This window comes from Stegostoma tigrinum, chromosome 24 (assembly GCF_030684315.1).
Source record: "Stegostoma tigrinum isolate sSteTig4 chromosome 24, sSteTig4.hap1, whole genome shotgun sequence".
In the NCBI taxonomy this organism is placed as follows: Eukaryota; Metazoa; Chordata; class Chondrichthyes; order Orectolobiformes; family Stegostomatidae; genus Stegostoma; species Stegostoma tigrinum.
Genome location: NC_081377.1, coordinates 10058939 through 10131027, shown reverse-complemented (window position 1 = coordinate 10131027; position 72089 = coordinate 10058939). Strand labels below are relative to the sequence as shown.

Below are 72089 nucleotides of genomic sequence, written 5' to 3'. Positions count from 1 at the left end.
CAAAAAGAGGGGACGAGGTGAGGTCATGGGTGTGGGAAATGGATCAGACTTGGTAGTGGATGCTGTGAACCACAATGGGCAGATTCCTTGGAAGTAAAAGGAGGTCATGTCGGAGGCACTTTGTGGAAGAGATGCAGTGGAGATGGAGAAACCAGGAGAATGGAATTCACTCTGTAAAGGAAGTAGAGTCTGAGGAGGCATAGTCAAGGTAACACTGGGATTAAGTATATATTATTGGATAGCTTATCCCTAAAAATGAAAAGCGATAAGCTAAGAAAGTGGTAAGAAAAGTCAAAGACAGACCAGATGATGGTGAGAGAAGGATCGAAATCGAAAGCAAAATTGGTTGAATTTCCCATTGTCAATGAGAGCAGGGTGCAGCACTGACAACATTATTGAAGTATCAGAAAAAAGATGCATGTGGGCCTCCAAGTAGGACTGGAACAAGTAAAGTTCCACATTTTTCAAAAAGACACAGGCATAGCTCAGACCAATGCAGGAGCCCTGTGCCATTCCTTTTGATTTGGAAGAAGAGAGGTGAGTTAAAGGAGAAGTTGTTCAAAATGAGAACTAGTTCACCAAAGTAGAGGATGGTCGTGATTGGTCAAGGCTATTCAGATCCTTCAGAGTTGTTAATAAACAGAAGTCACACAACACCAGGGTATAGTCTAACAGGTTTATTTGAAATCACAAGCTTTCAGAGCACTGTTCCTTAGAAAAATGTATAACGGATACTGTTGGACTTCACCTGATGAAGGTGCAGTGCTCTGAAAGCCTGTGCTTTCCAATAAATCTGTTGGGCTATAACCTGGTATTGTGTGACTTCTGACCTTGTCCATCGCAATCCAACACCAGCACCTTCGCACAGAGTTGTTAAGAGTTCAGCATTTTTCTCCAATCTAATGCAATATTCAGTATTGTGATATTTTCGTACTTTAACTTGGGGTATTCTTGTTCTTACAACAAGTCCTTACATTCTACCTCTTCCACAATTTTAATACTATAGAGATCATGGCATGTTTTCCTATTCGAGTGAGAATTCTTGATTGTGAAGTTTCCATAGGGGACTCTAAACAGTAGAAAATCTATTTTTGATAGTCGGAAGTGGGATACTTTTAACTTTAAATGGTATGCTATCTGGATAATGTAATTGAACTGTTGTTAGTTTTGGACAAGTGTTTTCTTAACTAAGACTCAGTGTATTATAATATAGTCACCATCATCCTTGTGTCTGACTTGAAATTTATGAAGTATCCATTGATCTAAACATCAACTTTCCAAAATATAAATGCATTGACTTTGCCTGAGGTTTATATTCCTCCATAACATTAACAAGGAATTTTTATGTCTGGTATCTGGCCTACTCACTGTATTGGTTTTCACATGTATCATTTGTTGTTTTGTATCTTAAAATAGAATGGAATTTGCTGATCTCTAGTTCCATAGCTGACCAACTCATCTAAAGATTCATTTGATTTGCCGCAAAACCTTTCCATTATCGAATATCTGGAAACTGCCCTACAGCCAGGACTGCATTATATTTGACAAAGAGTAATCAGCAATTTCTACAACAAATCCAGCTTAAATGAATTTTGGCTTAAAATCATCATAATTGATTTTCTCCATTATTCTGTCGAGATCATTCATGAAATCATCAATAGATTTGCCTGGTTACTGAACTGTTCCATTAAATTTTTTCCTCTCAGTAATTTTATTAGTTCTGAGCATGAAATAATTGTCAAGGTTTTCAGTGTTTCTTTAAACGTAATTGTAGCTCCTTTTATCCCATGGCAAGGTGAAACATCATGTGAAACTGTACTTTTATTTGTTCAGCTTTTGGTTTATGAATCTTGCTTTAAAAAGGCTTTAGAAAAGCAGCTATAAAAAAAGTACCACTTCTATCACTGTTAAACAAAATGATTCATCAAATTATAAGTTAAATAAATGATTCCTGTTTTGATCACAGCTGTTGAGTGATCTCTCACCTTTTACTCGACCAGAATAAATTCTCCCAAACTTTGTTCTAATTGGATCAGTAGACAAGATCTATTAAGGCTTTTAATCTGTTCAACAATATCACTTGGACTATTGATGGTGTGACTTCCGGGGGCCTGTGATCTTGGATTAATATTTCTTTTGTGATGCTTTAATTCTTTTCTGTAACTGTAAGACATGCTATCTGCTCACATGTCAAAAGACTCAATGTGAGCTGTAACAATTTTTTTTTAAGGTTGCTTTTCTAGCCAGGACAAGTGGCCAATTTTAAAGATTCCTCTGGCCCAACAGGGGCTGGAGTTGTATTCACCCATAAACTTTCTGATCTGTGTTTTTTCATTGCTGAACTCCATTGTGGGACTGTAGATCACCACCTAGTGATGCATCTTGTATCTACTTCAGAGTTCCTTCTCTGGGGTGTTGCTAACATGTCTGATATATCTCTTAGCACATTGTGAATTCCTTTAATGCTCGCTGGTACATTCTTCCTTACTGAGGACAACTACATGACCTCTTTCTGCCACAGTCTTATGCCTTCAGCTCTTCCCTGCTGCTGACTGTTTGTATAGGGCACGCAACTTAAAGCTGAGTCTGAAGGTCTTCCACTGCTGCTCACCAAGTATTGTATGAACAGTCCAATTAAATCCACTGGGATTCCTATCATACTGTGTGAGCATTAGAGCACACTACGCTTTGAATGCTGCGCATGATCAATGTTGCTGATCAATAGGTTAATGGTTCTGAAACAATTGATAGTGCAGATGGCATTAAGACCCACCTAATCTGACAATATCTTGTGTAGGATAATGAAGAGTGAACTTCAAGATCTCAAGGGAGTCAAATATGCCATCCCTGACCCCTGATAGCCTTTGTAATTATGTCTAGCCAGCCGACGTGTACCTACTGCTATAATGCAATGAACTGTTAGGCCATATAACTCTTTCTATTAAGATTCATTAGTGGCTCACCTTCTACCAGTGTTAATCAAACAACTCTTAGACCCAGTAGAGAAATGAGGATTGGTAACTATTCTCTGACAGTTATCGGTACTGCAGCACATACAACAGTTGCTGTCATTGTCCTCTTTGAGTGTAGGGAATGATAGGGCCTGCGCAATGTAGTGTGGTTGAGGAAAACAAATCCTGGTCTGACTAGTGGAACCCTTGAAGTATTTTGAAGTATATATTATTTGTTGAATGTTGCCAGCTAGTTACAGATTGCATTTAGAAATTTTGGTGCAGAAATTCAAAAAGGCTCCTTGTAAAAATATCTTTAAATTCCACCACAATCACCAAGGTCAGGGGCAGCAGATAGATGGAAACACCACCAACTGTAAATTCCTTTCCAAGTCACTCACTACCCTGACATGGAAATGTATTGTTCCTTTAGTGCTGTTGAGTCAAAATCCTGGAATTTCCTCTTGCATGGAACTGTGGGTCTATCTACAGCACACAGATTGCAGTAGTTCAAGAAGGCAGCTCGCCACTACCTTTCCAAGGACAATCAGGAATTGGCAACAGATAATGGGCAGTAGGGTCACTCACATCCCAAGAATAAACAATGAAGTAGTTGATACAGTAGACATTATTGCAGAGACTTTGAGGAGAATCAGATGTTTGGTTTTACTTCTTCAAGATGTCTATTGTTCTTCACAATCATTGATTGGTGGATTTTTTTTCCTTTCTGCTTTAAGAAGGTGGTGTCTCAAGGTAAGCACACAATCTGCAGATTTTGCTTTAACAACAAAACAAGGTTATTAAAAAAAGTGAAGATAAAATAACCTAATCTACTTCTAATACAAATTCAAATGCTTTAAACATACAGTAAACATATAATTCAATTAATCTTAAAATATTGCTTTAAATTGAAATGAAACAGAACAGCTTTTGTACAGTACCAAAAACACCGCTCCTGGTACAGTTCTCATAAACACCATTTGTGTAATACTGACACCTGGATCTCTAGACCTAACACTGCTGCACCTTTAAGTCACTTGCAACTTCAGCTGGATCTGTGGATAGCTTCTTCCTGTAGCTACCCACACCTCTACTTCACTATACTCAACTTGAATAATCACGTGTTTTTTTTATCCCAGCACTTCTGACACTAACTTTTTCACTCCAAGGTAATCTAATTCACTATATTTATCATTGCCTCTCTTGCGCAACACCAAACCAGTCAAATCAGTCAAAATCTCAGTTATGGGCATTTCTTTTAAGCTTGCCAGTCATCTCTCACTCCAATGAGAGAACAGTCCTATGGTCTAATAAGATTAGGGCAGATTAACCTTTACCTTTAACTCATTTCCATGACAAGCAGATAAACCTCTGAGACTCCATTATTTATCATGCTGTATTGCAAACACGCTAAAATAAACAAAAGTTCATTACTGCACAAACCCATTGACATCACTAGCAGGCTTCAAAATTGTTTATAAAATAAATAATCATGGTTGCAGAAATACTTACAAGTTAACTATTGACTTCAGATACACAAAGAAAAACTCACTTCATATTAACTCAAAAACTAGCCCCAAAATCTCACCAAGTAATATTAAAATTACGTGCATAAATTCCTCAGTTTACATCACGCTCTGCCTGGACATTTAGTCTTCAATAGGTTTGCAAGCTGAAAACATAGAAATCAGTTGAACTATTGTATGATTCATTCCTTAAAATGTGTTTACTGTTTGCAGTAAACCAATCCATTGAGGTAATGATCCACTATCAAGTCATTTTGCAACATTTAGCTCCCATTTGCACATTTACTGTGTCATCAGCAAACCTGAGTCTATGGTGCCTTGATCCATCATTCACATTATCCTATAGATATCCAAGAGACTGGATTCCTTGCAAAAGCTCTGGAGCTTAAACAGGAAGATACTGTTATGTGCAAAAGAGGACCTCAACGGTGTTTGAGGGTCACTTCACATTCAGCCCCCACCCATACACTTTCTATTAAAAACAGACTTTGGGACCAGTTGCTGGATAGACAGCCATATCACAGAAGGTAATTTTGCAACAGAAGACTCTCTTTATAGATTATTACAGTAGAAATTCATTGTGATTCATTGATGTATCCATTTTATTTGTTCATTAGATATATAGTGAAAATGTCTGCACTTAAAACTGTCCCCCTCTATTAGATGGTACACAGATCATAACAGAATTACACTAATTATAGTGCAAATGTAGGATATTCTGCTGGAATCCATTGAAAATGCGATCAAACCAAACCAAAGGATGTTTTATTGAGTGGTACTGCAACAGACACAATTACATTGCAAACATTTTTGTGAAATACACCACAAAGTAAAACATAGCAACATTTAACATAAAACATAGAACATAGAACAGTACAACCCAGTACAGGCCCTTCAGCACACGATGTTGTGCCAAACTTTTATCCTAATCCTAAAGTCTATGCAATCTCTACCCTTACCTTATACTATCATTTATATGCCTAGTAGCCGCTTAAATGCCCATAATGAGGACGACTCAACTACCCTCTCCAGCATTGCATTTCTTGCCCCTACCACTCTGTGAATAAAGAGCCTATTCTCTGACGTCTCCCCTATGTCTACCTCCATTCATTTTAAAACTATGGCCCCTTGTAATAGTTACCTCCACTCTAGGAAAAAGTCTCTCACTGTCAACTCTACCTATACCTCTGATCATTTTGTACACCTTTATCAAGTCCCCTCTCATTCTTCATCGCTGAAAAGAGAAAAGCCCTAGCTCTCTCGATTTTTCCTCGTAAGACATTACCTCCATTCCAGGCAACATCCTGGTAAATCTCCTATGCACCTTGTCCAACCCTTCCATATCTTTCCTGTAATGAGGTGACCAGAACTGGACACAATAGTCCAGATGTGGCCGAACCAGGTTTTCGTATAGCTGGAGCGTAACTTCACGGCTCTTGAACTCAATCCCTCTATTAATGAAAGCTAACACACAATACACCTTCTTATCAACTCTATCCACCTGGGTGGCAGCTTTCAGGGAACTGTGGGCATGAACCCCAAGATCCCTCTGCTCCCCCACACTGCCATGAATCTTTCTGTTAACCCTGTATTCTGCTTTCAAGTTTGTCCTTCCAAAATGAATCAGTTTTCAGAATTAAACTCCATCTGCCACTTCTCAGCCCAGGTCTGCATCCTATCAATGTCCCTTTGTAACTTAGGAGAGTCCTCCGCACTATCCCCAACGTGACCCACATTCATATCTTCCGCAAACTTACTAATTCACCCCTCCACTCCCACGTCCAAATCATTTACAAAAATCACAAATAAACGAGGGCCCAGGACAGATCCTTGTGGTATGCTGCTTGTAACTGAGCATCATGTTGAAAATTTTCCATCCACTACCACGCTTTGTCTTCTAAGGGTCAGACAATTCTGAATCCAATCTGCCACATTTCCCCTATCCATGCCTTCTTAATTTTTGCATGAGTCTACCATGGGGAACCTTATCAATCACCTTACTTAAATCCATGTATACCACATCCAGTGCTCTACTTTCATCCACGTTTGGTCACCTTTTCAAAGAAATCATTAAGGTTTGTGAGGCATGATCTACCCCTCACAAATCCATGCTGATAATCATAAATCAAACTGTGCCTTTCTGGGTGATCATAAATCGTATCACTCAGAGCCCTTTCCAATAATTTGCCCACCACTGAAGTAAGGCTAACTGGCCTGCAATTTCCGGGGTTATCCCTATTTCCTTTTTTGAACAAGGGAATGAGGTATGCCCTCTCCAATCTTCTGGCACTATACCTGTGGACAGTAAGGGTGAGAAAGATCATTGCCTAAGGCCCTGATGCGATCTCTTCCCTCACTTCCCATAGAATCCTTGGATAAATTCCATCAGGCCCATGGTACTTATCTATCTTCAAGTTATCAAAATTCCTAATACTTCTTTCTTACCAATATCCACTTCCTCTAGCCGACTAACCTGTTTCATACTGTCCTCCTCTACAACTCGGTCCCTCTCAGTTGTGAATACCGAAGAAAAGTGTTCATTAAGGATGTCTGCTATCTCTTTAGACTCCGTGCCCAAATTCCCTTTACAATCCTTGATTGCGCCCACCCTTTCTGTGGTCATTTGCTTATTCCTCATGTATGTGTAAATTGGAGTTTTCCTTGATCCTATCTGATAAGGTTTTCTCATGCTCCCGTATAGCTCTCCTCAGCTATTTTTTCAGCTGCTTCCTGGCTAACTTGTCTCCCTCTATAGCCTTTTCCGATCTTTGTTTCCGAAACCTTATATGAGCAACCTTCTTCCTCTTAACCAGTCGTTTGACCTCTCGAGAACCAAGGCTCCCTCACTTGACCGTATCTTCCCTGCCTGCTAGGGGCAAATATATTGAACACACACGGTATGCACTCCTTAAACAATCTCCATGTTTCAATAGTGCTCTTCCCTGACAGCATCTGTTCCTATTTTATGTTACCTAATTCTTGCCTAACAGAATTAATATTACCCTTCCACCAATTATAAACCGTACCCTGTTGTATGTAGCTAACCTTTTCCATGACTATTGTGAAAGTAACAGAGTTATGATCGCTAACACCAAAATGCTCTCCTACCAGCAGGTCTGGCACTTGGCCCTGTTCATTGCCAAGCACCAAATCCAAAGTGGCCTCTCCTCGTGTTGGTCTATCTTCATACTGTGTCAGGAATCCTTCCTGAATGCCCTCGACAAAATCCGTTCCGTCTAAATTATTGCAACTAAAATGTTTCCAATCAATATTTGGAAAATTGAAGTCACTCATGTCTATAACCCTATGGCTTCTGCACCTTTCCAGTATCTGCCTCCCAATCCGCTCCTCTACTTCTCTGCAACTATTAGGAGGTCTGTAAAAAACCCCAAAAAAGTGACAGCTCCTTTCTCGTTCCTGATCTCAACCCAAACTGAATCTGTAGACATATTCTCGAACTGCCTTTCAGTAGCTGCTAAATTAGCCCTGACCAGGAATGCCACTCCCCCACCTCTTTTACCACCCTCCCTATTTCTTTTAGAGCATCTAAATCCTAGAACTTCCAACAACCATTCCTGTCGGTGAGTTACCCAAGTTTCTGTAATGGCCACAACATTGTAGTTCCAAGTACTGACCCATAATCTAAGTTCATCTGCCTCATTTCTGATACTTCTAGCATTGAAGATTACACACCTCAAATCATCTCTGTGTCCACAATTACGCTCCATCAACTGCATTTCTTTATAAACCACCTCACTCCCTGTTGTGTCTGTTGGAAGGCTGAATACCTCATCCTCTGAATTACAAATCCAGTTCCCCACCCCCTGCCAATCTAGTTTAAACCATCCTGTATAGCTCGAGCAAACATATCCTTAGTGTACAGGTCCCACCTTCCCCAGAACGTGCTCCAATTATCCACATAATGGAAACCCTCCCTCCTACACCAGCCCTGTAGCCAAGTGTTTGGCTGTACTCTCTCCCTACTTCTTATCTCGTTAACATGTGGCACTGGTCATAAGCCAGAGATAACTACCCTGTTTGTCATGGACTTCAGCTTGAAACCTAACTCCCTATACACATTCTTCATACTCTCAGTCCTTTTTCTACATATGTCATTGGTACCGATGTCATTGCCAATGTCCAAGTATGTTCCTTCCTGGCTCGTGTCCTTTCTACACACCCGCCACTGAAAGCAAGAATGCTGCTGCTGCACGAGTTAAGTTTTTTATACGGAAAAAGCCTTACCTTCCCGATGGCACCCTGGCTCGCGTTAACATAGTAATCCATTCCAAAGGAGTGCTAGCAAACGTCAGTTGGCACTGAACCTTGGCAGAGAGATATTAGGATAGGAGATAAAATGACGCTTTAAAGATATTGAAGGAGACAAAAGAGTGGAAGAGGTAGGGAAGGTTAGAGAGGGAATTTCAGAGTTTAACAGCCCAGGAAAGTGAAGGAGCAGCCTGGCTAAAATTGGAGGTGGCTAATAGGCCAGAAATACAGAAGCACACAGTTCTCAAAGGATTGCAGAGTTAGACAACTTCATAGAGGAGGTGCGGAATGAGGTCAACGGGCAGCCAGAATTGTCTTCTCTTGTGTGATAATGAATAGTGAAACCCAGTTTGACATGCAAGGGAATATTTGTCTAATCCTCTGTTCTATAGCAGATAATGTAACCCAATGAGCAATAAAAGCTCAACGTGTAAAAGATGACTCCAAAAGCCACCATCTGATCTTCTTTAAAGGAATCCTGGTGGGCATAACACTCAGACAGTGAATGCACCATTTAAAATCACATTGAATTTGTTCACATGTATCTAATTAAAACCACAGCTTCAAAGCAGCATTTGACCAAGTGTGGTATCAGACAGCCCAGCAAAAGTGAACGTAATAGGAATTGAGGAAAAGGGTCTTCTATTGGAGACATGCTTCTGATATATCGGAGTTCAAAGATGTTAACAACTTTTAATATAACTCCATAAATCATGCCTGTCAATCCATTAACCCACTAATTTGTGGTTATAATACTAACTGCAGATTTCCATGTACAGCCAGCCCCCATTCAAATTAATTCAGGGGCTTGCTGCCGTATCAGTTACAACCGCTTCACTTTGCGGTTACAGCCCACTTGAAAGTGCACTCATCCATAATGCACTGTGTAACAACCCCATTTAAACAAGACCTACATTCCAGTCAAAGGTGCAGTCAGGCATGACGGCTAACAAAACTGCACAGGCACAACAGCGTGGAACCATTTTGCACTCCCACACCAAAACCAGTGTTGCTTGATATTAAAATGCAACTGAATAGCTGCTATCACCAGAGATGGTAGGAACTGCAGATGCTGGAGGATCTGAGATAACAAGGTGTAGAGCTGGATGAACACAGCAGGCCAAGCAGCATCAAAGGAGAAGGAAGGCTGACGTTTTGGGCCTAGGCCCTTCTTTCTGAAGAATAACACTAACGGTGCTGCGTCCAGACCCACGTGACTTTGAATGGATAAATGAAACTCACATCACTACTGCAATGGGTGTGACCACAAAACTGAATGAACGACAGTAAATAGAGCCCCCAGGTAGGTGCAACCATGAAACTAAATAACCAAGCGATGGTAAATCAAAAATAAAAGCTCAGGCTTTTATTTTAAAAAAACCCAAGATGCCTTTTTCTAACTTTAAAATTCTAACCTTGAAAATCACAAGACTAACACCTTTTCAATTATGCAAGGACAAACCAGACGGACACTCTAATCTCAATAAAAAAAACATTAGCACTCAACAATAACTAGTAACATTTAGCACATGTTTAAAACATCTCCAACTACCTGCAAAGCAGTTTTTGTGCAATATCTACTGCTTAACACTCGAGGTGTTAGAATGTTAACGTATGCTTGAATTCTGTATAAAATAGCTACTCTTGAGCTATGATTTTAGGATTTGATTTCGTCTTACATCGTGCTGCTGTGACTGTACAATAAACAGGCTATTTTCACCACTCACTGATCCTGGTCGTCTGGTTCTTTGAACGCGATCTCACACAACCATGAGGGAAGATGGTTATAGTTGTCAATTCTCTTAGTCCCAAGATATCACTGCAAGGTACTCCTCACAGTAGTGTCCTCAACCCAACCATCTTTGGCTACTTCATCACCCTACCATCTTATCCCATGCTACCATAAGATGGAAATGTTTGCTGAAAATTGCAAAATTTTTTGTGTCATTCATGAGTTCTCAGATACTGAAAGCTGTCTATATCCATAAACAATAAGACCTAAATAACATCCAGGCTTGGGCTGATAAATGACGAGTAACATGCATGTCAATCAATAACAATTTCCAACAAGAGAGAAGGTACCCATATTGATATTCGCTAGCATTTCCTTTGCTGAATTAATCTCCTACTCTCTACACCCTGGGGGATTACTGTTAAACAGAAAATGAACTGGATTAGCCATATAAATACTGTGGCTACAAGAATGGTCAGGGATTGGAAATTCTGAGGTCAGTTGCTCCCTTTATCACTCTCCACCCCATTCATGCAGCCTGAAGGGGGTACACCTTGCTGTTGGGCCCAGTGTGATGAAGTACCTTGTTCTTTGTGACTTTTCTCCGACCACTAACTTTTCAGTCTCTTTGATGGAAGAATTCCAGAGCTTTGCTGTGGCTCTTATAGTACATCCAGGTTTCTGCAGTATGTTGAAAACAATGGCATGCTAATACTTGCTTTCGGTATTCATTTTAATACCATGTACATTCCAAACATACTCATGGCGTCAAGTGTACGCAGAAGTTGCTTTCTGGTTTGGAGCATTGAATGCTCATCAAAAGTGGTATTTTTGAAGAGCATGCTGTCAAAATGACAACAATTTCAAGGACATATAAGAAAAATGTTCTCATTTTATGTTCTTAATGTGACCATAGAAACTTTGTCCTATATTTCATCTCCAGATACATACTTGAAATGTCACCAACTCCATAAATGTTACAGGATGGTGCTGGTGAACCTCTGCTGTTTGATAAAACTGAGTTGTTTGCTAGCCCACTTCATAGGACAGTTCTGCGACTCGTCACTTTTAGATTTGACTAGGTAACGATAGCAAATCTCCTTCAACCGAAGGAAACTGGGGAATAAGTTGGGATTTATGACAAAGTGCTTATGCCATTTTCATTGATGTTTTGCTTCATTTCTACATTTTGTTTGAAATTAAATTCAAATGCAGAAAACTGTTGTGATTGATTTTGAACTTCTATTCTCTGTAGCATGCCAATATAGCCTACCTATGTAGACAAACATGCTGGTTATTTAATTTCAGCTTTAGACAGCAACTGTTGCATCTCAATTGGCAGAAAAAAAACATTTCATACTGTCTTGTCCCTCTGTAATGACATCCATCTGCAATGAACCAGAACCAATTGCCTGTTTCATCATTAACACACTAGCACATTGTTGATGTGTTTATCTCAACACAGACTTGGCATAATTAGGAAAAACTTTAGGATTCAAAGCAACATCCTTGTGATGTACAGGAAGGTGATCAGAAGATGTGTGCACTGCGTTCATTATTTGTGCACAGTCAATAGATACTAGTATCAATTCAACAAATGAGTGTGTGCTTCTGTGTCGACTTGACAACTTTCAGAAAGCACCAGAAATCAGAGCAACTAACACTTCTTTTCAGTTTTATGTTATGGAGATCGCATTTTCAGAAGGGATTTCAGGTCTGCACCAATTCCATTCTCAGTGAATAGAACATGGGTAAGGCAAGATCAATGCTTCCCTCAATTTCCACACAGCAAATTGTTTTTTTGGAAATGATAGAAAGAAAGCCTTGACATGTTCACATTTCCGGCAAAGTGCTCCATGGCCTGAGAATATATTTTAAAATTTGGTCTAAACTCGAGTATGCCCCTGCATGATTTTTGTACATTCAGCAGAACATGAATCTGTCCTGATATATTTTAATAATTTGAAAAATAGTTGGCAAAAAGATTTATTTTCGCCAACATTTTTCCCTAAAAGCATTGAGATGATAAGAACTTCTGGTGGCATCGTTTATTATTCAGTACTCTTGCAAACCATTTATACTTTTGTTCTAATGTTACAGATGGTTGAATTGGTGACAAAGTCTTTCAATTTCCAGTGTTGGTCAAGCAGTCCTAAAGTTAGGGCTAGGCCATTCAGGAGTGATATGCAGAACCTTTTTTTTGTTTCCACATCAAACGTAATGGGAGGCTGGCATACTCAAAAAGCTGTAGATATAGACATTTAGCATTTTAGACTGAAATTGACAGATTTTTGATTGTTCAAAATATCAGGAATATGGATCAAAGCCAGGCAAACAGACTTGCAGTATGATTTATCCACAATCTAGTGGAATTGAGGACATACAGATAAGGAGCAGAATCATCCCATCCGGACTCGAACCTTCTCTGTCACTCAATATGATTGTAGCTGATCTGGTTTCCAAATTATTGCAAATTCCCGAGAAGCTTTTGCCCCCTAACTTCAAAAGAACCTATCTGCCTCTGATTTAAATGTATTCGGAGGAGCCTACTACAACAATTATTTTTCAGGATGGGAGTTTCAAAGGCTCACGACCCTCTTAAATTGAAAAAAAAGCTTCAATCAGTGACCTCTGATTTTTAAACAATGACCCCAAGTTCTAGAATTATCCGTAAGAGGAAACATTCTGTCCACATTACTCTGTCAAAAGCCATCAGGCTTTTCATATAAAGTCTCTTTATACTCTTTTAAACTTCAAATGATATAGGCATAGCTTGTCCAGTCTCTAAACAAAGGACAACCTGCCCATACCCGGTAATTGACAGGTGAATTGTTTTTAAACTGTTTCCAATGTATTTACATTCTTCCTGAAATAACAGAACCTAACAGGACTGCAGACCTGCATGAGTGATGCATGGCCTCCCTAGTTTTGGATTCAATTTCCCCTTGTGATAACTTATAACATCTATTAGCTTTCCTAATTTTTTTGCTGTTCCTGTATACCACCATTTGTGGTGGTGGGACACTAGAACGCCCAGATCCTTTTGTATCTCAGCACTGCAATGTCCTTCTATGTAGACAATATGCTTCTTCTTATTCTTTCTGCCAATGTGGACAACTTCTCATTTTCTCACACCATACTCCATTTGCCATATCTTTGGAACCTTAATGAACCGAGTAGCCAACCTTTTCCCTATAGACTTAAACAAAAGCAAAATGTTGCAGATGTTAGGAATCTGAAACAAACACAGATAATGCTGGAGAAAATCAACAGGTCTGGCAGCTTCTGAGGAGAAAGGAACAGAGTGAATGCTTCAAGTCCAACGTGACTCTGGCTGTAGAAGGTCTGAGTAATAAAAAAGGTTGGGTAGGTTGGGACTTTCTACACTGGAGCGTACAAAGTTGAGAGGTGGCCTTATAGAGGTTTATAAAATTATGAGCATCATAAATAGAGTTAAAGGTAGGTACCCTTTCCTTAGGATAGGAGATTTCAAACTTCAGGGCATAGTTTTAAGGCCAGAGGAGAACGATTTAAAAAAAAAATAAATGGGGGGCAATTTTTTTTTACGTAGAGGGTGGTTTGCATGTAGAATGATCTTCCTGAAGAAGAGTACTGAAAATAAATAAAATGGAGGAGATCACAGTGCGTCAGGCAGCATTCATGGAGAGAAAGCAAGATAACATTTTGAGACCAGAGGACTCTTTAAAAGAACTGATGTGGTGTGGAGGAGGCATGATTTATGCAATGGTGGGGACTGGAGGTGGGTAGGGTTGGGAACTGGAGTTTTGTGGGAGAAAGGATGCTAATAGTTCAGATTAAGTGATCGGAATGTGAGAATGGCACAATAGTGTGTCTAACTGCTCAACTGGAAGGAAGAGGCAGTCCCACTGGGGTGGGGAGAGAGGAGAACGGACATGGTGACAGAGAATGTAATAAGTAAAGCTAAAGGAAAGGGAAGAAATAGGAGTGGGTTCAAAATTTGAACAGGTTATAACCCTTCTGGGCTTAATATTGAGTTCAACACCTTCAATTTGTGAACTGACTCCCATCCCTTCCTTTTCTTTTAGCTTCATTTATTACATTCTCTGTCATCATGTCCTCTCCCCACCGCAGTGGGACCATCTGTACTTTCCAGTCTGGCAGTTAGCCACACCATTGTTCTGTCATTCTCACATTCTGATTACTTACTCTGAACTATCAACATCCTTTCTTCCCCAGCACTTCCCCAACACCCACCTGAATTTTGCATTAAGGCTACCCCATCCACACTTCATGCCAGCTCTGATGAAGGGCCATCTAGACATGAAACATTAGACATACTCTTTCTCCATGGATGCTGCCTGACCCAATGCGAATCCCTCAGTACAGATTCCAGCATCCACAGTAATTAGCTCCCACATAAAGTTTGGAGTGTTATGGGTCAGGAGTGGGCAGGTCGGTCTAGATTATGTTTGGCATGGACCGATTGGACCAAAAGGTCCTATTTCAATGCTGTATGACTCTATAGGAGTCACACTGGATTTGAAATGTTAACTCTGTGCCTTACTCCCCAGATGCTTCCAGACTTATTGAGTTTCTTCAGCACTTTCTGTGTTTGTTCCTTATGATAGTCTTTGGGAAGTCGTTAGATGATCATTGTCATCTAAAGAGATTGCTGGCAGGCTAAATGAAATCATTTGTCATTTTTAGCTCTTAATTTTTTTGTCATAAATGTGTATTCTAACTATCATTGACCTGAAACTTTGTTGCTATATTAACTTCATGTTTCTCTTTCTATAGATGTTGCAGATCTTCTGGATATCTCATATGTTCTGCTCTTATCTTAGATTTCCACCATCTAGGTCCTTAACAAACGAGATGCATTGAATATTTATTTCAAATGCTTAGCCAAAATTAAAATTATTATTAATATTTTAGAAGTCAATAGAAATTATGATAATGGCTCATGTTGAAGACAGTTTCTGGTTGTTGGCCTGCTTTATAATCAAAACCACTGAAATAGGCCAGTAATTACTACAACTTCACTCAGATTCTTATGTTATTAGGAACACAAGATGGCAATCACACCTAATTTCTGAATCAAACAGTATATTTGCAACTTGATTCAGAGAGGCAATAAAAATTGTTAAAGTTCACAGATGAAGTGAAGTTGGCAAAGGGCTTCGTTCAGGGTGAGGAAGAAGTAACAAGCAGAAAGAATTATGTTTGATCTGTAATTAGGCAAAACAGTGCCAAATGAAGTCATTAAGAAAGTGGAAAACTACTATGTTCTGGTAGGAACATGTGTTTGTTATGGTGTAGGAATTGCTAAATGTGTGAAAGATCTGGTGTTAATCTTTGGCTTAGCATTTCATATCGTAAATATTTGAAAAGTTACAATGAGTGAAATAGTAAGAATACTCAACTGCTTTGCTCAGTCATACATTGAATACAAGTCACTACAATTAGTTTAATACAGTCAATGAATATAATGTTTTAATTGTGAAGTGTGTATTACCTTTCTCCTCTTCTTGCCTTTATTAAAACAAAACACATTTGCAAAATTATCATGTCATTGTACCATGCAATCATTCAATTAAGCAGATTTTTACATCAGAAATTTAAGTATATCAGTAATGCTGTCATTACTGTGCCACTGTACTGCATAGTCATTTGTTTGCTATTTATTAGCTGCAGAAATTAAAGTTCCATTTATTTCTTACGATGTCTATTAGTCCAGTGAATTTTAAAAACTTGTTAATAACTGCCATCCTTAAATTCCTTTTGGATTCCAATGCAGTCTCATCGCTCATTTATTCTCATTTCAAATATGCTTTCAGATTTATTCTCCCTTCAAAAAACAGGACATTCCTTCAATGCCCAGTTATAAACTTGGTCACAGACTGTCATCAGTCACTTTGTCCCCAAGAATCACATGAGACATTTAAGTGCCTAAAGGTTGACCAAGAGAATCAGTGTATATCAATAACGGAGTATCTCTGAATTCAAAGACAGACATCGCATGTTTTTTAGCTGCTTGATCTGACCTGGGAATGTTTGTATGAATTACTGTTGAATTTCTTTCATTGGGATGTTAGACGTGAAGACAAAAGTTCTGCACCTTGGCTTGGATCACAGAGTGTATCCAAGCCGTTCTTTTCAGATTTGAGTTAATATAACTAAGAGAAGGCTCGACAACAACAACTTGCTTAAATACGAATATTTATTAAGTAATAATAATGATTACAGTGATAACAATAAATGGAAGAGAAAAGAAAATTTTCAAGTCTCACCTCCTTCTAGAAAAAGCACCAAGTCTCACGCTCCTCTGCCCGTCAGGGGCTCTCTCAATCAATGGCTGATCTGGTGCTTAAGTCTGTTCCTGGACCCATTCACAATTTCAAGCCAAGATGAAGTCTAGTGGCTTGGAATGAAACTCTGTCTCTATTATATAGTGTGACAAACAGCCAGCACAGAAAACAGCAAATACAATAGACAAAACTGCTGATTGGTTTAGAAAACACAACTACAGAGAAAATAAACTGCAGATGCCATCTTAGGCCCATAAAGAATGCTCATTGGACTCATTCAAGGTCATGCAGCTTCCAAAATATCATCCTAAACTTTCCCAGCCTATTGCTCCATCCTGTACTATCTATTTTCCCATGCAGCTGTCGAATATCATCATTATCGTTAAGTCCTTTAGCCCATCTGAGACAACATCTCTAAAGTCTATCATTGTTTCTTCCAAGCTGAAATTATGAGCACTTCTACACAAAGATTTGATGGAGAGCTTAAAATGGAGAAACTGAAGGTGAAGTCTTTGGGAAGAGACCCTGATGTTTATAACCGCAAAAATCTCAAACCATAATTGCAATAAATTCACAAATTCTTTACTGGTAACAGTAAATAGGAATGTCAAATAAATACATTGTATGGCTACAGATGATGGAAACTCAGTGTATAGGAGATAAATTGAGTTATTATATTAAGAAGTTATCTATTCAATTGGCAAAACAACATCTATAACAGAGATCAGGAAGTTTTCGCTGGCAAACAAAAAAGATCAGCACAATTGTATGCTACTCACTTTGATTGACAAACGAGAATCCTTTTCACAATCATGGGAAAAAAAACTTAAACAAACTATCTTGTCTCCCACTTCATTATATGTGTGAAATCTTGACATTGGGTCATACATTAAATAGGTAATATTGGATACAGCCATCATACGTCTTTTCCGATATTGACCTTCTTTTGCAAAGGCAAGATTAGTCCAACACAAAAGCAGAGAGCTGTGGCTGCTCGACGTCTGGAATAAAAGAAAACAGGATGAAATATTAGAAAATATAGCAACATCTGTGCAGAGAGAAACAGTTACAAATTCAGGTCTTTGACCTTCCATCAGACGCAGAAAACAATACAGGTTTTCAAGCAAGTGAAAAGGGGTGGGAGATTGGGCAAAGAACAAAAATGGTCATTGGTGGGATAGACGGTGTTGCACAATGTAATGGTTTGCATGTCAAGTTGTAATGACTGCACCCATTCTACTGATAGCACATTCACTGATTCTAGGTTTCTGAGAGACTAGACGATTTTAACAGATGCAAAATTTATCCACTGCATTTACTTGTGCTTATTCCAATAAACTTTCCTATCCACTAAAAACAGTCACTTTGTGACAGATGAGATAACAAGGTGTAGAGCTGGATGAACACAGCAGGACAAGCAGCATCAGAGGAGCAGGAAAGCTGACGTTTTGGGCCAAGACACTTTCTGAAAAAGGCTCTAGATTGAAAATGTCAGCCTTCCAGCTCCTCTGATGCTGCTTGGCCTGCTGTGTTCATCCAGTTCTACACCTTGTTATCTCAGACTCTCCAGCATCTGCTGTTCCCACTATCTCTGAAACTTTTTTATAGATACTCTCCAGTGCTGTGTTCTCTACCACTAATGGTTAGAGAGGCCCAAGACAAAGCAAAGAAAAGGAGATTGGTGGCAGCAGACTACCTCAAACAATTCTCAGGCAACACCACACACTGGCAGAAGTGACAAATACCACAAAGTGCCAGGAATGATCATCCAGTAAAAGAGCACAGGGAAGAAGAGAGGTAAAAAGCTTTATGGTGCAAGGTCTAAACAAACAAATACCCAGTCCTGACAAGGTGTGAATAGTAGGATCTTGCATTGATGCTATTGAAAAACAAAGTACTTTTAAAAGAATGCAATGAAGCAAAGCAAAACAAAATGGAAGCGGAGAATGTGATCTAAAATTGTTGAACTTCATGTTGATTTCAGAAAGTTGTAAAGTGCCCAGCAGAATGCTGAAGTGCTGCTCCTCGAGTTTATATTTTCTTCACTAGAATACAATGTTAAACTGAGGGTAACAAGTTCAGTGCTGGAGTGTGGTGAAGAATTAAAACAGCCAGCAACTGGAACCTTAGTCATTCCTGTGAACTGAATAGAATGCTGGAAAGAAGTAATTCTGTTTGTGTTGGCACCTCAGTTTAACGGAGATCAGTGTGTAACAAATTTAGTGTACAAAGTTGAAAAGACTACAAGCTTCACTTGGATGGAGAGTTTGGGGCCTTGAAAAGGGAAAAAGGTGAGGGTAAAGAAAAAATGTTACAAAATGTGCTTGAATATGGAAAAGTGCATTAGGTATGTGAGGAAGTGATGAGGGTGATTGAGGATTGAAGTGTGGAGTGAAAGGTTTGTTAAGGATGCCGAACGAAAGAGGAGGGGAAGTTATGTTCAGTGATAGCATCAACCTTGAACTGTAGGAAATGGTAAAAATGTTCCATTCCTGAGCTTAACCCAAGCCTCCAGTCACCTGTATTCTTAATTATCTACCTTGCTCCAACTCTGACCTTCTGTCGTTGGCTATCTGTCCATTTCAAAAGGCAACAAGACACTCTTGGATTTAATTCCCTCTGAGTCAAATAGAAGAATTTCGATCAGGGCGCCCCTCATTCAGTAATTTCACATCTTTTTGAAAGTAGGAAACCAAATTTGGAGTAAGCCATACTTAGAATACTGTACATACCTCTGGCCTACGTGTCACAAAAGGAATACAGAAACACTGGATTGAACTTTACAGTGTGCTATTGTCCCCACATCTCCAGCTAAAGTGTCAGAAGGACCCTATCCAGAAATGAGTGACGGCCTGCAGCAGTTTAATGGCCATTTGGCCATTAAGTGACATGGCTTGGCCTTGCTCTCCTCTCTCAGGGACAAAGATGTACTGTTTCCAAGTGCTGCTAGCCATTGAGTGCTGACTATGCCATTGGAAGCTGCAGCTACTGTTGGCACTGGACGCAGGGTTCGAGAAGGCTTTCCCATCTGGGTCACCTGATCAGTGTATGAGAAGGCAGAAAGGGAAACCTGGGGTGGTGCAGTCCTACCATTGGTTCAGTGGTGTTTGTCTACATGGGACACCCACAGCTCACTACCAGCCCATACTGGGAAACTTCATGTGACTGCCTCTTGCCAGTTAGATCCCAGTGTCAGCGCGTGCTAATGGCCAAATTAAAACATTCAATAGGCCTTCTGGTAGGTGGGCTACCCAACCGACTTCTGCTAGTCCAATTATGGTATGGGCAGGGGCAGTCAAGTAACATCCAGCCTACTGAAGAAACTGCATAAGAGGATTCATAAAGATCACAGCAGTTATTAATGGCAATTGGTGAGAGAATCAAAGGTTATAAGGAAAAGTCTGGAAAGTAGGGTTGAGGATGATCAGATCAGTCATGATGTCATTGAATTGTGAAGCATTTTTGATGGGATGCTCCTATTTCTTATGTTTTAATGGTAATAGAACATCTTGACTCCTTACATGAACCACCACCCCACAATTGTTTCTCCACACCATGGTCCTTCTACCCTAACTCCCACTTTTGAAATCCTCCTTGCAAGTGTTTGCCAAATTGGACCAGGCATGAGTTATTAAGGCATGCTGCCTGACTTTTCTTTGGCATCTGGATGATAATGGCCTTCTTGAAGCAGGTGGGAACGCAATATCGCAGTAAGGAGAGGTTAAAGATGTTTGCAAATGTTCACCCCAAGTTGGTCCATGCAGGATCTGGCTGCATGACCAGGGAATCCATCTGGGCCAGTTACTATCCATAGGTTCAATCTCACGAAGGCTGATCTCACATTTGCGGCAGTGATTGCGGGTGTACGTGCACACAAGGCTGATGTCATTTCACTGTTCACTGAGGACGGTGCCAGGTTCTTGGTTTAATCCAGCTTTATGACACTACTAGTGAAAAAAAAACAGGGAAATAGCTCTGGTGGTCTGCCAAATATGTATCCCTTAGTCAACATCATGGAAGAACAGATATCTGTTCCTTATCACATTGCTGATTCTAGATAATTGCTGGCAATAAGTTTCCCTCATAGCAAAGGTCACTATGCATTAAAAATATACCAGTGACTGTAAAATCCAGTCATTTTGAAAAATGTGACAAAACCTCAAGACCTTCTTTTACTCATGTGCAGATAACCACACCCAGAAATGTTTTTCTGTGCCTCTAATGAAAACGGGCCTTCTCCTGTGTTGACAGTGAATTAAAATGCCTCTCCTGTAAAAGCACTGTGTGGTGTAGCACCCAGTGATACTGACCTGGAAGACTCCAACTTGAGCCCATGGCCTTTGCTGTCTTATTTGAATCCAATTAAGGTGGCTTCTGAGAAGCTGGGATTGTCTTTTCTGGGGTGGAAAAGTCATACAAGCTTTCCAGCACTTGATTGCTATCCGGTTATACCTCCAGCACTAGTACCCTACAGCCCTACCCCTCCTCCACTGCTGAATTTTGTATTGAGATTAAACTGAGTATGAGGGAAGCTAGAATAAAACTAGAGATAACAAGATGTGGAGCTGGAGGAACACAGCAGGGTAGGCAGCATCGGAGGAGCAGGAAAGTTGATGTTTTGGGTCGGGACCAGACATCAACTTTCCTGGTCCTTTGATGCTGTCTGGCCTGTTGTGTTCCTCCAGCTCCACACTGTGTTATCTCTGACTCCAGCATCTGCAGCTCCTGCTATCCCCAGTATAAAACTAGGTTGTGATTACTGTTACCTTTGTCGTCAAGGATCAATCATCACTCACCATCATGCAAAGCATGTTGATACTGATGAGAAGACAATGTAATGCGGGTGGGGATGACATTTAGTAAATCTAAGGCTTTATTTCCACTGCTACCTGAATTTTGCATGACATTCCCTGTTAAATAATCTTTGGCTAATCTCTGTGTGTTTGGTTGTGGGTAAAGAATACCCTTGTGGTACAGGGTTGTTGTCTCTACCTCTGAGCTGGAAAGGCAGGTTCTGCCCCAAAGTTCTGTCTTCAGGCTGGCGTGGTACCCTTGGGCCAGAAGGTTTCAATTCAAATCCCACCTGTTCCAGAAGGGTAACATATGTCTGAAGAAGTTGGGTGACAGCGTAATTGAAAAAGACGTCCTTCCCTCCTTGAAAGCAATGCTATTGCACTCTAAATCATGATAGCTCCAACGCAACAATTTTTGCAGTGATTTAAATATTGAACTGGGACAATGCTGGGAATGCAGATCTTTCAATGGGGCTCCCTGCCAAAAGGATCTCGATGATGCAGTCTTATGTCGACTAATTACTTAAATTGTTAATTTGTCACTTTTTGAATGAGGCTGCTTAATCTAGCTCCCAATTAATTTTAAATAGAACATTGTTTAATTCAAGTCACCAGCAACACAGACTTTGATGATTGATGTCTTTGCTGAGTAGAGCTGAGCTACAGTTCTGATTTATCATTTCTCAATCCTCACTGTCTGATAGCTCAACATATTTAACGACTGCTTGCACCCAAGTATCAAGCTAGGAGTCAGGAGGTGAATGTTTTCTTCGAAGAACTTCGGTTTTTATTGAACTTTGTATTGAATGTCAGTGTGTGAGCTATCACAGCTGGGTAACAGACAGATGGATGTTCAGCGACTACACCTGAACCTTTAAATTAAAGGAACAAATCTTGTTGCAATATCACAGGCTGACTTATGTTTTATTGGTTGATTGCAAGTTGTGTCAAGTTTTTTGGAGGGATTTTAGTCGTAAGGTTCAGAAAGATTACATGCCATACATTGCCAACAACTTAACCTAGACCTATGGTATTCCTCAAATCTAATTCTAACCCCATTTTATTATGTGTTGTTTCCATTAAAAGAATGGCCTCTCTTGCGTCATCATCAAAAGCCCATTATGTAACAGAACAAACACCATCAGTCCAAATGTGCCTTGCATGATTCCTGCCATTTTCCCAAGATATGTCAGACAGATGGAAAGTGTCACCCCACTTTGGGCAGTGACCAGAAGGCTCTTTTGGACAGGATTGTGCAGAGGATAGACTTCCTTGTCTCCCAATACCAGCAGTGAAGTCCACGATGCCAGTCCATGCTGGACTGGTTTGAGGTTGCCAGGTGATCCAGTCTTTCCCATCTGGACGAACGCCCAGCTATAGGAAGAAGGTCAAACGTCCTTTCCTACTCCACCAGCAAATTTTCTATTCTCTGATACACAACATTCACGTTATCTCTGCTCCTGTACCGCCCTCCCACCAAGTTTTATGGTCTACCACTTACCATTACCTGCAACATTTTCCCCACTCACTTACACCGACACCAATCCCCAACATCACTAATCTTGCATGCCCTCTGCACTACCTACTTATTCATTCACTTGGGAAATTTTCAGTATCATCAGTAGTATCAGCTGTGCTACTCATTTTCATCTACCTAAAGCCTGCCTCTCTCACACTAAATGAGGAAACCCACAGCCAGAGTTTGTGTGAGTATTACTGACTGTCTCGGAACCCATGCATGAAAGCTATCCCCACGGACTTGACTATGGCTTGCTGACAACAAGGAGAATTTTCCTGCCTTTGTGTTTTTGTTGAACAGCTTGGTACAAGAGAATAACATACCCCTAATAGCTCTACCTGGTGAGACAGTGTTCACAAAGACAAAGCAAAGCAATTCAAGGCTATGAGCATCTAGGAAGGCTCAGAGTATGAGAAGCCAATGCAAAGGTGATAGAAAAGTCTTGACACTGGGACTGTAGCTACATGTTCAATTGTCCAATGTGGAAAACTGCTCAGAGGCGCCCTGCACATGTAAAACAATTACTGTCTCACCAATCTACCGATCACCAGCAAATTCATGGAATTGGTTATCCACACTGTAATCGAGCAGCAATTGCTTTGCAATAACTTACTCACTGATGCTCAATTTGGATTCTGCCAGAGTCATGTTTCTCCAGACTTCATTACATCCTTGGTTCAAACAAGAAAATAAGAGCAGAACTCCATCAATAAGGATAGAAAGACAGCTCTCCACTGCAAGACCACAGTTGACCAAGGATGGTATTAATGACCCCGGGCAAAACTAGAGTCGATGAGAATTATGAGCAAATCTCCCTTCTGTAAGAGTCACATCTGGCATCATAGAAGATGGTCAGTGGTTTTAGAGATCAGCTCTCTCAGCTCCAGGGCATCACTACAGGAGTACCTCAGAGTGATGTATCCGGATCAATCTGCTCTTAGCTGCTTCAGCATTGACCTCACCTCCATCTTCACTTCAGAAGTGGTGGTGTGACTCAATAATTGCACAATGTTCAGAATCATTCACAAATCCTGAGAAATCCATTTCCAATGTGGCGAAACCTGAATATTTACCAGGCATGGGCTAACAAGTGACAAGTAACATTTTCACCACACAAAAAATGACCATCTCCAACTAGGGAGAGTCTAAACATTGCCCCTTGACATCACCATTGCTGAATATCCCACTAGACCATCCTGGCTGTTAGTGGTGATCAAAAAGTGAACTGGACTACAAGACATATGGATGGTTACAAGAGCAGACCAGAGGCAAAGAATCTTGCAGTGAATAACTCACTCCTGGCTCTCCAAAAGCTACCAACTACTACAAACAAGCCGGGAGTGTGATAGAATATTCTTCATTTGCTTGGATGAGTACAGGTCTGACAACGTTCAAAAAACTTGACACCATCCAGGATGAAACACGCCACTTGGTTTGTGTCACACGTACAGATATTCACCCCCTCCACCACTGATACACAGTAGCACAGTCATCTACAAGACACACTACAGAAATTCACCAAAGGCTCTTAAGAGAGCACCTTCCAAACTCATGACCACTTCTTTGTCGAAAGACAAGGGCAGCAGATATGTGGGAACATCACTACCTGCTAGCTCCTCTCCAAGCCACTCACCAGCCTGGCTTGGAAATATACTGCTATTCCTTCAATTTCACTCGGTCAAAATCCTAGAATTGCCTCCTTAGGGACATAACAAGTCACTTTACACTGAATGGACTGCAGCAGATCAAGAAGGCAGCTCATCATCACCTTCCTAAGAGCTAATTAAGGATGGGCAATATATGCTGGACCAGCCAAAGCTGACCACACGCAATGATTAAATATGTTCTGCTGGTGAAAGTGGAATCTGAATAAAATTTGAGTTAATTCTTTGGCTTTTTTGGGCTTTTTCAATGATAAGAAAAGACAGATTCAAAGAGAAGGAGTAGAGCGTGCCAAATTCCTGCTCGCAGTATGACCCCTGTCCAGTAAGACTTTTTGGCCGAGTCTCATGATCGGGTGGAGGGATATCCTTTGCACTTCTTACTAGGCACCTTCCTGCCAGTGGCTGCTAATTGGTCCATCAGCATTTGTTTTACAGTCTAATGGGACAACAATGGAAGTGAACTGACTACTCATTTTCCATTCCGTCTCTCTCATACCCAAACCACCCCAACCCCATTTTGGGAAACGTAATCCTCAGCCCTAAGTTAAAAACTGTTATTTGGATGACTGAGCCTTTAAGTAATGTTATTGTTTGTATATTTATGTGATTGGTCACAACTGGGCCTGTACTAGTGCCACCATAGAATCCCAATCACACCCAATACCATGTGATCCCATGGGATCAGATGTGCATTATTTGTTCCATCTCTCACTATGTTTTCTAGTTGAGCTGCCCGTCCATGAGGCAGGCACCTTCGAGCTGTTGTTGCTGAGTGATAGCATAGACAAAGAAAATTAGTGTTACCTGCAACAAACTCTGTACGTCACAGTGGAACAGATGCAAGGAGTGTTTGTACAGTTTAACACTGGAATTTGTCATTTTGAAGTAATTAATGAGTGTTTTCCAAAAATCAAGTAACCTCGCTACTAATTTTAGATTAAAACAGACCCTTAAATATTTGTGTTCAGTTAATGATAGTGCTGATTATTGTTTATGACTTATGTCGAAAGATTAGATATATTAAGTACCTCAGAAACCTATACATCTTTGCACTATCCTACTTGTGATGCAGCACCCTTCAATTGGATTTAGTTCACGTTAGGAATTAAAATATTTGGATGACCTCCATTAATACGACACCATAATCAGCCAGGAACTGGGGTTGTTGAAGTGATGCCAAAAATGGTTCAGTAATTAGTCACTATAAGAAGATATCATCTGCGCCTTGCTGAAAACCGACAGAATTCATTTAACTGAAGCAGACTCAGGTCAAGCAAGAATCAACTCCCTCTTTCACTTTCACAGCCACCTTTCTGGTTTTGACTTCTTAAGAAGGAGGAGATGATGCAGCTTTAAATTGAGGTTTTTGCCATATCAGTGCCTCTGTGTTCACATTATTATTTTGCGGCAAATTGCTTTCTGTCTCTTTGTGCTTCTACCTCCCTGTTTACAATGGATTCTTGTGTTAAATATGAATGTGGAAGGTGAGCACAGTGCTTTTCAATCTCAGTGCAGAGAATTTCCATCTTGTCCCCCAGACTTCTCATCTTTGGATGCTAGTTGTTTTAATGCATCCTTTGTGAAGGCACTGATTGAGAAAGGCAGCTCACTGACCTCATGATGCCTGTATTATTTAATTGTGATGTTTGTTAGTGAGCCTTTACTTCAGCAAATTCAGAGCCACAATTCATTTCAGGATTAATGCTTGTATTGTACTATGACAACATGTTATAACAAATCTCAAAAGCAAAAAGCCATAATCTCACATTCATCACTTGAAATTGCTTGAAAGGTGCACATCTGTTCATTTTCTTTTATTGTGACAAAACCTCCTCCAAAATGTTTCTCTCTACATTCAGAAAATATAAATCTTAAAGTTACAATTGGATATAACATTGCATGAACATTTAAAACTGTCATTTTCTTCTGCCTACTTAATTCCAGCATTTATTTTGTCTTGTTTTGCTTCAATGAATTGATATTATCTCAAAAACACAAAAGTAGACTTTGTCAAATCATCTGTTCATTAATATCACACACTACTTTCTCATAGATATGTCTTTTCTAAACTTTGATTAATTTTTCCCTTCTACTACACTTGCTGCTATGAATCTTTCCCTAGCCAAAAGTCCAGTTGTTGCCAATATTCACGTTAAAATGTGAGATAATGATTTAATTTTACAAGCAACTAATTCAGTAACATTCCAGACGTTGGCTTTTCTGTTTAAGCCAATAGATTGTCTCAGAGCAAGGCCGAGGAGCGAAAAGGAAAGACTAGAGCTGAGGAGAACGTCTCCTGCTCCTCTTGACTATTAGAGGAAGTAAAATTAAATACTTATTTTTCATTCAGCAGGCATCTGTATGGGGACCTCTCTGTTTGTGGTACACATAAATGACTTGTATGAAAATATAGATAGGTGGTTTAGTAAGTTTGCAGATGATACAAAGATCGGTGGAGTTGTGGATAGTGTAGAAGGTTGTCAAAGGATAGAGCGAGATATAGATCAGTTGTAGATATGGGTGGAGAAATGGCAAATAGAGTTTAATCTGGGTAGGTGAGAGGTGCTGCCTGAGAGATCAAATTTTAAGGAAAAGTGTACAGTTAATGACAGGACCCTGAAAAGCATTGATGTACAGAGGGATCTCCAGGTTCAAGTCCATAGGCCCCTGAAAGTGGTGACGCAAGTAGATAAGGTGGTAAAGAAGGTGTACATCATGCTTGCCTTTATTATTGGTTTCAGTTTTATAACACAATTGCATTCGATTCTGGTTGCCACGCTACAGGAAGGATGTGGAGGCTTTGGAGAAGTACAGAAAGGGTTTACCAGCCTGCTGCCTGGATTAGAGGGTATGAACTATAAGGAGAGCCTAATAAAACTCAGATAGTAGGAACTGCAGATGCTGGAGAATCTGAGATAACAAGGTGTAGAGCTGGATGAACACAGCAGGCCAAGCAGAACCATAGGAGCAGGAAAGCTGACATTTCGGGCCAAGACCATTCTTCAGAAAAAAGGGTCTGAGAAGGGGTCTAGGCCCGAAACATCAGCTTTCCTGCTCCTATGATCCAGCTCTACACCTTGTTATCCCTAATAAAACTCTAGAGTGGCACAGGTTGAGGGGAGACTTGATAGAAGTATATAAAATTATGAGACACATAAATAGGATTGATGGTCAGAATCTTTTCCCCAGAGTTGAAATGTCTAATATTAGAGGGCATGCATCTAAGATAAAAGGGAGCAAGTTCAAAGAACATGTGAGGGGCAAGTTTTTTTTAAACAGAGTGGTAGGTGTCTGGAACGTCCTGCCGGGGATAGTGGTAGAAATCGATTCAAAAAGCACATTAAAAGGGACGTTTGAATAAGTACATGAATATGCAAGGAATGAAGGGATATGGACTGCAGGCCGGCAGAGGGGATTAGTTTAAGTAGGCATCATGCACAGCACAAAATCATGGGCTGAAGAGCCCATTCCTGTACTGTCCCATGTTCTATATTTTACATTCTATAGTGTGATCCCAGCATTCTTCAAAACCCGTCACACTCGTCAAAGACTAAATCTATTCGAGAGCCCTTCTACAGGCACTACAGTTGCTATAACCTGCTGGAGAACATTGCTGAAGCCATCTGGAAAACTGAGACCCACAAATAAACATAGCAGTGAACCAAAGTCTGTGCAGATTGAGGGAGTGCGATTGCTGGAATATCAGTGCTTATTTTATGCTTGAAAAATGGCACAGTTAATACCGCTTTCTACCTCAGTGACTCAAAGGTAGGGTCAAGCTTCTTTGCCCAAGGAAAAAAATGAAAATATGTTCAGGATTTGACCACAGCTTAGAACTGAAGGTCTTACAATTGTGAAGAATAGCTAGAGTAGTTTGTTCAGGTCTTTTTACGCTTTAAAACTTGAATCTAACCTGTCCCAGTGGAAGGATTCTTACACCACGTGTTGTAAGGTTTCAAAGAAAAATAGCCTCAACCCAATTTGCAATGAATACACATCCAAAGCACAGAACAAGATATGATTCTAAATATAAGTTGGGCTACTCAAATGAGCATGTTGATCGTGGAATGTTAGAAATGTGATATGGGACAATAAGGAACGCTCTTTCAGATTAAGGCACAATGTTGATGTAGAATAAAAGGGAACTTCATACTGCATTGAAGGTTTCTTATCACTGATGAATGTGACCAGTTTGTGGGGTGGGCTCGATTTTCCTAGCTTTATTCAGCTCAGGGCTTACCAGACTGTGGGTTGGAAGTGTGATTTCAAAACTCAATCTTGGGTTTATCAGTTCAGAGCCAGCACTGGTAGCTGTGGAGCTCAGAATGAGTTCTGGCAATTGCAAGGCTATCAGCAGCTTAGAAAGGGTAGCATATCACAGCACCATGAGGCTTTTAGGCATCTTCACATGGAGGTGGGAGGGGGAATGTCCTCATCTCTAGCCAATGCCAATGTTTCCTGCTCATATGCAGTAAGGGGTTTAATTTACGTGAACCCACCCCTGGTCTTGACCTTCTCCCCAAAACCTATGACAAGTTTTCTCTTGTAATGAGTCACAGACAGGAATCCAGTAACTGATGGGAGAGGCACTCCCAGTGTAATGCTTTATATATGTAAAAAAAACTGTATTTTCGGAGTTTTGGATTCTAAAATAATGACATATGGCATTGGTTCATGCTGTAAAAAGTTATGAAAAATGAAAGATAAGACTAGACGGTCCTTCCAGGACAGTAAGCTCAACCAGTACTAGTCAGAGAGCAGAGATTCACTGGTGCCGTGGTGGTTTACAGCAGGTGGGATAAACTTTGAGGGCCATTCTTTTGTTCTTGGTTCTGAATAACCAAAGTTTGATTTTTAGCTTAGAAAAGCCAAAGATTATAAAATTTGGAGCAGTAGAATGAAATTTGACTGGGATCAGAGGCAAATGTACTCTTTCTCCTAGAAAAGTAGTAAAATTCGTGGAAAGCACAGTTACCTCAATAGCTCAGATTAGACAATTTTTTACGCAGGGGTATTTGTTCAGAAATTTGCAGGTTATTAAACATTGAGCTACGAATAATTTTTCTCTGTTTGAATCACTGTAAAGTCAGAATCCCACAGAATGGAAAGCGGCCATTCAGCCCATCAAGTCTGACTAGTATTCCACCCAGATCCTACCCCCTGCCCTATCTCTGTAAGCCCTCATTTACCATGGCTAATCCACCTACCCTGCAGATCCCTGGACACTATGGGCAATTGAATATGGCCAATCCATCTAACCTGTATACCTTTAAACTATGGGAGGAAATAAGAGCACCTGGAGGAAACCCATACAGACAGGGAGAGGATGAGCAAACTCCACACAGACTGTCACCAGTGGCTGGAATCAAATACGGATCCCTGGTGCTGTGATAACCACTGAGATAGTGTGCTGCCCCAGACGTGTTTTGTGTTGGATAATAGAACGTAGAACATAAGAACACTACAGAGCAGTACAAGCCCTTCGGCCCTCGATGTTGTGCCGACCTATGAAACTAATCTGAAGCCCATCTAAACTACACTATTCCATTATCATGTTTATCCAGCGACCATTTAAAAGCCCTTAAAGTTAGCAAGTCTACTACTGTTGCAGGCAGGGCATTCCATACCCTTACTACTCTCTGAGTAAAGAGCCTGTCTCTGATATCTGTCCTATATCTATCACTCCCTCAATTTAAAGCTATGTCCCCTCGTTCTGGCCATCTCCATCCGAGGAAAAAGGTTCCCACTGTCCACCTGAACTAATCCTCTGATCATCTTGTATGTCTCTATTAAGTGTTCTCTTAACCTTCTTCTGTCTAATGAAAACAGCCTCAAGTCCCTCAGTCTTCCCTCATAAGACTTTCCCTTCATACCAGGCAACATCCTGGTAAATTTCCTCTGCACTCATTCCAATGCTTCCACATCCTTCCTATAATGTGGTGACTAGAACTGTACACAATACTCCAAGTGCGGCCGCACCAGGTTTTCGTACAGCTGCAACATGACATCATGGCTCCGAAACTCAATCCCTCTACCAATAAAATTTAACACACCGTACGCCTTCTTAACAACCCAATCAACCTGGGTGGCAACTTTCAGAGATCTATACACTTGGACACCGATTTCTCTCTGCTCATCCACACTACTGAGAATCTTACCATTAGCCCAGTACTCTGTATTCCTGTTACTCCTTCCAAAGTCAATCACCTCACACTTTTCTGCATTAAACTCCATTTGCCATCTCAGCCCAGCTCTGCAGCTTATCTATGTCCCTCTGTAACCTGCAACATCCTTCCGCACTATCCACAACTCCACTGATTTTAATGTCATCTGCAAATGTACTAACTCATCCTTCTATGCCCTCATCCAGGTCATTTATAAAAAGTGGTCCCAAAACAGATCATTGCTGTACACTACTAGTAACCGAACTCCAGGATGAACATTTCCCATCAACCACCACCCTCTGTCTTCATGAGACTTTTTGTTGTGAGCTTTAAGCTCCTTCAGACTGCGTTATATGTTTAGATAATTAGGTTTGACTGGAGATTCCTGGTTTCACAAAATTATCCCCTGTCCCCAATTTCAATTCTCCATCATTGTAGGACTGGACTAATAGAGTCTGCTAGAAACCTCTGTATGGGTTTGAGAGAATCTTAGCATATCACCATTACCCACATGATCATGATACTATGTAGATGATACTGCCTTGTGGATGAAATGTTAAACTGAGGCATTCTCTTCCCTCTTGGGCAAATGTTAAAAAAAATCAATGTAGTATTGAGGAAGAACAAGACAGTGGTGTCACTCATGCCCTGTACAATAGTTATCCCTTCATCAACATCACAGACAGATTATCCCATTATTATCATTGCTGTTTGGGGAGTTTACCATACGCAAACATGTCTCTGCATATCCAACATTAAAGCACTTCAAAATATTCCACTGGCAGTATGGTGCTTTGGAAAGTCCTGTGATTGTAAAACGTGCTATGGAAGTGCAAGCCTTTTTGTCATCCACCTTTAGTGAATATGGGGCTTTGTCTGTCTCTGTCTGAATTTTACCTGATAGTGAACAGTTAGCCTACTTCCTGTAATGGTGAAATTTGTGTGTGAATCCCCAAATAATTTCTAGCACTGGACTTTGACATCTTTAAAGGACTTTTCACCAGAAGTTTAGCGTGAGAAGTGAAACAAATGTCACATTTCAATTACTCTACAGGAAATTGGCAACAGTGAACAAATGTCCCACTAATGTTGTCACTGTTTAAGTGAAGCCCATCAAGTCTGACTAGTATTCCACCCAGATCCTACTCCCTGCTCTATCTAGTGAGTAGAGTGCTCGAATGTTGCTAATGTCAAGACTTTATTTCCATTCATCTAGCAAAATGACATTTATGAATTAGTCTAAAATGAAGGAAATGGGTGTGCAAATTGGAAAGTGCATTGAAGTGAAAATAATTCTGTAGTTTTAAATTGGCAAACAAGACTGCAAAAGCCACATAATGGTAAGCGCAGAAGTAACATATTTTTGTCATTGTCCTGTCTGCTAGGATCATGGAATTTTATTATTCTCAACTCTTTTCTGAAGATGTTCAGTTAGCTTGGCCTGTAAATAATCCCTTTATTTGCTTTCAAATGCCACCTGGCACTGTTCCCAGGCCAAGTAATTATTTTCTTCTACAGGACTAAAATGTCTCTATCAAAATTTGAATTTAAATCGGTTTCTAATAGTCAATTTATTGCCACTAGGTGGTTCAATTGGCCACACTAGTTGGCCACACAAAAAAAAAATTTCAGGTTGACCATCCTGATTGATTGTATGTGGATTGGCAGTGAAATGGGTACTAATGAATATTTCAGGGCAATAATCTCAGGGCAATAATCTCACCAAAGAGCTCAGATGAGCTGTTAAGTGTCAGTTGTGGCTCAATAGGTAGTACTTATCCCTACAGGTTTTAAACTGGTCTGTTCAAATCCCAGGCTAATGTTTCAAACACATAGTATTGTGCTCTACTGTAGTGCAGCGCTGTCAGAAATTCTATCCCCTGGATAAAGTAGTAAAACAAGGTTTCCTCAGATGAGTGGAAAAGAATTTCAGACAACTGTTTCAAAGATGGCAAAGGTGTCTTTCGGGTGTGCAGGCTAACATTTATCCCTAAATTCAAATGACCTGGACCTTCACATTTCTGTTTGTGGACCTTGCTGTTGGTGTATCAACTGCTATGTTTCTAACAATCCAATATGATTGTTCATCAAAAAAATATCATCTGTAACATATTTTTGGATATCCTAAGTTCATGAATGATGCTGAATAATTGTGTATTTATTTCTAAATACACAGTGATGCATTACAAACTAGTACTCAAAATTTAATTCATAATTGCAAATTACTGGCAACCCCTGATGAAAATACTTCATTGAAATCATTGCTTTGCATTTATTTTATTTCCCAGATATTGAGCATTTTTGGGGAGGTTTTGAGGGTTGGGGAGGCTCGTAATAATTTTATTCTAGTATGGGGCCCCTGCTATTATTGGCCGATTCTGCATTCTATGAACATGCCATAAAACTTGTAGCAGTAATTTATGCTGCCAGAGAGAAATCATATTCACAGGAAGAGCAGTTTGAAAAGCAGAAGTGTCAAAACCTGTTCTTCACTTCAAGTACAGCTCATTCGTGAGCATGGGTTCACTGAGTTTGTACTCGTGCTGTATATGCACAGTGTAGCCCACCCTGCAGGATTAAGGTTTGTAGTATAATAACTGGATTTGTCCCAGATATGATCCTTAATTTATTAACCGTAAATAGCAGAGTCAATGTAAACTGAGCAGGGGAGAAAGAAAGCATTTATTCCTAGATGTAGTAGTCTTGCATCTTATCATTCTTTCCATTTAGACTGCTGCCACACTCCCCAGTTCATGTACACAAAAGTCTGCTCAAAATGGCAGTCATTACACCTGTCGTTTCTTGCCTTCATTCACAGTCTCTCTATCACAAACTGAACTACATTAATTCTAATTCAAACCAATTCTGCAGTCAGAAAGTAGTTAGGCCGATTGAAGTAAAGTTACGTAGTCCATATTGATTTACTAAGCTGCTTACTTTCCCTAATTCTATCTAAGCTTCAAAAAATATCTCGGTTTAATCCTAAGAGGCAAACTATAATGTGAGAATTTATATTTTATAAGTTTGGATTGTAACTCTAACTGCCAATTAATCCCTATTCAACCAACACTTATGTCAACAAACAAGAGTTATTTCCACCCATGAGTTACAACCCAATGACCCATATGTAATATTTTAGCTATATTATATTTATATTCGCTACTAGTTTCAACTTGCAATTGTTGATGGCTCAATCACTGATATTATAAGCTATCAGCCATGGATCAGTTAGCCACACTTCCACCTTTCAAAAAGATTCAAGTTTTGACCAAAAATCCAGGCACATCAGTGTAGTATTGCAGGGCATACTGCACTGTCAGATATGCCAAGTTCACAAAGCGGATCCAAAGCAAAGAATACAGTTGCTTCTATTGGGAATGTAAAATACCTCACAGAACTACTTTTATGAAGAGCTGGATAATTTTCACTGGTGTCTTCATTTCAATATCTATCATTCACACATCATGCAATCAAACAGATGATCTGGTCATTTATGAAGGTATTGTCTTTGGGGCCTGTATGAAGTTGGCTGTTGTATTTGATACATCACAAGAGTAATTAGGCTTTGTAAATTCACATGTTATCACAACAGAGGTGTCGTAAAGCAGTTTGGGATGACGGAAGGTCATGAAAGGCTCTATATAAATCCAAGACACTATGTCTCTACGGCAGAAAATGCATCAGATAGAATACATAATTTATAAAATTGGATGAAATATGGGCTATTGCAGTTTACAATGCATCAGCAAAGCAGTGTGTATCTCCCTGTTTCTGCTGTTCACACCTCACTATTTCCCAGGGTGTAATGGCATGAAAGAAGGACTGAGATGATGTACAGACATATCAGCTTTCACCCATGTGGGCATACAGAACTGATACTTAAACTGATGTAGTTCTATAAAAATAATTGCCATGTCTTGTAGAGCAGACCTACCAGGATTGTCAAAATTCTAGGGAACTCTGGACCATCTGATTTTCCTTCTAACTGACTGGTAGCTGGATGATACAATGTTAACAGAGTTTTTGACTGATCACACTGATCAATCTCTATCAATGGTTGGTTTAAAAGACCCACATGACATGAAAGAAGCACCAGTAGTAGAGAACTTTGGGAACCAGAGTTTGTTGCCTGTATCTCACAGTCATCCTACATTGACCAATGTCATATTTCAAGTTATCTATATATTTGTTATGGAGCAGACCAAACCCCTTCAAAATATGCAGAAGATAGTGTACAGACTAACTTTTTCTTTTTTTATTGCAGTGCAGATGCAATTCAATTGTCAAACAACTGGATTTAAAGTAAAACACACTTTATTCATCCACTGTAGTTAAAATATAAATAAAAAGGAAGAGTTGGAATAACTTAAATCAAATGGGAAAACTTAGCAGAATAAGAGACAGTAACTGTTAGTAATTCACCAGCCTTTGTTGACAAATTTTGCCTTTCCATACTACAACTTAGAATCTGTATCCCTCTATTGCCTTTCTATTCACGTATTTGTCCAGGTGCTTTCTGAATGCTGCTATTGTGTCTGGTTCCACACCTCTTCCCCCTCGCAACGCGTTCCAGGCACTCAGCAGTCTTCGTGTGAAAAACTTGCCTTGCACATCTTTCTTAAGCTTCCCCTCTTCACAACTTGAGCCAGTGTCCCATAGTAATTGGTCCCTCCAACCTGGGGAAAAGCCTCATACTTTCCACACTATCTGTGCCATTCACACTCTTATAAACTTCTATAGGGTCACCCTTGAACCTCCTGCATTCCATTGAAAACTAAACCAGTCTAGCCATTTTTTTCTTGAAAGCAAAAGACCCTATACCAGGCAACATCCTGGTAAACCTTTTCTGTATCCCATCCAAAGCATCCATATCCTTCTGGTAGTGTGATGATCAGAACTGTACACAATATTCCAAGTGTGGTCTAAGGCAAGTTTTATAAAGCTGCAGCATAACTTGTCTATCATTATACACAATGTCCCTTCCAATGAAGGCAAGCATGCTATAGCCTTTTTTTCACTACCTTATCTACCTGCACTGCCACCTTCAGTGATTTGTGGGCTTGCATACCCAGATTCCTCTGCGTGCCAATAATCCTAAGGGTTCCATAATTTACTATATAATTTTCACCTGTACTTGACCTTCTAAAATGCATCACTTTACATTTGTCTGGATTAAACTCCATTTGCCATTTTTCTGCTCATGCCCCCAACTGATCTATATCCTGCTGTATCCTTTGACAATCCTCCTCACTATCTACAATTCCACTGTCTTTGAGTCATCTGCAAACTGACTAATTAAACTGGCTTTGTTTTCCTCCAAATCGTTTACGTAGATCACAAAGAGAAAGGGGTCCAACACTGATCCCTGTGGAACACCACTGGGCACAGCCTTTTATTCTGAAAAGCATCCTTCCTCTGCTTGTCCTCTTGTTCTTATGACTAAGCCAGTTCTGTATCCAGCTTTCCAACTCAACCGTGATACCATACAGTTTGTATCAGTCTGCTATGAGGCTTTACTGAAGCCCATGTAAACAACATCTATGGCTTTTCCCTCATCAATCATCTTCATCACCTCCTCAAAAATTCGATAAAGTAAGCGATAACATCGTGTGGAGCTGGAGGAACACAGCAGGCCCGGCAGAGGAGCAGGAAACCTGATGTTTCGAATAAAGATCCTTCTTCAGAAAATGTTCATAGAGTCCCTACAGTGCAGAAACAGGCCCTTTGGCCCAACAAGTCCACACCAACCCTGAGAGCATCCCATCTGGACCCATCCCCTATAACACATCTAATCTACACTTCCCTTAACACTGTGAGCAATTTAGCATTGCCAATCCATCCAACCTGCACATCTTTGGGCTGTGGGAGGAAACCAAAGCACCCAAAGGAAGCCCACACAGGCACGTGAAGAATGTGCAAACTCCAAACAGACAGTCGCCCGAGGCTGAAATTGAACCCAAGGGCCTGGTGCTGTGAGGCTGCAGTGCTAACCACTGAGACACTGTGCTGCCCCTAACAGTAAAAAAATTGCGACCAGAGTGACATTCAAATCCACTTGTGAAAATTAAATGACTCACAACCTCCCCTGCACCAAACCATATTGTCTATAGCGAATAAGTTCATTTATTTCTAAATGTCTATAGATCATGTTCCTGAGAATATTTGCCAATAATTTCCCTACCACAAACTTGGGACACTCAGACCTGTAATTTTCAGGATTATCCCTGCTACCCTTTTAAAACAATGAGGCAACATTCGTTATTCTCCAGTCCTCTGGGACTTCACTTGTGGCCAATGAGGATACAATGACATCTGTCAATTCCCCAGCAATTTGTTCTCTTGCTTCCCTCAATAGTCTAGGATAGACTTCATCAGGACCAGGGGACATATCTGTCTTAATACCTTCTCAGGCACACAACACCTCTTTCTAATAGCAACTTAGCTTAGAAACTCAACACTTCCTTCCCTGACATCATCCTCTACCATTTTCTTCAGTTTGGTGAATACTGACACAAAGTATTTGTTTAAGGCCTCAAATACCTCTTCTGGCTCCACACATAGATTCCCTTCTTTTTCCTTGAGTAAGTCAACCCTTTGCCTAGCTACCTTCTTGCTTTTAATAGTTCACATAACCTGCCATACCAGTCCTTCATTTTCGCAAGGCTGTTAGGGAAAGAGTTCCAGAGATAGATGAAGGTTTACTGATATAGTTCCAAGCCAGGATGCAGGGTGGCTTGGAGGGGGAAGCATGTTGTGTTAAGTTTGTATACTTCTACTGCTCTTGCCTTCCTAGATGGTAGGCATCTACAAATTTGAAAGGTGCCGTCTTGTTGAGTTACTCTCATTGATCTTGTAGATGGTACACACACCACCCAAGTGTGCCTTGGTGGTGAAGGCAGTAGATGTTGAAGGTTGTGGATAGGATGCCAATCAAGTCAGTTGCTTTGTCCTGGGCAATAAAGCTTCTTGAGAATAGTTGTTGTTGCAGATGGAGAGTGCTCCTTCAAAACGCTGATTTATCTGTGCCTGGGGGATGGTGGAAAGATTTTAAATTAACTCCCTCCTTAAGTAAATTATGCCTGTTTCATTTAAAGATTCATTACAATTATCAACATAAACCCACCCTTGGAGGGACGCAACAAACTATTATTGGAGTTATGTTCATTTTATGTAATAATTATTATAGATTCTACACCCCATTGTCAGGTAATTGCTACAAGTGTTGCAACGTCTTGCTGCTTCTATGTGGATTCGATACATTATCATGTGGAAGGCCACGTTTTGTTATAAATTACCAGTTTTGAATACTTGTCATTTACACATTTTAGTTTCACCACAAATGTTACATTTATTTCTACAAATCCATTACAGATGGGTGTAAAGAATACATTGCAATTAGGCTTTTTTCATCTTTAGTTGTAACATTTAGAAAATACATCCATGACTTTTGACCAGCACAGAAAGTAAACACTTAACTGATTGGGAATAAGGCTTTAAATGATCCTTTAATGGGTGAAATATAAGCCTTAGAGATGTTAAACAACATTGATGAAGACAGCATCAAAATGAAAGAGTGGGTTTGCAATCTATTTAATTAAATCTTTCATCAAATGACTTGAAATACGTTTTTTTTATATACAGGCAAACTGTGGAATCTTATGATCAAAAAGTCAAGGAATTAGGCACCTTAAGAAGAATCCTTTGTGATTTTCAGAAAGCAATTAAAAATTGATGATTTTTAAAAAAAAACTCTTTCCTCTTACAACATGTAGAGCAAGGAACAACATATGATGACAAATGGGAGATGTTTGCTCACAATTATACTGTATTCAGTACCATTTTTAACTCCTTAGATACTGCAAGAATCCATGCCCACATATTGAAATAAAAAATGGGGTAACATTTGGGCTTGAAATGGTATGTAACACTCGAACCACACAAGTGCCAGGCATTGACAGTCTCTGGGAACAGAGAATCCAAGCATTTTTCCTTGAATTCTATGCATAACCTTTCCCTCACTGGAGATGAGCAGGACATCAGAGATGATGTTGAGCAGAAAAAAACTGTGCGAGCTGGCTCCAAACAGATATATTTGTGCCTATTCTCACCACTTTAGGACTACTGGGGGCTCTCTCAACAAACAAACAATGCAGGCTCTTAAAGTTGTTGCGGTTAACCATTTAAAGGGCCTTATCTTGCCACACTCCTGATTTTCCAGCTGGAATCCAGGCTGAATCCCCAGCCAATTGAAAGAAAGACAGACAGACAGACAGTCTACAGTTTCCCCGATCTGACAGCAGTCAGATGCACAGATAGAATCAAGAGGGCCCCTCTCTGTGAACCAGCACCCTATGAAAAGCAAAATCAAACTATGAACCTCCTGCCTTTGGATCCACTGAAGTTTAAGGTTTGACTGAATGGCCTTGAGAACTCACAATGGTGGCTTCTGATTGGCCATCAGCTTCTAATGAGGGAGAGCTCCACCGTAGTGGCCTATGGCAGGCGGAGAAGCTTGGTGGTCAGCCCTTATCCAGCTGATGGTCTTGCAATGCAGCCAGGTTGCCGAGTGTGGAGGAGCCAGTTGTCACTGATCATGGTCAACCACACACTTAGCTGGAAAGCAGAGAATTACAGCCAAAGACATTACTTTTGCAGAATGCGCAACTGTCAACATATTAATTGACTCAGAGACCTGGCTGCACCATATCAACAAATACAACGTCAACAAGTGCAAAAACAGAATCTAGAAATTCTATGGCAAACAACTTATCTTTTGCCTCCCGGAATTTATGCAGCATTTGTAATGCAAATACATTGGAATATTGTCAACTTTGCCTGGATGAGTGCAGTTCAAGAATACCAATACCATCTAAGTCCTTTCGACAAGCACCCTATCCATCATATTAAAAATTGCACCTGCCCAGTATTGGGCAACACTGGCAGCAATGTGTACCATCGAGAAGATGAGCAGCAGCAAAATGCCAGGGCTCTTTTGGCAACACCTTTCATATCTGCAGTTTTTACCACTTGGAATGGCAATTGCTGCAAGCCTAGGAAACAGCATCACCTGCATTTCCCTTCTATGCCACACATCCAATTTGTCCGCAAAACAGTTTACAGTCAAAATCCGGCAACTCTTATCTGCTGTTGTTAATAATAACACTAATAACCACACTCTCTCTTAATCCATACCATCTGGATTAGAGTGATTCAAAGACAAATAGAGGTGGGCAATAAAATAAATCGAACTTACTAACACGCCTCATATCTCAAGAATGGACTGAATAAAGCAAAAGTAGACATGGAAGGAAAGGATCACTGAGAAAGCTTATGCAATTATCTTGAAGATTTCCCTTACATTTGAGGCACCTGGGTTTGGACCCAAGCCAACCTCTTGACTAAAGACCTCCACTCTGGCATTGAATCACAGGCCTGGATATTCTGACAGACATGCTGACTTCCTCAAAAGGACTGGAAGCAGAGTACTTGAATGTTTTAAGGCAGATGGATTCCTGATATGCAGGGAGATGAATTTTTTTTTTAGCTTTCCCTAATATGTGGAGTAATCAAATCAGCCATGACTTATTGAAAGGTGGAAATGACTTGATGGACTAAGTGGTCCACTCCTGCTTCTAATTCACATGCTTGGTGAATCATAGAATCCCTACAGTGCAGAAAGTGACCATTCAGCCTATCAAGGCTGCACTGACCCTCTGAAGTGCATCCCATTCAGACCCAGCCCTCGATCCTAGCCCCATTATCCTGAATTTACTATGGTTAACAAAACTAGCCTGTCCATCTTTGGACATCTTTGTGGAAATCCTCTGATGCTGCCTGGCCTGCTGTGTTCCTCCAGCTCTACACTGTGTTGTCTCTGACTCTTGCAATTGCAGTTCTTACTATCTCTGACTGACTTAAAAGCCCACTGGGAAGCCTGTTCCAAAGATACCCACCTTGAAGAAATTGTCCGCTTCCCTGCAGAAAGATCTCAGTGGACCTCTCTCCCACTGCAACCTACTGGTGATCTCCTCTACCCTGAAGCTCTTCAACCACATACAGAGACAAACCCATTACCACAGCGACATCTCCTTTCTCAGTACCTGTTTGCTCAGCCGGCTCATATCCCATGGGCTCCATACAACGTTCACTCTGCCCTATCAGACATCAAGGACTGTGCATGAAACATGCTCATGCTTACCTCCAAAACACAGACCTCCTCCATTGCACTAGACCCTAACCCTATCTGCAAGTTCATTCTTAATTTGCCTGGCGCCATTGACCACATGGTCACCCTGGTCACTCCTGCTGACGTCATTGACTATGTCACTTCTGCTGCCACCTATGTCACTATTCCCATAGACACACTCACGCCCGAGACATACTCCATCCCCACTCCCAGCTCTACACCCAATACCAGCCCAAAGCCCTGCCAAGTATTCACCACCCCTCCCCACTCCAGACCTCACTGAGGACAAACAGTCAGTCCTTTGATCACCTTCATTCCCCTTTGCCCACATATAAATGAATACCGTTCATGTCTGGACATTCAATTCTTTCTCCGTTACTTCCACGTTTGCGCCTATTTCTTTAACCACGAGTCTAACCCACCCTCTACAGACCCCTCCTCCCATCTCCAACAAACCTCATCCTTCTGAACACCACCCTATGGCCTTCTGCCCTCTCTTGACCTCTTCATCTCCAACTGCCGTTGCAACATCGATCGCCTCACTCCCTCCACCCATCTCACTCACTCCAACCTCTCCCCAACAGAATGTGCAGACCTCTGCTCCCTCCACTCACACCCCAGCCTCACCAAACTCGTGGGTGAGGAAGGGCACAGTTGTGAATTGGCATACTGACCTCTGCATCGCTGAGGCCAGGCACCAACTCTGACACCCCCTCCTACTGATCCCTCAATTATGAACCCAACCCTGATCAGCAAGCCATCATCTCCCAGACCATCAAAAATCTCATCAGTTGAGGAGACCTCCCACCCACAGACTCCAACCCTATTGTTCCACACCCCCATACCATCAGTTTCTAACTCCTTCCTAAAATCCACAAACCTGACTGCCTCGGCAGACCCATTGTCTCTGTCTACTCCACTGAACTTATCTCTGCTTGCCTTGACTCTGCCTCCCCCCCCGACCCCAACCGGGCCCAGGAACTCCCCACCTACATTTGGGACACCACACATGCCCTCCATATTTTCCAAGATGTCCAATTCCCTGTCCACAAAACCTCATCCTCACCATGGGCATCTTATCCCTGTACACTCGTATCCCCATGAAGATGACCTAAAAGCTCTCCGCTTCTTCGTCTCCCACAGGCCCAATCAGTTCCCCCTCAGTCAACACACTCATCGTCTTAACAGAACTTGTCCTTACCTTCAATAGCTTTTCCTTTTATTCCTCTGAATTCCTACAGACTCAGAGGGTGGACTTAGCTCCTGAATGGGCCCAAGCTATGCCTGCCCCTTTGCAAGATACATGGAGCAATCCCTTTACCACTGGTAAACTGGCACCATCCCCCACCTCTTCTTCCGCTACTTCAATGACTGTATCAACATCACCTCGTCCTCCCATGAGGAACTTGAACAGTTCGGCGACTTCACTAACACCTTTCACCCCAATTTCAAATTCACTTGGACCATCTCTGCTACCTCCCTCCCCTTCCTGGACCTGTCTGTCTCCGTCTCTGGTAACACCTCAGCACTGACATCTATTTCAAACCTACTAACTCTCCGAGTTACCTTGACTACACCTCCTCTCACCCACCTTCCTGCAAGATTGTGACCGCTTATTCCTAATTTCTCTGTCTCCACCACACCTGCTCCCAAGGTGGAGTGTTCCATTTTCGGACATCCCAGACATCTTCCTATTTCAAAGGCCGCAACTTCCCTCCTTCAGTGATAAAAAATGCCTTCAAATGCATCTCTTGCATTTCCCGCATTTCTGCTTTCAAACGGCCTCTGACCAACAAAAATAATGACAGAGACCCCATTCCTCACACACCACCCCCAACCTCCGTATCCAGCATATCATCCTCTGCAACTTACACCACCTACAATACGACCCCACCAGAGACATTTCCCTTCCGAACCCTATCTGTCTTTTGTAGGGACTGCTGTCTTCACAACTTTCATGTCTGCTCCACAGTCCCCATCAGACTCGGCACCTTTCCCTGCAACCGCAGGAGATACTACACCTACCCCTACACTACACGTTCACCTCCATCCAAGGGCTAAAACAAATTTTCCACATCCAACAGAGGTTCACCTGTTCATCCTCCAACCTGATCTACTGTGTCATTGCTCCCAATGTGACTTCCTTGGCATCGGTGAGATCAAGTGCAGACTCGGTGACTGATTCGTGAAGCATCTGTGCTCCATATACTGAATTCACCAATTTTAAAATCTCTCCACCACTGGCCTCATTCCACATTCAACCCTTCCTCTCATCCCCACCTCCTTGACCTGGCACAACTTGTCCATCTTCTTCCCCACCTATCTGCCCCTCCCTTCCCACTGACCAATCTCCACTACTCCCTACCTGTATCCACCTGTCATCATCCCACCTACCTTTCCCCAGTCCCATCCATCTTCCAGCTCCCATCCCCCTCCCCAACTATGATGAAGGGTCCCAAACCAAAACAATGATTTTCCTGCTCCTCTGATGCTGCCTGACCCGCTGAGTTCCAGCTCCGCACTGTGTTGACTCTTCAGTATCTGCAATTCTAGCTATGTATGGGGGAAATTAGCATGGCCAATCCCAAGGTTGGATCAAACATGATTCCCTGGTATTGTGACACAGCAATACTAACCACTGAGCCAATCCTTTTTACACAGAGGCTGTCTGTATGTTCATCATGTTATTGTAAGTACATCGTGGCAAAAATGGACACATCCATAAAATTGTAAGTTCTACTTCTACTCACACAAACTAACATTTTTGTGGGCTTAGGAATGTGGTAGGATCAAGATTTGCTCAAGTGGGCATTTTATAAATGTAGCTGGTTGTTTAAATCATCAGCTTCCTCCGCTGATGTGGGAATTTGCTGGCGTTGGAATGTGAAACCCAATGTGGGCAGATTAGAACTCAAGATGAAGTCAGAGCTTGGTGAAGAGCCCTGTCAAAAATCAATGACCAAAACCACCGCAAGCAAGGTTACAGCAATAATGTTGGTCTGGGAGGGATGCTCCACAGAAGGTCATTGTGGGCTCAATGGGCCTAATGTCCTGTTTCCACACTGTAAAGATTTTATGATTCTATGACTTGTCAAAGGAATCTTTCAAAAGGTACTTGTCAAAAGTGTAAAAGGGGACCTGTTAAATGGACCTTATGAAAAGGAGCTGACAAGCTGTAGGCCATTTAGACATTCTGTTCTTTAAATGTAAATTCAAAGGATTAAAACATGATTGTTTACTATTTCAATCTGTTTGTTGACTTAAGCCTGAGAGTCGTGGTAGCTGGATTACTGCTGCATGAATGATTTCATTACAGCCCACTATCATAATAGGATACCTGACATTTCACAGTTTGAATGTTACAATTGGTTACGGGCTCTTTGACTGAGGACTGCTAAACTCCAATGCTGGTTGACAAAAGGGATTGTGCACTTGATGGAAATTTTTATTGTTAATAGGCTTTTTGTAATCAATGGATCATAAATATACAAAATATGTTAAAGTGAATAGATCCTTTTCATTCAATAGAGTGAATCCTATAAAATAATAGGCTTTACCCAATATAACTTTGTTTTCTTGCTCCTTAACATGCACTGTGAGGCCAAGTAATGGTGAACATGGGCTGAGTTGGCATGGGAGATTTAAGGGCAAAGGGCAGTAGGTTGTTTGACTGAAGTTGACACTAGGTTGGCACTAGGGCATTAAAAAGCCATAGCTTTCGGTAGAGAGGCAAAGGTTGGCATTGAGGGATGAAGGCCCAGAGTGATACGGACGGAAAGGTGCACCACAGCATGGAGAAAATAAGGGGCCATTGAGGCTTCAATGGGTAGTGTGAACAGCATGGATCAGCATGAATGGCACATGGGGAGTAAGAGTGTTTATGGAATATGAGGAGTGAAGAGGGACGTTTCATATTTTATTTTTCACTTTTAAACGTGGACACAGTGCTCTATCACCAAGTCTTTCCATCTCAATTACTCTGCCCCACCCGCCTCCTCTCACATCACCAACCTCTAATCTAGCCCGACTTCCCTCCCCTGACCAAAATTCAACGTGTGAGGGAACTATTTTTAAAAGTTTTGTTGAATCTAGTCAAAATCTAAGCCATAGAAAAATTGTACAGCTCAGAAAGAGGCCATTTGATCCACAATGCATGTGCCAATTCTTTGAAAAAGAATTCTTTTCAAATTCAGATCTTGTGCTCCCTTGAACCTTACACTGAGCCTACCCCCACAGGCATTACCATTATCAACTCTGAAAAACAAAACTAGGAATCTTAATTTAAGTTTTTGTGTCAGTTTCAGCCAATCCTGATGGCCAGTATGGGTATCTGTTTATAATCTGTTTCCAAATTAACAATCCCTTTCAGAGTAGCTGGTGAGGCCTCATCTGAGTTCTAATAATGCCACATCAGTGCGATTCAATATGCTTCTCCATGGTTAATGCTCAGGACATTGAGGCAAGATTTTCTCAGGTCTGTAATAAAGAGCTAAAAGTCCTCTATAATAAAGAGTTTAGTGGACTCAAGAAGACTTGCAGCTGGAAAATTGAACAAAGGAAGTCTTTGTTAAGCTGATTGGCAGAACCATGACTTCGACTGAATTTGTTACACCATTATTTAAAGCAGATTGGAATTAAAAATTAATTATAGGCAGTCCTCAATTAACAGTTTTAATCAGCACAGTTTCGTCACAATTAGTTTTTAAATTTACAATCCATCATTCCAATAACTCGTGTCTAATTTGTTAAAATAAATCTAATTGGGAACAGGAGTAGGCAATTCAGCCTCTGAAGACTGCTCCGCCATTTAATATCATCATGGCTAATCTCATCTCAGCCTCAACTCCAGTTTCCTGTTACACCTTCTTCACCCTTCAACCCATTACTAATTAAAAATCTATCTCCTTAGGTTTGTTTGGTTTCCAACATCCACTACATTCCAAGGTCGCGAATTCCACAGATCCACAACACTTCCAGAGAAGTCATTCCTCCTCATCTTTGTTTTAAATCTACTACTCATTACCCTAAAACTTGTCCTTGATTTCCCCACAGAATGCAACAGTGTTGTTCTTGCCTGAGTCTCAGCAGCATGGAGGGATAAACACATTCTTGTTCATTCAGCTCACTTTAGCCACTGCCTGTTTCAGTTAAGGTTCGACATTGCTAAACACTCCACCTCCAAAGCAGTGGAAAAGTAATTTGAGGATCCTTAGCCTTTAACTTCCTGATCTGCAGATATGTCAGATGAAAATCCATCGCTTTGCACCTCCAGGTAAACAAATAATCTCATATATGCAGCACAAAACATTAAAACAATTCTTTTAAAAATATTTTCATGTTTATATTGGTATTTTGTATTAAATTTCTGTACATTTATTAGTATAAGTATTCTTGCTTATTTGAAGTTCTGAGTAACTCATATAGGCTACATTCCATGAGGGGGCCAATTTCGAAAGACATGGTTTTGGTTAGTGTAGTGTTTTCAGGGACATGGTCCTTGATTGGCATGGTAGATCTGTATCCTGACTCTAAAAATTCAAACTTAATCGCATCTTTGATGCAGGTTCTCTGTTGTTAGGAGATCTTAAATGTTTCAAGTGTTTTTTAAACTTATTAGGTTTATGTATGGGAGACTGTATCTACTATTCTAATTTACGCACAACATTCTTACATCAAAAAGCAGATCTCCTTGTTTATCACATTCTGCAACCAACAAAAAAGGTTCCAAGCAAAATATTCATAATTATTAAGCAAACCTTCTCTCTCCAAGCCACAAACATAAAAAGCTTTGTTTAATGTTACACCATTGGAATCATTCTTCGCTGGCTATACAGGATAACCGTGAAGGGAACATTAATTTCTGTGATAGGGCTAATATTTTACAGGAAAGAGAACAAGATTAGAAAAGTTTAAAGTGTAAAGTTTACCAAAAATAAATGTGAATGACAAATTATATTCATTGAAACTTCTGATGCAGCAAAGACAAGGGGCTTAATTTAAAAAAAATACTGCTTTTATAGAGTTGATAGAAACTGTGCCAAATCATTTTATTAATTATAGCAATTGTTTACATCTGAAAATCAGCAGTTGGATTGGGTCTGCAACTGTCAGTGGAATGCTGTATATGTTCCAAACTTTTCTACTGTGCAAAATTAATCAAAAAGATTCTTAAAGGGACAACTGGAAGCTACTCAAAAAATGTCTTGGATATTTCATACTCTATTTATCATATATTTTAACTGGAATGCTGTTGGCATGTTGCACGTCACAACTTTCAAAACATTCATTTTAAAATGAAATGATTGGCAAAAAAAAAATCAGGTCACCTAGAGCCTTACAAAGTATTGAAGATGGTTAACTTGTAACAACCTGAAAACAACACAATCACATCCCTGTCTTAGTTTATCATTTATCATCAACCCAATTCTGGACAAGCAGACCATTGAATTGTTCATTCAGCAACAACGATTTGCAACTACGTAGCATGTTCTGTGGAGCAAACCATCTCAAGAAGCATTATAAAACAATTTTGGTACCAAAGGTATGTGAGAAGATATCTGGTCAGACGTCCAAACATTTGGTGTAGGAGGAACATTGTAAGAACAATGGTAAAGCACTAAAGAGAGAGGGGTAAATGTATTTGGAGGGCTTTCAGTTCTCTGGATTATATTCATTTGTGGTAAACTCATGTCCCAGTCACTCCCACTTTCTAACCAGAAACTGCCTATAAATGCGAATGTGATAAGATCGGTTGTCTTTCATACTGAGATTAAGGAGGTGGCATAATTATGCTTACCACAGATGAATCCTACACCATTCTATACTAGCAAAATAGTGCCTTGAACATCTGAAACCAAGCTCAAGGTAAAAGCACCTACAAGATTGGACATGGAACATACCTGTTTTAATACATTTGCTCAGTTCTTACGTTCTGACAGCACCATTTATATTTACCCAGTGGCCAGGACAGGTGTTTCAATGATGCCTGAATCTTTCAAAAGCTCATCACAGTAACCAGAAGGTGGGTGTTTGTGTAAATATTGTTCACACCCTGGATCTCTGTAGATTTACTTGTGCAGGTAACACTTTATCCCCCAGTCTGTTTTGTTGTGGCATCACCATTTTGGTTTGTGTATTAAATACATAAAGCATATTGGAAAATTGTGGGAACGTTGTGTATAATTTCTATCCTAGACTGGAGTAAGTAGCTGAAGTTATAAAATATATAAATTTATAACGTCTACTCATGACAGTTTTCCAGAACTGACAAGGGAAGAGGCTATATTAGATTTATGAAGAGTAGGAAACCAGAATTAGTTAGTTAGCATGCAATAAGGTTGAATGATTGCAGAGTTAGTAGGCACAATACAAGATAACAACTTTCCAATAAATATTCATAAATCGTCTGTCTCTCTCTCTCCCCAAACCTACAATAAAAAAAAAGTAAATTTATGCCAAAACGTCAGCTTTCCTGCTCCTATGATGCTGCTTGGCCTGCTACGTTCATCCAGTTCTACACTTTGTTATGCCGAATTCATTCTTTTCAACGAGGCACGAGTAAACATCAGTTAAAAAAGGATTTCAACAAGACAGGAAAGCAATGGAGGAAAATGATTAAATGTTTTACTTCGCTCAATGGTTTTGACACTACCCAGGCATTAGGTTAATCATTATGTACTCCAACATACTTTGGAAACTTAGACAACTTGCAGCAGTCATCTCAAAGCATTTGGAGAAGTATCAGCTACAGTGCTTTTACAAGATCCTCCAAATCACATGGCTAGAAGCAATAGTCACATTTTAGTTGCGTGGTCCTCCACGAATGGAGTGACTTCTGAAACCAGAAGTAAATTTGTCAATTATGTGGAACTTCAGAGCAGAGAAGTGATCAAAAGGCTAGTCCAAGAGGAGCATTCTTCCCAAAACTAACGTACTCAGAAGGGCTAGTCATTTGGTCACAGATCCATTTATCAGGGCATGCTGCTCATGTACTTGACTTTACAGTGAAAAGCAACTGCTATCCTCAGATCTCAGTCATGGCAGAGAACTTTGAAAAGGATATTAAGAATGCTTTTGAGATACAAGATATCACTCAAGAGATCAAACATCCTTACCAACACAAGGAAATCCATGGGTTATAACAGATCATTTTAAATAAAATCCAGGGAAGACACAAAAGACACTGAACAGTTTCTTCAGGAACATGCAGTGGGAACATCCAGACATTGGACGTTCATCTAACTCTCCAAGGACTAACCACCTTGCATATGGGAGAGTTTGCCAATCACACATTGGATGCAGCATCCATCTGTTTTGATGGCTTCATATTTAGTCTTTCAAACTCAATCCCCCAAAATGATTAAGACTAATACAATTTTTTAGCAAAAAGGGGGTACTTGAATGGAAAGATTAGAAAATTTCTTAAAAAAAAATTTTATGGAACCCAGATGGTTCCAGATAATGTCAGAGATAATGGGAACTGCAGATGCTGGAGAATTCCAGACTGCACCTCCCAGTCGCAAACCATTTCCACTCCCCCTCACATTCTTTAGATGACATGTCCATCATGGGCCTCCTGCAATGCCACAATGATGCCACCCGAAGGTTGCAGGAACAGCAACTCATATTCCGCCTGGGAACCCTGCAGCCTAATGGTATCAATGTGGACTTCACCAGTTTCAAAATCTCCCCTTCCCCAACTGCATCCCTAAACCAGCCCAGTTCGTCCCCTCCCCCCACTGCACCACACAACCAGCCCAGCTCTTCCCCTCCACCCACTGCATCCCAAAACCAGTCCAACCTGTCTCTGCCTCCCTAACCTGTTCTTCCTCCCACCCATCCCTTCCTCCCACCCCAAGCCGCACCCCCATCTACCTACTAACCTCATCCCACCTCCTTGACCTGTCCGTCTTCCCTGGGCTGACCTATCCCCTCCCTACCTCCCCACCTATACTCTCTCCACCTATTTTCTTTTCTCTCCATCTTCCGTCCGCCTCCCCCTCTCTCCCTATTTATTCCAGAACCCTCACCCCATCCCCCTCTCTGATGAAGGGTCTAGGCCCGAAACACCAGCTTTTGTGCTCCTGAGATGCTGCTTGGCCTGCTGTGTTCATCCAGCCTCACATTTTATTATCCTGGTGCCAGATAATTATTGGTGTTGGTTGCTAAAACTCATTTCAGGGAAAACATTTGGTTGCCTTTATGATTGAGTTTTATAGGTGTTCAGTTTCAACAATGTTTGAACAGATTGTTTTTCATTTGGTTGGAGCCAAAGAACAGTTATAGAACAGACTGCTCACATCTCTTATCTCACTTGCACCCTTGTGTGAAAAATGATAGTCCTCTTGAAGGCACACAAAGATTTCTTGATAATATATTTCATGAGGAAGTTACATCAGCCAAGATCCCAGAGATAGGTGTCATGTAGCATACAAACTATCTGCACAGACACAGATATCTGAATATTAGATACCTTATGACATTTTCTTTGGAAGAACTAAGATTTACTCAGTAAAGTGCCTTTTTCTCCCCCACAAAGTGAATCTTTGCAGCTAAAATTCATTTTAGTTTCATTTTGATTCTTCTTTTTTAATTGTTTAGAGGTGTGAAGATTTAAATGTTCGTATTACAACCTAATCGTATGAGATAACAGTGTGAAGCTAGATGAACACTGCAGGTGATGCAGCAGAGGAGCAGCAAAGTTGACATTTTGGGTTGAGACCCTTCTTCAGAAATCTGAAGATGTGTGTTCACCCAGCTTCATACCATGTTATTTCAGATTCTCCAGCAACAGCAGTTCCTACTATCTCTCTGACCATATGAGGCAGTTTTGCATCTTCATTTAATAAGATTTGTTTGAAGGTAAAATGAAAAATTTTATGCTTAAAAGGAAACCTGATTAATGTTTTGCTTTATTTTAAGCATATTATGGAATAAATGTATGATTGGCCAAATTGGGAATTAAGCAAAATAATTATATTTAAGATGTGACCTCTGGAGTTGTGGGGCTTGTGATTAGATTAGATTACCTACAGTGTGGAAACAGAACATTCGGCCCAACAAGTCCAAACCGCCCCTTGAAGCATCCCACCCAGATCCATCCCCCTGTAATCCACACACCCCTGTACACTATGGGCAATTTAGCATGGCCAATCCACCTAGCCTGCACATCTTTGGATTGCGAGAGGAAACCGGAGCACCCAAAGGAAACCCACGCAGACACGGGAAGAACGTGCAAACCCCACACCGACAGTCACCAGAGGGTGGAATTGAACTCTGGTCCCTGGCACTGTGAGGCTGCAGTGCTAACCACTGAGCCACCATGCCGCCCTTCACACTTCTCTTGCTTTTGCCATTACACATCTTAGACTCAAACTGCAGTAAAACTAAGATATCATCAATCCTGAGAAAATGCCTACAAAGAAAGAAGTAAATCATTCATAGGATAGTATTGGCCTGAGTTGAATAATCTGAGTTATAGAGTTGAATTAGTATCGAAGTTTTCAACTTGAGCAATTTTGGGAATCTCCACCAGGACTCAATTGTCCTGAAAGTTTTCATTGTTGTTCTTCTTTTAACACACTAAATGGAATGGATACAGCCATAGTATGAATCAAAATATTATTCTATAAAAGAAACAACCAAATAACGAGGTCTCTAATCATTTAACACTGATGTAAATGTTGATGTAAATAACCACAAAAACAAAAGTAGAATACAGCATATTTGAGAAATTTGAAATAAAAGTGGAAATGTTTGAAATGCTGATAAAAACAGGTAGCCTCTGTGAAGAGATTAAACTCATTAGTGAAAGGCTGGGAGCTTCAAAAGGTACCAGATCTGGGTTGCCTGTTGTGTCATTTCTGACATATAGTTCACTCACGTATTTTAGACAAGGAAATGTGCCTTGCTTATCTGGTCTGACATCCATGTGACTCCTGATATAAAGCAATATAGTGGGCACTCACCTAGCCCCTAAAATGCCAGAAAAAGCCAATTAGTTCAAGGCAACTAGGGAAGAAGGGCCACAAACACTAGTCTGCCTGGAAACACCCAAAGAGTAAAAGGAAAAGGAAGGAAATTTAGATGACAGTGCAAGGCAAGATAGAATAGTGATGAAATAGAGAAGCAAAGCAGGTGTCTATTCAATTTAGCTGCTCAATCTAAATTGTGAGCACAAAAAGTGTGACTAAGCCAGGCAGCATCCATGGAGACAGTAGCAGAGTTAATGGGTAGAATTTTTGAGGGATCCCAGTGACATGGCCATGGTGAGATGGATAGTAGAATTGGGTAACAATTGAGGCAATGCCTATCTTGATGTTTAAGCCATCTCGCTCCATCTTGTATGTGTTGCATGACAAAGTTCTTGCCAGACAACAGTGAGGTGCCAGTTGATGGTCATCATTGCTCATAAAACACTTTGCTAACTCTATATCTTGACTCATTAATGTTCAGACTCTCATTTTACCAAGTTTATCAAACAAGCTCAATGTCAGGAAAACTAGCAAGGAAACCAGAGCAAACATGTGACAAATTCAGCTTGCCACTTGCTCCACATGATGTCCATTTGGATACTGGACACCAACATCCCTGTGTTGCTTCATCGGCACTACCAGGGGTCATTCAGGGTCAGAGATAAAGGAGACTGGAGTGAGTGACAGCAAGTAAGCAGGGAAGATGTTGCAGTCAATAGTGAGGGTGATTGAGTGGTTGGATCCTTGGTGGGAGATGGGTGCAGTAGCAGAGATAGAATGAGGGTGAGGCATCAAGGAGAAGATGGTGGCACTTATCTTATCAGAGTGAAGACAATCATCCAACTGACTGAGTGTTTTAGCCAATATGGCCACTTCAGAACAGGCTGATATTGTCAGATGTCATAGCATCCAATGCTGATCCTGGGGGAAAAGGACAAACTTTATCAGCAACACCCTAACCAACAGGACCTCCAGGGTCGCTGTCCACACAACAGGGTGCTGAAATCTTCCAGGCTATCATGCCCCAAACAAATGTCAGGAGCCATGCAGGACAACTGTGGATTGACAGCTCCTGCTCAGGTACAAACTGGTTTAAAAATGGAATGGGTACATAAGACACTAATGAATTCCACTGTGTGGTGAATTGTCCTGGGAATGGTGTGTGATGAGATGAGGCTACAATTGGACACAAGGCGTGTCATGGGGGGGGGGGGGGGGGGGGGAAAGAGTGCAGGGGTGTTGAGGGGGAGTGCAATAGGTCATTAATGAGGCGAGATCAGTAAGATGGGGTGAGAAAAAAACCTCACTAGGTCTCATGCCAAGAACTCTTCCAAAGAAGGAAATGGACACATTTTGGATTTTCCAAGTAAAGAAAGTAAGATTGACCGCAATGTTTCAGGCCAATTATCTTTTGTCAGAATTGAACATTTTAGTTATGCAGTACAATCACAGTTTCTCACTTGAAAGAAGCTCCCTAAGGCCCAGAAAGAGAGTTCCCTTTAGGCAGTTCCCATATTAAACCAACTAGGCCATTTTATAGATCATATGTGAAAGCTTGCCAAAAAAAAACCTGCCAGATACTTTAAAAGACACGTTTGGAGCTCTAAATAGGGGCACATTAAATTTACTGCTGGAATTCCACTTCATAAAAAAGGTCCTATGAACGATGAGGCATGATTATTCGATGTCTGTTCATAGAAATTCATGTGGCATGCAAACCCCATGTTGTCTGATATTTTTACATGATGCTGGCATGCAGTTCAGGATTTAAAATAATTTGGTGAGTGGTAACAAAAGAGTCATATTTGTCTAAAGCTATGAATACTTAAAGCTGACCTGTACCACTTAAAAAGATGACATCAAGTCTGACTACTCACAATAAAATGGAGAAAATATCTCAAAAGAACAAAATAAGTGGTACCAGGAGAGGGAAGTCCAGAAACCAGGGAATAACCCAGACAGACACTGCGAAAACAATGGGATCACAGAGCCATCACTGTCAATGCAAGCAGTCGAACCACACTGATGTGCAAGTACTGCAGAAAGAAGTTCAATCATCTCACACGAGTAATCAAGGTCACTGAATACAGCTTCAAATGCCAAATCTTCGCAAGTGAGCAAGAAACTTCACAAACTGTTCCACTCACCACTTAACTCTCCCCATGCCTAGGAACAGTCTCTTTCAATACCAAACCATGCATTTTCATCATCACACTTCAGCCACTGCTGAGCCAGTAACTATTAGTGTGGATGATCAGCAAGCTAAACCAAAAAACATGACGACACAATGCAAGAGCAAGATGTGCCGTAGGATTTGAGGAAATAAGGAAACTGCACATACAGAGAGTCACAACAGAGCAGAAGACATATCAGTTGTTACAGAAATGGGGATAGAAGGAATGGCAATATTCTAATGACCATTGTGGAGGTTCAAACTATGGACTAGATAACCTCCGTAGTATGGAAAACTGGCTGCTGAAGCCCAATGCTTGTCCCTTCTATCAGAAGAAGGCAAGAGTGTATTGAAAGTGAAAGACTGAAAACAATGGGTGTGATTTGCCTAGTGGTGTTATGGATTGTTTATAATCTGACTTTTTACTTATTCTTCTTCAGAACTTCATGGTAAAGTGTTTGCTGGCTGTATCTCATTCTCTATCACAGCAGAAATAGCAATGTCCAAATGTCTGAATGCTTCAAGGAATGATTATCTTTTGTCTGTTCACTGCAATTCAGGTAGCGTGCAAACTTCATGTGTTCTGATGACTTTACATGATAATGGTTTGCAGTCCAGGATTTAAAATAAAATGGTGAGCGGTGACATGCCGCAATGGAAGAGTCATATTTATTCAAGGCTGGAAATTAATAAAGATAACCTGTACCACATGGAGGTAATATCAATTCTGAATGTGCACAGAGAGAGAAAATGCCCCAGAAGGACAAAACAGGTTCTTCCATATTGCCTGATGCAATCTCAGTTGGTGTTATTCAGGTCTTAGCTTTGGATAACAGTGTTCAAGTGGAGGTGCAGAGCGTCACAGTAGTCCATGAATTTACCCACAGTTAGTTTATTCAGAACACTAAGACACTGCCCCAGGGTAACGACAGAAATCCATGGAGCCTGTACATGCTGCCCTCTTTCAGGGTAACAACATTTATCCTTCCATCACCACACCCCCCACTACACTGCTAATGCCTTTGCCATTTCTTGTCGGCTAGCCAGCCTAGGGTGCTGCTGCTGAGGTGGTGCAGCCTGAACTGGAGACTTCAGGCCAGAGTTAGCCAGCGAGATTATAGAATCCCTGCAGCTTGGAAGCAGGACATAACAACCACTGAGTCCACATCAACCCTCCAAAGAGCATCCCCCCCAGACTCACCCCTGTAGTCCTGCATTTCCTGTGACCAATCCACCTAAACTGTACAATTTTGGACTGTGGGAGGAAACTGGAGCGCCTGAAGGAAAACCAAGAAAACACAGGGAGAACGTGGAAACTCTACACCGATAGTCGCCGAAGGGTGGGATTGAGCCCTGATCCCTGGCACTGTGAGGCAACAGTGCTAACCACTAAGCCACCATGCAGCCCTTATCTGCAGTTCCTTCCAATGAATGTCATTCCGTCAGCCATGTTGCAGCTGCTGGGGTAGCCATGTGAGAACAGCAGGATAGACACTAAGGGTACACACAAGTCATACCAGTTGAATTTTGCTTGTAACATCAGGTAGTTTGTCGGATAAATTTCATTCAGAATATTTTCTAATGGTTTTCATTGCTACATACTAACCAAGAAGCCTCAAGATAGTCAGTAACAGAAGGAAGGCAATAATAGTTGATAAAGCATGTCCCCAAATAGATGCAAAAGTAAGCTGCTACTCGTGATGGGATGCAAGGTGGTCCCTGAGCTAAGGTCATGGCTGCAAATGGCCCACTCCCTGTTAACTTCACTAATTTTAGCCATGCGAAGAAATCTCAGTATTTCAATGAAGCCAATGGAATTCAATGAGCACTAAAATGAAAATGGCTGATAATCTCTTTAAAAAACCTTTAGTGTGGGATTCCTCCCTGATATAGCTGCACCTGTTTAACAGAGGATGATAGCTCAGATGCTGAAGTTGTAAATGGCAGTGCTGGCTTCTTAGTAGCATGAAATGCTGACTACCATCCCTTCCTATCTCCTCTGCATTCATCTGGTGTATAAACCTAGCGCCTGCACTGATGTCTCACCAAAATAGTGTCTGAAATGGACTGCACCATCATGTGCATTCAGCACAGACACAACTTTGGCTCAGAAACAATACCCTTGATGTTATAATTATGGGCACAAATTTTATAACAATTTGTGCAAACATGACCTCCAAATAGTAAATACTCGTACTTGAACCACCTATGTTTAATACTCAGGATGTGTCAAAACTTGTTATTTAGGTAGAACGTTTTATGATTTTTTTTGGTTTTTCACTGCACTAAAACAAACCTGTAGTTGGTTGTAATTTGTTTTTATTCGAACTGTAGTTAACATCAATTATCACTTCAATAAAAGCCTCACAATCAGGCATAGTACACTCACTGAATGGAGCAAGTTTCATCCTTTGTTTCAAGCATTGCTGTACTTGAAAAGGAATAAAGTGCAAGGCAATGGAGAAAACAGCAGGATGGAGGTGGGTGAGGCTATTTGTAATGCTTGCAAAAGAGGTCACACAGACACAATGGGCCAAATGATATCCTGCCCTGTTTCTATGAAGATGCTATGAAAACCACATGACTCACTATTACCAGATACAGTGTACTTGAGACAGCACAGCAATATTGCTGAGAATCAACATATATTTTTTAAAAACGCTGAATAATTTCAGTGATTGCTAGCATTCAGCAGTTTATCTCCCTTGGCTTGAAAGGTAACAGACCTGAAACATTAACTCTATTTCTATTTTCCTTCACAAGTGTTTCCAGGGCATTTTGCTTTTGAATAAATGTCCCCTAACATGAATGCATTAAAACATTTTTTCACATGATATGGACACTGCTGGTCAAACCAACATTTGTTTCCCATCTCTAATTGCCCTTAAGAAGATGGTGGTGAGCTGCCTTCTTGAAACACTGCAGATCTCATGGTGCAGGTACAGTCCTTGTGCTGTTAGGAAGGGATTGTGACCCACTGACAATTGAAGGAACAGTGTGTGTGATTAGAAACAAAGTGCTGGAGAAACTCAACAGGTCTAGCATCATCTGTGGGGAGAGAAACAGTCTATGAATCTTCTCAGAACTGATGTGTCATGGAAAAATGATAAGTTTTATACTGTAGAAAAAAGTTGGGGAAGCAAGTGGGCAGAAGGAGAAGTTTAAACATGAGGGATATTAGAGATCAGAGCAAAACACAAAAGGGAGTCATTAGAGAGGAGAGATATAGGTCCAAAACAGTTACTAGTAGATGGTGTTAAGAGCAGAATAAAGGTGAGCTCTGCTGATAGCAAACCAAGAAAACAACACATTTTGAGGGTGAAGTGAAGAAGGTGGTCGAAATAAAATCTAGCACAGTGTTCATGGTCTGAAGTTATTCAATTCAATGTTAAATCCAGAAGGTTGTAGAGTGCTGAAACAGAAAATAAAGTTTGTGTTGGGATTCATTTGAATCCCACATTAGGCCTAGACAAAAGCATAAGAATAGAAAGATACATTGAAATAACACGTGATTGCTAGCTTATTAATCGAGGGTAGGTGATAGTTCTGTCTGCATTTTATCTCACCAGTGTAAAGGGGGCTATAGTGTCAGCAGGGAATGCAGTAGAGTAGATTGAAAGAAGTGTAAGTAAATCATTGCTTCACTGGCTCACTAATGCCCTTCAGGGAAGGAAATCTGCCATCATCACCTGACCTTGCCTACATGTGACTCCAGATGCACAGCAATATGGCTGACTTTCAACTGCCCTCTGAAATGGCCTGGCAAGCTGCTCAGTTGTATCAATTACTTCAAAAGTCTCAACAAAGAAATGAAACTGCATGGAGCACCTGGCATTGAAGTAGGCAGCAGAAAAGACGACAACAAAAACAACACTGTTAACCCTGCAAAGTCTTCCATACAAACATCTGGGGGCTAGTACCAAAATTGGGAGAGCTGTCTCACAGACTAGTCAAGCAACAGACTGACATAGTTACACTCCCAGAATCATACATTACAGACAATGCCCCAGACACCATCATCACCATCACTGCATATGCCCTGTCCCACCAGCAGGACAGACCCAGCAGAGGTGGTGGTACAGTGGGATACAGTAGGGAGGGAGTTGGCCTGACAGTCCTCAACATTGACTCCAAGCCCCACAAAGCCTCATAGCTTCAGGTTAAACATAGGCAAAGAAACCTCCTGCTGATCATCAAGTACAATCCTCCTTTGGATGATGAATCAGCGTTCCTCAATGTTGAATAACAAATAGAGAAAACACTGAGGATGGAAGGGGCAAAAACTGAAATCTGCCACCCAAAGTACAATGTCCAACACCAAGGGTGGCTTGGCAGCATTACTACTGATCGATCCGGTCGGGTCCTGAAGGACATAGCTGCTAGGCTGGGTCTGCAGCAGGTGGTGATAGAATCAAATAAAAAAGGGACAAACAAAACTTGACCACATGCTTACCAATCTGCTATCTGCAGATGTATCCATCTGTGACAGCAGGAGTCACCATCGTAGAGTTCTTAAGGAGACAAAGTCCCACCTTCATATTAAGAATAACTTCCACGGCGTTGTTTGGCACTAAGGTCGCTGTGCTAACTGGAACAGGCTTTAAACAAATCCAGCAATTCAAGACTGAGGATCCATGAGGCGCTATGGGCCATCGACAGCAGAATTGTACTGCAGCACAATCTGTAACCTCATGGCCCAACATATCCCCCACTCAACCATTATCACTAAGCCAGGGATTCAGCCTCTGTTCAGTGGAGAGTGCAGAAGGGCATGCCAGGATCAGCACCAGGCATACCTAAAAATCAGGTGTAAACCTGGTGAAGCTATCAAACAGACAACTTGTATGCCAAAACAGCACAAGCAGCAAGTGAAAGACAGAACTAAGCGTTCCAACAACCAACAGATCAGATCTGTGCAGTCCTGCCACATGCCCTTGTGAATGGTGGTGGACAATTAAATATTTCACTGGAGGAGGCGGCTCCACAAATATCCCCATCCTTCAACTGTGGAAGAGCTCAGCACATCAGTGCAAAAAATATAAGACTGAAGCAATTGCAGCACCTTCAGCCAGAAGTGCCAAGTGGATGATCCATTTCGGCCTTCTTCAGTGGTCGCCAGGATCACAGATGCTAGTCTTCAGCCTATTCCATTCACTCCACATGATATGAAGAAGTGTTTGGAGGCACTGGATAATGCAAAGGCTATGGGGCCTGACAATAGCCTAGCAATAATACTGAAGGCGTGTCTTCCAGAACTTGCTACTCCCTTAGTCAAGCTCTTCCAGGATGGTTACAACACTGACATTTGCCCAACAATGTGGAAAATTACCCAGATATATCCTGTACACAAAAATCAGAGCAAATTCAACCTGGCCAATTACCGCTCCATCAGTCTACTTGTAGTCATCAGTAAAGTCATGGAAGATGTCAACAGTGCCATCAACAGCAGCTGCTCAGCAATAACCTGCTCAGTGATGCCCAGTTTGGATTCTTCCAGTGCCATTCAACTCCTGACCTCATTACAACCTTGGTTCAAACAAGAACAAAAGAGCTGAATTCTAGAGGTGAGCTGAGAGTCACAGCCCTTGACACTAAAGCTGCATTTGATCAAGTGTGACATCAAAGAGCCCAAGCAAAATTGGAATTGATGGGAATCAGTGATAAACTCTCTGCTAGTTGGAAATCTGGCACATAGGAAGATGGCTGTGGTTGTTCAGGGTCAGTCATCTCAACCCCATCACGTCCCTGCAGGATTTCTTCAGGGTGATATCCAGCCATCTTCAGCTTCTTCATAAGTGATTTTCAGTCCATCATAAGGTCAGAAATGGGGATGTTCTCTGTTGATTGCACAACGAGCAGCACTATTTATGATTCCTCAGATACAGAAGCATTCCATGTCCAAATGTAACAAGGTCTTACAGTGTCCAGACTTGGCCTGACGAGTGACAAGTAGCATTCACACCAAAGGCTAATTGGTATGTATCTCTAATAATAGACAATCCAACCACCATCCTTTGGCAGTGCTACCATCATCGAATCACCTACGAAAGCTCAACTGGATTTGCTATAAAGTACAACAACCATGATAACAGGTCAAGACTTATGGAATACAGTGATAATTAACCAATGTCTTGACTCCCCAGATCCTGTCCATCGTCCACAAAATGCAAAACAGGAGTTTGTTGGAATACTCTCCACTTCCATGGATGTATGCAACTCCAACAACACTCAAGACATTTGGTACCATCCAGGACAAAGCAGCCCTGCTTGACTGGCATCACATCTACAAACATCCATTCCCTCCACCTTAGATGCTTAGTAGTAGCAGTGTGTACTAACTGCAAGACATACTGAAGTCATTCTCCAACGATCCTTTGACAGCCTGTTCCAAACTCTCAATCATTTCCATCTATAAAAGGTCAAGGGCAAAAGATATATGAGAATGCCACTACTTGCAAGTTCACCTTCATGCCACTCACTACCCTGATTTGGGAACATGTTCCCATTCCTTCACTGTTGTGGGGTCAAAATCCTGGAATGGCCTATCTACAGTGCATGGACTGAAGTGGTTTATTGCCACCTGACCACAGGTTCAAGAATGCAGCTCACCTTCTCAACAGCAACTAGAGAAAGGCAATAAATGCTGGCCAGCTAACTGTGCCCATATCCCGCATCCCGTTAGTGAATAAAAGAAAATCTTGGAGGGTGTTTGGGGGCTTTGGACAGAGAGGAAGATGGAGGTAAATCTGAAATATTTCACTTATTATGGATATTTGGATTAAAAGGGGCAAATGAGGTATTGCTTGGTAACAAAAGAGTGCATCAGACTGTAGTGGAGCGAATAATCCCTTTGAGGTGTTTGGTTTTGATATCCTGCAGGAGATGGAATGGTGATGCATAGTCCTTGGAATATACAGGCGAGTAAGCTGGAATGTAAAGACATGGAGAACCACTGTGACCGTTCTAGAACAGAGGGCAATAGATGAAAATAGAAATGTGGAAATAAAGTTCAGTAAAGCATTTGACAAGGTTCTGCATGGTAGATTGGTTGGGAAGGTTAAATCGCACAGAATTCATGGAAAACTAGCCATTTGGACATAGAACTGGCTCAAAGGTAAGAGACAGAGCGTTGCTTTGTAGACTGGAGGCCTGTGACCAACAGTGTGCCACAAGGATCAGTGCTGGTTCCATCGTTTTTTTTTAATATTTATTTGAATAATTTAGATGTGAATATAGGAGGCATGGTTAGTCAGTTTGCAGCTTACACCAAAATTGGTGATGTAGTAGACAGGTGAAAAAAAAGTTACCGCAGAATATAATGGGACCTTGACCCAATGGGCTGGTGGGCCAAGGAATTTAATCTAGATAAATGTGTGGTGCTGCATTTTGGAAAGACAAAAATCAAGGCAGGACGCATGCCTAATGGTAAGGTACTGATACTGCTGAACGAAGAACTTGGAGTGCAGGTTAACAGTTCCTTGAATGAGGAGTTGTAGGTAGACAGGATAATGAAGACAGCATTTGATACATTTGCCTTCATTGGTCAATGCATTGAGTGTGGGAGTTGGGAGGTCATGTTGTGGCAGTACAGGACATTGGTTAGACCGCTTTTGGAATACTGCATTCAATTCTGGTCTCCCTGCTTTAGGGAGGATGTTGTGAAACCTGAAAGGGTTCAGAAAAGATTAACAAGGATGTTGCTAGGGTTGACGGTTTGAGCTACAGTGAGAGGCCGAATAGACGGAGGCTATTTTCTCTGGAGTATTAGAGACTGAAGAGTGACATAATAGAAGTTTATAAAATCAAGAGGGGCATGGATAGAGTGAATAGCCAGGATCTTTTTGCCTAAGATATTGGAGTCCAAAACTATAGGACATAGGATTAAAATGAGAGGGGAAAGATTTAAAAAGGACCTAAGGGACAACTTTTTCTGCACAGAGCAGTGTATGCATGGGATGAGCTGCCAGAAGAGTTGGAGGAGTTTGGTACAAGTACACTTAAAAGGCACCTGCATGGTTACATGAAAGGAAAGGGTTTAGAGGGATACAGGCCAAATGCAGGTAAATGGGACTAGATTAATTTAGGACATCTGGTCAGCATGGATGAGTTGGGCTGAAGAGTCTGTTTCCATGCTGTGCAGCTCTATGACTATGTCAAATGTAGCTCAGGTTCTTGCCCACCAGTGTGTAGGGATCTGCATTGGCGTTAGAAGACATGTCAGAATCATCTTTGGAACAGATACAATAACTAGGGTGACCCTGGAAAACAGAGTGGAGATATTTAAGGAAGGGAAATGCTTGATCAAGTGAAGGCGAGAGAAAGATGGAAATTGGAAGCAAAGTGATTAATTTCTCCAGTTCCACATGAGAGCAAGAAGTGGGATTGATAGTCATTGATATAGGGTAAAAGAGCAGTGGGAGGGGGTCCTGAGTCAGACTGCAGTAAGGAATATCCAACATGTCCGAGGATCAATCCTAGGAACGTCTGGGAAGCCAGGGAGGAGATTGCTGAGCCTTTGGCATTGATCTTTAACTCGTCATTGTCTACAGGAACAGTGCCAGATGACTGGAGGATAGCAAATGTGGTTCCCCTGTTCAAGAAGGGGAGTAGAGACAACCCTGGTAATTATAGACCAGTGAGCCTTACCTCAGTTGCTGGTAAAGTGTTGGAAGAGTTTGTAAGAGATAGGATTTATAATCATCTAGAGAAGAATAATGTGATTAGGGATAGTCAGCACGGTTTTGTGAAGGATAGGTCATGCCTCACAAACCTTTATTGAGTTGTTTGAGAAGGTGACCAAACAGGTAGATGCGAGTAAACCGGTTGATGTGGTGTATATGGATTTCAGCAAGGCGTTCGATAAGGTTCCCCACAGTAGGCTATTCTACAAAATGTGGAGGAATGGGATTGTGGGAGATATAGCAGTTTGGATCGGAAATTGGCTTGCTGAAAGAAGATAGAGGGCGGTAGTTGATGGGAAATGTTCATCCTGGAGACCAGTTACTAGTGGTGTACCGCAAGGGTCGGTGTTGGGTCCACTGCTGTTTGTCATTTTTATAAATGACCTGGATGAGAGTGTAGAAGGATGGGTCAGTAAATTTGCAGACGACACTAAGGTCAGTGGAGTTGTTGATAGCGAAGGATGCTGTAGGTTACAGAGAGACATAGATCAGCTGCAAAGCTGGGCTGAGAGGTGGCAAATGGAGTTTAATGCGGACAAGTGTGAGGTGATGCACTTTGGTAGGAGTAACCGGAATGCAAAGTACAGGGCTAATGGTAAGATTGTTGGTAATGTAGATGAGCAGAGAGATCTCGGTGTCCATGTACACAGATCCTTGAAAGTTGCCACCCGGGTTGACAGGGTTGTTAAGAAGGCATACAGTGTTTCAGCTTTTATTAATAGAGGGATCGAGTTCCAGAACCATGAGGTTATGCTGCAGCTGTACAAAACTCTGGTGCGGCCGCACTTGGAGTATTGCGTACAGTTCTGGTCACCGCATTATAAGGAGGATGTGGAAGCTTTGGAAAGGGTGCAGAGGGTATTTACTAGGATGTTGCCTGGTATGGAGGGAAGGTCTTATGAGGAAAGGCTGAGGGACTTGAGGCTGTTTTCGTTAGAGAGAAGAAGGTTGAGAGGTGACTTAAATTGAGACATATAAAATAATCAGAGGGTTAGAAAGGGAGAGCCTTTTTCCTCGGGCGGTGACGGCAAGCATGAGGGGGCATAGCTTTAAATTGAGGGGTGAAAGATATAGGACAGATGTCAGAGGTAGTTTCTTTACTCAGATAATAGTAAGGGAATGGAACACTTTGCCTGCAACGGTAGTAGATTCGCCAACTTTAGGTACATTTAAGTTGTCTTTGGACAAGCATATTGATGTACATGGAATCGTGTAGGTTAGATGGGCTTCAGATTGGTCTGACAGGTCGGCACGACATCAAAGGCCGAAGGGCCTGTACTGGGCTGTAATGTTCTATGTTCTATATCCCAAAGAGAGATAGAAATAACTTGGTCCCATGTGATAGCAGTTAACAGGAGAAAGTGAAATTTAAAGACAAATGTTACAAGCTCAGCAAACGGAGGAGGAAGCCGTTTGGGTCTTTATTCAAATCAGAAGCAGATAGTGCTGGTGAGATTTGGAGCTGAGAGGGAGCCGATGTCCCTGTGATGTATGCTTCTGAATTATCTGCTTTATGCATACCTTGCGAGGTCAGCGATCCAAGGTGTCACTATCGGATCTGTGTATCAAAGTCCATCCTCACTCCTGGCTCACCGTTTCACTTACATGTACAAGCTTAACTGTTTATCATCATGGTCTTAAAAATCCTGAGCTCTGTACCTAACAGTGTTGTGAATGAATCTAAACCAGAAGGGCTGCAGCTGTGCAAATGATCCAAAGTTCAATGCCTACATTGTGAGCCATTTCAGAATGGAGGTTCCAAGCTGAGTAATGCATTCAGTTGGTTTAATTTTGCTTCTATAATGATGACAGGTCAATTATGCCAAGGACTATACTTAGACAGCAGTGAACAAACATAGGCACTGACTCTCCCTGCTAACACTGCATTGTAGGGCATCTGGAGGGATATGGTGAGAAAACCAAGTAAAAGTAGAAAGCAGAACTGGTACCCATGCATGTATTGTGGCTTTAGCATGTGAAAACATCTGTTCATTTCCTTATCTGGAGATGGTTTTTGTGCCAAATTTCCAATTCTCAGTTCCAAAATTAAAGCTCAGCTGGCCTGGCAGCACCTGTGAAGAGAAATCAGAGTTAACATTTCAGGTCCAGTCACCTTTCCTCAGAACCGACAATAGCTTGAAAAATGTTAGTTTACATGCGAAGGGTAGGGGGAGCAGGTGAGTAAATGAAATGTGGTAGAACCAAAAAAGAGAGAGAGAAGACTAAAGAGCAGACAAAAGAATGGATAATGATTTGGCTAGGAGTGATTAGCTGTTAATGGAGACTGTTATTGGCTAACAATAGGCAGTGTGTAATGACAGACCATATGATAATAAGGCCTGGTGTATGGGGTAGGGGTCCAGGACATGGGAGAGTTCAGGCCCAAAAATTATTCAACTCATTGAGTCTGGAGGGTGCAGACTCCCCAGGGAGAAAGGAGGTGTTGTTCTGCAGCAAGCCTGAGACAGAGATATTGGCCAGTGAACAGGGTGGTGTGTTAAAGTGGCAGGCAACCAGAAGCTCAGGGTCTTTTACACAAGCAGAATGTAGGTGTTCTGCGAAGCCATTGCCCAGGCTAATGCTTCATTTTCCCAATGAAAAGGAGACCACATTGTGAGCAGTGTCTGCAGTAGACTAGATTGTGAAAAGTGCGGGTAAACTGTTGCTTCACCTGCAAGGTATGTTTGGGCCTTTGGATAGTGGGGAGGGAGGAGGTAAATGGGAAAGCGTTACACCTTCAGCGGTTAGAGGGGATGGTGCCATAGGGCTGTGGGGGTGTGTTGAGAGTGAAGGAAGAGTAGACAAGGATGTCCCAGAGGGAATGGTCCCTGTGGAAGGCAGACAAGGGGGTTGGTGGAGAATGTGTGTCTGGCTGGTGGTGGCATTTTGCTGGAGTTGGCAGAAACAGCACCTGATGATCTTCTGGATGCGGATGCTGTTAGGATGGTGGGTACGGACAAGGGGAACCCTATTGCTGTTGTTTGAGGGAAGAAGGGGTAAGGACAGATGAGTTGGACCTGTTTGAGTTTCTCAATTTACATTTGCTTCACAATGCAAAACATATAATCAATGCTCATGGTTAGATGCAATATGCTTTTATGAAGTCCAAAAGGAAAATATGTAAGACCACAAAAGGAAAACCCGACTATCGCTATTACCACGCTTCAAATGATTGCGATAGAATGAGAGTCAGAGAATTTAGAGATGGGCACCTATACCCATTAGACATAGTATCATTACTGGATGTCATTGCAGTGTTGATGTTATCATTCCCATCTTTATTTGTGAAAGCTATCGAGAGTCCAAACTGATGAGGAGGGAATACATGCAATGGCCCATAGACGGAAATAGACTATTTGAGACTATCAACACTTTTCTTTCCTCCTTTACAGTTTGAAGCTCCTCTTAAAGACATTTCCTCAGAATGAGTTTCATTACTTTCATTCTTCCTAAAATATTTGTCCTCTCTAACATGGTTTCTGTAAATCAAAAGAACACCCATTTTATAATGGGCCAAAACGCATAAATTCCAAGTGGAGTATAACAACACCACTTCAATGCAGGCCTCACTGATGATGTCAGCTAGCATGGCAATGAAATGCCTGAATGAGAACAAACCAGCTCAGTGAGCAAGTCAACAGCCTCACCCACAACCCAAGCTGCAGGTCTTTGCCAAAACTTTGAATCCATTTCAAGTTCCATTTGGAAATTGTCACTGACTAATGTAATTGAAGCTTCTTGCAGATATCAGGCTATATAAAGACTGATATTGTGTACAAAATAGGATTAATGATCTTGGAGTGAAAGCATCCCTAGGTAAGAAAGACCATAATGTGATTGAATTTTACATTTAGTTTGAGGGAGAGAGGAGTGGATTCAAGAATCTTTTAAAATTATATAAGGATAATTATGATGACAAAATAAACAGATTTGTTTAAATAAACTGGTGCATTAAATTGAAGGTTAGGTCAATAAAGATGCTAATGACTGTCATTTATGTGGATGTTTCAGAATACAGAGAATAGATACATTCCAACCAGTGAGAACAATTCCAAGAAACAGACCCATAATTTGTAATTAACTAAAAAAAATTAAAAGTACTATCAAATTTGCAGAAAAAGCATATAATTGAGCACTACAGTAGGCTGGATAGAATATCAAAAACAAAGAGTAACTAAATGATTTAACTACTTTAATGAAATGGGGAAAAAAAGTACAAAAGTGGAGTAGCCAGAAATATAAATATATAAACTCAAAAGTTTCTACAAGCATTTAAATAAAAACAAAGGAGTTTGTGAAATGACAAGTGGAGGATGGAAACTAAAGACATGGCAGGTGAATTGAAAAAGTATGAAATATTAATAAATAAGTGACGGGGGCACTTAGATAAGCTCAAGGTAATCAGACAAAATCAACGTGCTTTTGTGAAAAGGAAATTATATTTAACCGAGGAAGTAATGTGTATTTGCTTAAAACAAAGACTGTAGTACTAAGTAACTAGAAGTAACATGAAATTAGAAGAGTTAGGTAGTTGTTTATGACTGACACAGGTGTGACGGGGAAAAGGGACAGATTTCTCAGACCCTATGACTCTAACATGTTCTGCAGATAAAGGGGAACAGTGTGTGTACTGTACATGACTATGTGGGATGGCATAGTGGTGGAGTGGTACAGTGGCACAGGGGTGGGGCGACACAGTGGTTAGAACTGCTGCCTCACAGCACCAGGGGCCCAGGTTCAATTCCACCCTTGGGTGACTGCCTGTGTGAAGTTTGCACATTCTCCCTGTGTCTGCGTGGGTTTCTGCCAGGTGCTCTGGTTTCCTCTTACTGTCTAAATATAGCAGGCTAGGTGGATTGGCTATGTTAAATAACCCACAGCGTTCAGGGATGTGTAGGTTAGGGGCTTACAGGGGGATGGGTCTAGGTAGGATACTCTGCCGTTCTTGGGTTGAACAGCCTGTTTCCACACTGTAGGGCTTCTATGATCTATGGTCAATACTAGAAGGTATTAAATTAATTGCCACATTAATATAGTTATTATAGAAAATAAAAGCTCATGTTATAGGGGTAACGTGAACATGGATAGAAGATTGACTGGCTTACAGGAAGTGGAGAGTGGCCATAAATGGGCATTTTTTGGTTTGGAAGAATGTAATGATGAGCGGCAAGTTGTAACAACTGTTTACAATTCATAAAATGACTAGAATGAATGGATGGGAGGTATGGTAGCCAAAACTGCAAATGACAAATATTGGTGGGAAAGTAAGTTGTGAAGAGGACGTAAGCAGGGTGCAATAAGATATAGACAGACAAAGTAAATGAGCGAATATCTGACAACAAAATATAATATAGGAAGATATGAAATTGTGGAGAGCAACATATTATGGAAATAGTGAAGTTTGCAAAGTTCTGATGCAGAAGGATCCAGTGTACTGGTTTGAGGGGTAGCAAAAGGTACAGTGCAGTAAACAATAAGGAATTTAAATGGAATATTACCATTTATAATGAAGAGAATAGGATACAAAAGCAGTGAGGCAATGATTCAGTTCATACAAGGCACCAATAAGACTAAATACTGATTACTGCGTAGAGTATTAGCCAACCTAATTTATAGAAGACTGTATATGTATTGGAAGCAGTTCAGAGAAGATTATTAGGCTAATATCTGGATGTTGTGTTGTGAGGAAATTTGGCAAGCTAGACTTTTCTGGAGTTAAGAGTAAAAGTTGATTTAATTGAAACATACAAGTTCCTGAGGTGTCTTGACGGGGTAAATATAGAAAGGAAATTTCCTCTTTACAGGAGACTCTAGGCTAGGGTTCAATGTTGCAATACAAAGGCAGAGCCCCAATGGTGTTATCACTAGATTATTTGTTCCAGAGATCTAGGTAATGTTCTGCGGATTTGGGCTTGAATCACACCACAGCAGATGGTAGAGTTTGAGTTTAATAAAATTAAGAGCCAAATGATGATCACGACACCATAGTTGATTGTCAGGAAAAATCCATCTGTTTCACTAATGTTCTTTAGGGAAAGTAACCGCTGTCCTTACCTGGTCTGGCTGATATGTGACTCCAGGCCCACAACAACATGGTTGACTCTGGCCAATTTAGAATGGCAATAAATGTTGGCTTAGCCAGAGACATCAACATCCTATGTATGAATAAAATAATAACTTGGATTGCCTATTTAAAACAGAGATTAGTCTTTTTTTTCTTAAAAAATACAATCATAAGTCTTTCAAACTCACTTCCTAATGAAATGGTGGGAGCAGAGGTGGATAGATTATTAGTTCATAAGATGGTTAATGATTATCAAATATAGGCAGGAAATGGAAATTGCAGTTTACTATCAGATCAGCCATAATCTTATCAAATATTGATACAGACTTTTAGTCAGTGTTTGTACAATGTACAGCAGTTTTAACTGACATCTTATGAACAAGAATTCATGCTAAATCAACATTTATATGCCTCAAATACCAGAAGTTTACTACATTATTGCAGTCTCTGATGTCCGAGTAGTCGGTTGAGGGCATGAAGTGACAAGGCCGCCTGCTGATACATTTTATTTAAAGTTGCATTGTTATTTAGGTAATTAATGCTGTCAATAAAGTACAACAGTAATATGCATACTCCCTCCATTATTTAGTGTGCGCTTTTGCATTGATTTTGTAGACTTCTTGATCAACTAGAATATTCGATCAACCAACACACTCCTGGTCCCATAGATACTGGTTAATAAGAATATACAGCAAACTTCTTATGAGCATAACTTTCACTTTGTTATTGAAATTTAAAATGGAAGATGATGGGACACCTTATGTAGAAAATGGGTAAACTGCTTAAAGATAATTACAATTTCAAGAAAAGTTCCTCTTTATAGGTGTGAAAAATAACTAAATGATAGTTAGCTAAGTAGCTTCATAATAGATGTATCTGTATTGGAAATAATTCTTTTTATGTAATTTTCCCAGATCAAGGAAATATTGATAAGTAACTGGTAGGCAAGCCAATATTTTAAAGTATCCACAAAAGTTTTAGATCAAAGGACAAGTTTTAGAATGGAAGTCAATCAGCTGGAATCTCTATTTCAGCAATTTTAGAAATACCAAGCTGCCATGAACTTAGACTTCAGGAAAGAACATAGAACATAACAACACAGTACATGCCCTTTGGATAACAGTGTTATCCTACTGTAAAGACCAAACTACCCTGCATGCCCTACATATTACTATCATCTATGTGCCTATCCAAGAGTCTCTTAAATGTCCCTGCTGTAGTTGACTCCGCCACCACCGCCAACAGCGCATTCCATGCACCTACCACTGTGTAAAAAACCTACCTCTGACATCTCCCCCATACCTTCCTCCAATCACCTTAAAATTATGCCCCCTCATGATAGTCATTTCCGCACTGGGAAAATGTCTTGGTATCCACTATCTATGACTCTCAACATCTTGTACACCTCTCCATCAAATCAACTCTCATCCTTCTTCACTCCAAACAGAAAAACACTTGTTCCCTCAACCTTTCCTCATAAGACCTGCCCTCCAGTCCAGTCCACTTTGTTCACTTCCCATAGTAACCTTGGGCATATCCTGTCTAGTCCAGGGGACTTATCTGTCTTCACGTTTTTCAAATTTTCTTGCACGTCCTCCTTTGAGCATATCAGCTTGCTTCATGCTGTCCTCACAAATGTCAAGGTCCCTCTCACTTATGAGTACTGCAGCTAATTATTTACTCAGGATCTCCCCTACCTCCTCCGACTCCACACACAAGTTCCCTCCACTATCCCTGATCAGCCCTACCCTCACTCTGGCCATCCTCTTATTCCTCACATAAGTACAGAACTCCTTGGGGTTTTCTTTAATCATACCCACCAAGGCTTTTTCATACCGCCTTCTCACTCTAAGTCCATTCTTCAGTTCCCTCCTGACTACCTTGTAGCTCTCTAGAGCCCTTCCCTAACCTTAAGTGAGCTTCCTTCTGCCTCTTGACTAGGTGTTCCAAATGTCTTGTGATCCAAAGTTCCTTCACCTTACCATCCTTTTCTTGCCTCAGTGGGACAAACTTACCCGATACTTGTAGTAAGTGTTCCCTAAACAGCCTCCACATTTCTGTCATGAATTTCCCTGAGAACATATTTTCCCAATTTATGCTCTGCAGTTCCTGCCTAATAGCATTGTATTTCCCTACCTCCAATTAAATACTTCCTCATACCATCTGTTTCTATCCATCTCCATGACTATAGTATAGTAAAGGGCAGGGAGCTGTGATCTATCACTGAAATGGTCTCCGACCTAGAGATCTGACACCTGGCCCGGCTCGTTGTTAAGCACCAAATCCAAATTGGCTTCCCCTCTCATCAGCCTATCTACATATTAAGTCAGAAATCCATCCTGGAAACACCTGACAAAAACTGCTCCATCCAAACTTTTTTCACAAAAGTGGTTCCACTTTTATATTAGGGAAGTTGAAGTCACCCATGACAACAACCCTATTACTTCTGCACTTTCTAAAATCTGTCTCCTAATCTGTTCCTCTGTCTCTGTTGCTATTGGGAGGTCTATAGAAAACTCATTTTTGTCTTGGGCTCGAGTGTAATTTTTCATACAAGTAGTTTGCTGACCACAGTTTTGAGCTCAGGCAGAGGCTTTAGCCAAAAGCTGCAAATAAGAAAAAGGGATATCAGAAATTAGAGGAACTTTCTGATTTTGGAGCCAATGCACAAGAATACAGAAAAGACCATATTTGAGCTGCGCGTCTACAATCATGAGATGCTTCAGGAGAGTTGTAGAGTCACCTAACCATATGCTGGTGGAACGACCCAAAAAATATCCTACCCTCAGGAATATTGGTACACTGAAGGAAATCAGTGATTCCCTGAGAGCCATGACACATCTTGTTTTGAACACAGGAGAAGTGAAAGAGCATTTAAGACCTTGTAACACTTAGGGGAACTTGAATGGAAACTAAAGCCAAAGAGCAAGTGGTATGATAACATTTTCTAGTTTAAATTGTCAGACCATAAGAAATAGGAAAAGGAACAGGCTCTTTGGCCCCTCAAGCCTGCTGCTCCATTCAACAGGTTTATGGCTCCAGTATTCTTCATGTCCACTTTCTTGTCCTTTCCCTTAACTTTTGATTCCCCAACTGATTAAGAA

At 41.0% G+C, this 72089-nt stretch overlaps 1 long non-coding RNA gene across 1 annotated transcript; it reads right to left on the bottom strand.

Annotated features, from left to right (window-relative positions):
• Nucleotides 1-16711: 16711 nt before the first annotated feature.
• Nucleotides 16712-69077, bottom strand: LOC125464909 (uncharacterized). The gene is made up of 3 exons (XR_007250125.2): nucleotides 68976-69077; nucleotides 64871-64993; nucleotides 16712-17769 (listed from the first exon to the last, which is right to left on the bottom strand). It is a non-coding gene; the product is annotated as an uncharacterized LOC125464909 (long non-coding RNA).
• Between the last annotated feature and the right edge of the window lie 3012 nt (nucleotides 69078-72089).